This window comes from Nycticebus coucang, chromosome 13 (assembly GCF_027406575.1).
Source record: "Nycticebus coucang isolate mNycCou1 chromosome 13, mNycCou1.pri, whole genome shotgun sequence".
In the NCBI taxonomy this organism is placed as follows: domain Eukaryota; kingdom Metazoa; phylum Chordata; class Mammalia; order Primates; family Lorisidae; genus Nycticebus; species Nycticebus coucang.
In genome coordinates this window covers 48,052,240-48,124,328 of record NC_069792.1, presented here as the reverse complement: position 1 = coordinate 48,124,328, position 72,089 = coordinate 48,052,240, and the positions used below count along the sequence as shown (strand labels likewise).

The 72,089-nt window shown below is 38.6% G+C and overlaps 1 protein-coding gene across 1 annotated transcript; it reads left to right on the top strand.

Annotated features, from left to right (window-relative positions):
• The first annotated feature begins 36,998 nt into the window (after nt 1-36,998).
• On the top strand, nt 36,999-70,433 carry LOC128563373 (uncharacterized abhydrolase domain-containing protein DDB_G0269086-like). The gene is made up of 10 exons (XM_053558671.1): nt 36,999-37,097; nt 37,782-38,166; nt 39,479-39,610; nt 41,642-41,698; nt 42,176-42,223; nt 42,826-42,858; nt 47,511-47,729; nt 48,018-48,062; nt 61,012-61,056; nt 70,268-70,433. The coding sequence occupies exons 1-10, from the start codon at nt 36,999-37,001 to the stop codon at nt 70,273-70,275; spliced, it is 1,071 nt and encodes a 356-aa protein (XP_053414646.1). The 3' UTR covers nt 70,276-70,433.
• The last annotated feature ends 1,656 nt before the right edge of the window (nt 70,434-72,089 follow it).

Here is a 72,089-nt window from a genome sequence, read left to right as displayed (position 1 = left end):
CTTGTTGGGTCTTTCCCTGGTTTAGGGATCAAGGTGATGTTTGCTTTGTAGAATGTGTTGGATAGTATTCCTTCTTTTTCTTTAATTTGGAAGAGGTTTAGTAATATAGGTACTAGTTCTTCTTTAAAGGTTTGGTAGAATTCTGACATAAAGCCATCTGGTCCTGTGCTTTTCTTTTTAGGGAGATTTTGTATAGTAGATGCTATTTCAGAACTTGATATAGGCCTGTTCAACATTTCCACTTCATTCTGGCTAAGTCTTGGTAGGTCGTGTACTTCCGAGTATTGGTCGATTTCTTTCAGATTTTCATATTTCTGAGAGTTAAGTTTCTTGTAATATTCGTTAAGGATTTTTTTGAATTTCTGAGGCGTCTGTTGTTATTTCATCTTTACCATTTCTGAAATTAGAGATTTTACTCTTTATTTCCTGGTTAGGTTAGCCAAAGGTTTATCTATTTTATTGATCTTTTCAAAAAGCCAGCTTTTTGATTTATTGCTCTGTTGTATAATTCTTTTGTTTTCAATTTCATTTAATTCTGCTCTGATTTTGGTTATTTCTTTTCTTCTGCTGGGTTTGGGGTTGGAATGTTCTTCCTTCTCCAGCTGCTTGAGATGTCCCATTAAGTTATTAACTTCCTCTCTTTCCATTTTCTTGAAGAAGGCTTGCAGTGCTATAAATTTCCCTCTTAGGACTGCCTTTGCAGTATTCCAGAGGTACTGATAATTTGTGTCTTCATTGTTGTTTTGTTCCAAAAATTTGGTGATTTTCTTCTTAATCTCATCTATAACCCATCTATCCTTCAGCATAAAGTTATTTAGCTTCCATGTTTTGTATGGGTATGCAGATTCCTGTTGTTAAGAGTTCAACTTTTATTCCATGATGGTCTGAGAAGATGCAAGGAATAATTTCTATTTTTTTAAATTTGCTGAGATTAGATTTGTTGCTTAGGATGTGGTCGATTTTGGAGTATGTTCTGTGGGCTGATGAGAAGAATGTGTATTCGGTTTTGTTGGGATGTAATGTTCTGTAGATGTCTATTAAGTCCAGATGTGGAATGGTTAAGTTTAAATCTAAAATTTCTTTGCTTAGCTTCTTTTTGGAAGATCTATCCAGCACTCCTAAAGGGGTGTTAAAATCTCCAACTACAATGGAACTGGGGGAAATCAAGTTGCTCATGTCTATTAGATTTTCTCTTAGAAATTGAGGTGCAGTCTTGTTGGGTGCATAAATATTAATAATTGAAATCTCATCATATTGAGTATTACTTTTAACAAATATGGAGTGTCCATCCTTATCCTTCCTTATTTTGGTTGGTTTAAAGCCTATTGAATCTGCGAATCAGATTGCACGCCTGCTTTTTTCTGCTTTCCATTTTCCTGGAGTATTATAGATAACTATCCCTTCACCTTGAGTCTATATTTGTCTTTTAATGTAAGGTGAGATTTTTTTTTTTTTTTTTTTTTTGTGGAGACAGAGTCTCACTTTATGGCTCCCGGTAGAGTGCCATGGCATCACACAGCTCACAGCAACCTCCAACACCTGGGCTTAAGTGATTCTCTTGCCTCAGCCTCCCGAGTAGCTGGGACTACAGGTGACCACCACAACGCCCAGCTATTTTTTGGTTGTAGTTCAGCCCGGGCCGGGTTTGAACCTGCCACCCTCGGTATATGGGACCGGCGCCTTACCAACTGAGCCACAGGCGCTGCCCGTAAGGTGAGATTCTTATATGCAGCAGATATATGGCTTGAGTTTTTGTATGCAGTCAGCCAACCTGTGCCTCTTTAGGGTACAATTTAAACCATTCACATTAATTGAGAATATTGATAAGCCTTTCGAGATTTCAGTGGACATTTTTAATCCTTTTGCAACTGTGGAAGTTGGAATTTGATCAAAATTTTCTGGGTGGGTTTACTTTTGTGGTGGAGGATTACACTGGTCGTTATGGAGGATAGGTCTGAGAATATCTTGGAGAGCTGGTTTATTTATGGCAAATTTCTTCAACATGTGAATGTCATTAAAGTATTTAATTTCTCCATCATAAATGAAACTCAGTTTAGCTGGGTACAGGATCCTGGGTTGAAAGTTATTTTGTTTTAGGAGATTAAAAGTTGATGACCATCCTCTTCTAGCTTGAACAGTTTCAGCAGAGAGATCTGCAGTTATTCTAATATTCTTCCCCTTGTAGGTAATGGTTTTCTTTCGTCTGGCTGCTTTCAGAATTTTCTCCTTCATATTAACTTCAGTGAAGTTGGTTATGATGTGTCTGGGGGATGTCTTATTCGGGTTGAGTCATGCTGGAGTTCTGAAACTATCTGCTATCTGAATTTCAGAATCTCATGACATGTTGGGAAAGTTCTCTTTCATAATCTCATGGAGAAGAGACTCTGTGCCTTGTGAAGCCACTTCATCGCTTTTGGGATCCCTATAAGATGAATATTAGTTTTCTTCGAATTATCCCAGAGCTCTCTGAGAGAGTGATCTGTTTTTGCCCTCCATTTCTCTTCCTCTTTGAGAGTTTTGGAGCGATCAAAAGCTGTGTATTCAATGTCATAAATCCTTTCTTCTGCTTGCTCCATTCTGTTACTGAGGCATTCTATTGTGTTTCTCAGATCTTTGAGGGCTGCAACTTCTTGTCTCAATGTGTCAAAATCTTTGGTCATTTGGTCTTTGAATTCATTGAATTCTTGAGACATCTTTTGGGTTACTGCTTGGAATTCTAATTCGATCTTATTTGCTATCCAGATTCTGAATTTGATTTCTGACATCTCAGCTATTTGTGCATGGGATCTTGTGCTGTGTCTGCCCCATTGTTCCTTGGGGGAGTTGATCTACTCTGATTATTCATATTGCCAGAGTATTTTCATTGATTTCATCTCATGATTATTTTTCACCATTGCCTCTGGCCATCCTCAGATTTGGGGAGGTGTCTCTCCAAGATTAGACCCCAGCGGGATCACTCTATTGTTGCTGGATCTTTGTAGGGAATGACCCTGTGTAGCTCCTTTGGGGCTGCCCTAGCCAAGGAGTTCTGGTTGTGGGAGCAGCTCCAGAGTGTGACACACCCAGATCCAGCAACAGGGCAGGAGGTGGTGCACATGGTCTGGGAGTGCCTGGCACCCCATGACTTTGGCACAGAGTACTCAAGGCTCCAGAAGTTTCTGGCCAGGAGAAGGGCTCCGTGCAGAGGTAGGGAGGGTTCTGGAGGGCAGAGTCCCTGGCTAGATGAGCGGGCCGGTATGGAGGCAGGGAGGGTATAGGAGGGAGGATGCAGGGTTGAGCAGCTCCTGGAGTTCCTGATCAGGGCGTGCGGAGTCTCAGTGGGCATGGGTCACTGGTCATGGTTTGTGGTACGGAAGTCCAGGGAGGTGCAGGTTGTGGGTGGCTGCAGCTCTTACTGGGTTCCAGGCAGGTGCCGATCAGGGGTCATGGGTCATGGCTCAACTCTTCCAGAGGTCCGGGTGGGCGCTGATTGTGGGTCATGGCACAGCTCTTCTGGAGGTGGGGTGGCACCAGTCGCTGGTCCCCTTCTTACTTTATTTGCCCTATGTCAACATTACTGATCGCCTCAGTAAGAATTTAAGAATTTGACAAATATTTATTAAAATGTTTTATCTTCCTTATATGTCCATTAGATTTTAGAATTCTGAATCTATTTGCCTACTTTCTAACTGGTTATTAGTCAAGAGAATAAAATATCTGTTGGGTAAAACAATGCTGCTATCTTCATTTCTGGGATGTAGGGTGTTAGGAGTAAGGTATCCATATAGCCTGGGCTGTGTCTGTGAGTATGCAAGGATAAGAAAAGAAAAAAAAAAAAAAAAGAAAGCTTTGGGAACAAATCTAATTTTGCTTATTAAATGGCTGGCTCATAGCCCAAAGGGTTATAGAGAATCACGCCTGGCATACACCTTGTTTGGAACGGTGGAGTTCTCATATGCACAGTTTGAATTCTGGATGGCTGCAGGGACTCACTTCAGCATCATGTGGCTCCACCTCCTTAGTAATTTTGTTTGTTTGTTTTTCAATTCACCAAGGGAAAAATTAAAACAACCTAGCTGAAAAACTAGATATTTTTTTTCACATTGTTCCTTAAATCATCATTTTTTTGCCTTTATTGATGTTTATAGGAAGGATCCTTCTGCTTGTATTTCAATTTCTTATAGTTATCTTGAGATGTGATGACATTGTATTACAGTAAAGGGAAAAAACATCTGTTTAGTATGTCAAAATTCTTCCCTCATAATGCTTGGTAAAATAAATAACTGTAATACAAATTTAATCTGAAATGCCCTTATGCATATCAGTAGTAACAGTTTAGATGAACATTGTGTTTCCTCATATATCAGGATGCTGGCATATGGGAATATATATATATGTGTATACAGAGTATCAAACGTGCTAAGTTCTTGGGGGGTTTGGTGGATAAAGTAGTTGAAAAATATTTAGTATGATCTGAATAACATCATTGCTAACTACACTTCAACATACTGAGTTTCAGAGAGAGTCTCTATAGATTAGAATCAAAGTAGTAAGGGCTGGAGTATGAACATATTTTAAAATGTTAAAAGCATGGGGATAATAAGTTACAAGTTTTTGGAGACTAAAGAAAGAGATTTATCTAAATGTTTTTTCAAGTCAAGTGGAAATAAAAGTATGATGTATTGAGCAAAACAAATCAAAAACAAAAATGAATTCCAGAATAGTATTTAAAAATGAAGTGAACCTCATTAAAGGGAGAAATATATAAACATAGATGTAAATGTGGTGTGTATGTGTATATGTGTATATATATATATAGATGTAGATATAGATATAGAAATATAGAAGGATATATATTAACAAGGTGAGAGAGTTATTTCAGAGTTGGGAGGCAGGTTTTCTTTCATTTGTTATAAACTGATTATACCAGAAAATGTGTGGATATTAAAATGTCAGAACTATAGGAAACTCTTGATGTTCTTAATCATAAACCAAATATATAGACAGATTGGGACTACACTTTTTAAAAATGTATTTTTGATACCAGCAAATACTACTATGGTGCTTATTATCATAAAAAGAAAGCAGCCACCCAAGGGTAAATAGAATTTATCACCTTCTTAGACCTCACGGGCCTTCTTTTCTTCTAAATAAAAATGTAGGACAGCTTGGGCAATTTTGAGCAACTCACAGAATCTTAGCAGTCGCTGAAATACTGCACTAGCACATTGCTGTGAAGGCTTGAAAAATAAATGGACTGTCCATGTGCTCTTCAGTGAGGAGATAAGTACTATCCCATTGATTCTTTGTATTTAGCTGGGTGAGTCTTGCCTGTTCTTTGAAGATGGAAAGTAAGAGATAAGCCCAGACTGACTGTGTTAATTTTTTTTTAATAATTCTTCTTCTGCATATGAACTTTTTGAAAAATGCCAGAGCCTTAAACACATTTTTCTTCCATGTAATAGTACAGGGCATCTCAAAAATCACCTCTGAAGTTGCCATACATAGGGAAAATGGGAAATTATCACTAAAGGTACTTTTATTTCCAAAATTCATTACAAAATTTTACAAAGAGGTGGCCAACACGTATAGAATATTTTGTAACTATTTTGTAAAATTTTGTAATGAATATTACAAAAACAAAGGTACGTTTAGCTACATTTTCACGTTTTCCCCATATGTGGTACACCTTTGGGGACAACTTTGGGACACACCATGTAAATGAAAGTATTACGCTTGAATCAACCCTTAGACCTACTTCCACATATTATTAATATCTAAGCAGCCTGATTTTTCATAGGAATCCGTGGGATTTAGGGTAAGTAGTTTCTGGCACTAATAAACAGGAAATTTTTAAATTATATCACAGAGATCAGAAACTTAGCTACATTATTCCAAGAAAGAGTAGAATGAGGATTGGATGCCTAGTCAAATTTGAGTTCCATCTCTGAGACATAGTTGTGCTGTGTAGTTAACAGGAACAATTTACCAATGCCTTGTCGGATGTCAGGCATTGAGCTAAATTGTTTACAGTGATTAGCTTATTTAGTCTTTGTAATACCTCTTTAAGGTAGATAATATTGTTATTATTCCTGTTAATAAGGGAAGTAACTGAAGTAGAGAGAATTTAAATTATTGTCCCAAGAGCATACTTAAATGGCAGAAATGGAATTTGAACTAAGGCAGTATGAGTTAAATTTTAAACTATATTCTCTCTACTTCATCCTACATTCATAACATCTTTCTGCCTATTTTGCTAGATTGTCTCAAGTTCATGTTGGAAAATAGTGCATCACATAGCATTTTGAATTTTTAGGTATATATGTGGGGAGTTGCCAAACACAATCGATCTCAAGGAGAGAATTTGTTGCTGGTCATTAAGGGTGCTAGAGGTAGGACCCAGGCCTCTCGTGTTTCTAACAGGTAGATAGATACTGATCCAACCACACAGGTCACCAGTTGTCAAAACAACTTTCACCTGTAGATTTGATCTGACAAGACTGGGAATTTCAAGGATGAGAAGTGTTGCTGTGGGCTAGGATGAAGGCTTTCAGACTAACATAGGGAAGGTACCTATGTGGATTGTGATCCATCCAGAAGTTCTAAACACCTCAAGATAGAACCACAAGATGGTAACACCATACCACTAGCACAGTGGATCAGAAAGCTTCTGGGGCTCTTAGAAAAAGCAAACACGAAGCACTCCCTGTGCTTAGAATAAGGAGAAGATGGAATCCTCAACAACTGGGGGGTGCAACACAAGTGAAAGAGCCACTTTACAGATGCAAGGGCATCATTCTCAGCCACAGACTTCACATCATTACAAACAGAAAGTGGATAGAATGATAGACTGTGTCTCTTCTGGCCAGGCAAGAACCTTGTCTTTTAAAAACTCAAGATTGGCTGGGCACGGTGGCTCATGCCTGTAATCCTAGGTCTCTGGGAGGCCCAGGCAGGTGGATTGCTTAAACTCAGGAGTTTGAGACAGGCCTGAGCAAGAATGAGACCCCATCTCTACTAAAAATAGAAAAATTAGCCAGGTGGAGTGGTGCAGGCCTGTAGTACTAGCTACTTGGGAGGCTGAAGCAAGAGGATTTCTTGAGCCTGGGAGTTTGAGGTTGCTGTGAGCTATGATGCCAACAGCACTCTATACAGGGTGACACAGTGAGACTTGATCTCAAAGAAAAAAAAAGGGAAAGAAAAAGAAAAAAACAAGATCATAGCCATGATGAGTAAGATTAAATTAGCACCCACAATGTTTTCTGGTGGTTTTCAAGTGAACACAGTACTCAACAAATCAATTGTGTTTAAACTGTGGTGGGTACTCCTAATAATGCCTTGTTGCCCTTTGAACAGAAGCATTTCTGAAGAAGATAGGTGCATGGCCCACAAATACATGAAAAAATGCTCATTATCTTTAATCATCGGAGAAATGCAAATCAAAACCACTTTGAGATATCATATAACACCAGTAAAATTAGCCCACATCACAAAATCCCAAAACCACAGATGTTGGCATGGATGTGGAAACAAGGGAACACTTCTGCACTGTTGCTGGGAGTGCAAGCTAATATGTCCTTTATGGAAAGAAGTCTGGAGAATACTCAAGGAACTAAAAGTAGACCTGTCATTTATCCTGCAATTCCTCTACTAGATATATACCCAAATGATCAAAAATTGTTTTACAACAAAGACATTTGCACCAGAATGTTTATTGCAGCCCAATTCATAATTGCTAAGTCATGGAAGTAGCCCAAGCGCTCATGGACTCATGAATGGGTAAACAAATTGTGGTACATGTATACCATGGAATACTATGCAGCCGTAAAAAAGATGGAGACTGTACATCTTTTATGGTTACCTGGATGGAGCTGGAATGTATTCTTCTTAGTAAACTATAAAGGAATTATATTTTCTTAGGAAATTATAATTCTAAAGGAATTATAATTTTCTAGAAAATTATATTTTCTTCCTTTCAATAAAGGAAGAAAAAGTATCCAATGTACGCTATACTATTATGAAACCAATATATAATCACCTACACTTTCACACAAATGATAAAACACAACTACAGTCCAGAAAGAAGGAGGGAAGAGGAGAGAGAAGGGAAGGGAGGGGGGAGGTTTGGAGGAGGGAGGATATTTGGTGGGACCTCACGTAATGTGCCCAATGCAACGGTACATGTCAAAATTATTAAGAGTAGCATATAAATGTCTTACCATGACAAATAAGTGAAGTAAAGGTTATGTTAGCCAGTTTGATGTAAGCATTCCACATTGTATATCAAATCAGCACATTGTACCCCATAAATGCATTAATGTACACAGTTATGATTTAATAAAAAATAAATAAAAAGAGATAAAAAGAAAAGAAAGGCATCCCACCTTCACCCCACTACTCTACCCCACTACCTAGAGATTTCCTAAATACTTTACACAAACGGAGTCATACCACACCTACTATTTTGTTAACTACTTTTTACATTTTACATCATCCTATAATTTTGGGGTAATATTACATTTTCTTTGTTGTTGTACCAGAATTCTAAAACCAATTCCATGTTGATGTTATGTAGATGTTTCTATTAAAAAATATAAAATGTTAAAAATAAATAAATAAATAAATTGTGGTGGACACTCCCAATGGTACCTCATTCCCTTTTGAGGAGAAAGCCTGAGCTGACAATACGTTCAAGAGAAACACTCTTCCAAGGGGTCTTTAATTCTAAAGATGAAAAAGTAAGGCTGCCATAATTTTTAGTCTTCCTTGTAGTCGGCACTCTTACACCTCCAATGCCTTTTTTTGCAGCAATTAAGTAGAAATATCGACCATTCCTAGGCTCTAAAGTCTGAAAATGATCATTTCCCAGAACTAATTAAAGTTATGTTTTAATTTTTTTCTGAATAAAATGCATTATGGTAATAAAGGTAAAATTGCAGAATTTTTTTTTTTTAGCATCCTGGCATTGTCTATTCACTAAAATTATAGCAAGAACTTAACATATTAATTATTGAAAAGCATTTAGCATTAAAAATGAATAGATGTGAATAATTAGTAAACATATGAGAAGCCATGCAAATTCAAATATAAGTACATTTTACTTAAAATATACTACAGAAATGAAAGAATGGATTTTTTCTCAATAGTGCCACTCTTCAGGTTGCTTAATTGCTATGAACAAATTGCCAGTTTATGGAACTGAATGTATATGCTAATTATGGCACTCATTCAATATTTTACCTCATATAATATGTATTATATATAGTATTTGAATTGAAATATTGACAAATGCACATTTTTGGTGTTTGGTTCTGTTTAATTATCTATTCCTTTTCAGTTAAGAAAATGAAGATTTGTTGTAAAAACACAGATATTTATTTTAGAAATCAAGAGTAAGGAATTTGGACTGTAATTTAAAATATAGAAATGAAAAAATTTAAAAACGAGGCTGGGAAATGACTATTTCTCACCCCCAGCCCTACCACTACTACTCTATGCACAGCTAAACAAGACCTACCAGGTTTTAGAATCTCTCACAGTTCATATTTGATTTAGCTAATCACAGTGTTTCTAGAGATAATCAGATATATAAGAGGAGACTCAAACATGGAAATCCAGCCTCTTAAATGAGCCTAATTCGCACAAAAGCAATCTAATTTGACTTTCTGCTCCTGCTGTTAATGTTATCCCCAAACTGCCCCAGCAAATGATCAATGCGTATGGCACTGTGTTGACAGAGACTTTAGTTTCACTGAAGAAGTAAATCTTCCTGAGCTTTAAGTTGGCCATGACTCATCTCATCATCTCACCTTTCCACCATGTAACAAAGTGAGTGCAATAGAAAAATAATCATAACTGTGTACATTACTGCATTGATGGGGTACAATGTGCTGATTTTATATACCCTTTGGAATGTTTACATCAAACTGGTTAACATAGCATTCACTTCACTTACTTAATTATTATGTTTAGACATTTTGTTTTCTCAGATGGGAATGATTTTTCCACTTCTTGCTTTAGGAGCTCTAATTTTCTAATTTTTGCACATTATGTAAATTAATTTTAAAATTTTACCAATGGGGGGAAAAAAGAAAACTAATGTCTCCTGAGAACAGTAACCAAAGTCAAAAACACATCCCTTCTGTGGTTAATGCTACTAATAATTGGAGAAGGGGGATGAAATCTCACTTGCCTTAGGGGATTTCTTTTGTTCTCTCTTTCTCTATTTATTTTAATCTTTAAAGCGAGACCTTGATGATAGCTGGGGGTGTGCTTCGCTGGTGCCAGGTGGGGTTAGCTAGTTAGAGTACATACAAAGGAAGAGCATCTCAGTCTCCTATACTGTCTTTAAATTATGGAAAGCAATAGGCATGGCAACTGCATTTTTAAAGTTCAAAATACTAAGCAGGTACAAATGTTTTTGTTATATGGACACATTGTCCCATGCTGACATCAGGACTTTCAATGTGCCTGTCACTTGGATAGTGGACACCTGTGTTTAATAGCAGTAGAAACAAAATAAATCTCGAATGATCTTATTCATCTTCTCTATTATTAGTTGCATAATTTAAAATATTTCTAATAATTGTATTCCTCTGAAAAAGTCTTTAAAGCTCAGCATTTTGCACAAAATTCATTTGAAAATTTGAAAGGCATCATCTAGGATATCACGAAATAACTGTTTGGAGAAAAATGTGTTTCTATGTAATACGTAAAATGAAATCCACCTATCAAAGACTACAAGCTGAAGAGAGTTCCCGGGCCTAAGACTTTCAATACAATGCTAGGTTATTGGTTTATGTAATTTTCTATATTGCTTATGGCAATTACCAATAGTTACAGAACTGGAAACCAATGGAAAAAAGAAAACCCAGTTAATGAAAAAAAGCATAGTGGATATATTGAATTAGTCTAAGAGCAAGTGCTGAGGAAGGAAGAAACACTCTTCTATCTCCTTACACACTCTCAGTTTATTCCCTGAAGCGTGAGATTTGAGTGCCCATAGACAATATTACTGTTTGGCTCACAGAGCTATAAAATACTCTTGGCACCCTCATTTGAAAAATGTGGCTGTTGACATTTAAATGACTCTGTTAAGATTTGACCTGGAAAATTGCAGTGGATGCTCTGTACTTTATTACCAGAATTAGAAGGAGTTGAAAAAGAGTAACACAAGGAGGGAAATGGGAAGGGGAACGTTAAAATTGTATTACTAGAACAAATGATGAGGAAACAGACATATAGAAATCTTGTGTCCAAAGAATGATGATGTAAGTATGAAGATAACATTAAGATTATATTCAGTAGTTTAAAGTAAGTACAAGACACCAAGATTAAAGATAACTAAACCCACTTTTAACATATCCATTTTACTAACATGAAAAGTTACTGTATTGTTGTTCTTTGGTGTAAAGTATAGTAAGCTCTTCTTGAAACAAAACAAAACAAAAAATGTCACTTTTACTGTATAAAAAACTGATTTTCTCATGTCTATTAAATTAAAAAAATATTGTGTATTGCAACTGTTTTGGGGATAATACTTATCAACATAATGTGTGACTAAGTATATGACTTATCATTGAAATAAGGCACATTCTATATTTAGTGGGCCCTCCTACTTTGAAAATATATAGTGTTGTCAGGCAATAAACATTAAGAATATTAAATATTTGGAATACCTATTTCTATGTCTGGTAATTACTTACAATTCAGAGCATTAAAAATCTAAGTCTTAGGTTGAAATGAAAATTTATTTGGCTATCTCAGAGTAGATGATTTTCTGTACAAAGTACTGCATGTTTTTCTTCAACGAAATTTGTAGATGTAGATAAGTTTTCAGTTTTCCTGTTTGGCAATCATTCCCTATCTCCTTCACGTGATCACACTTTGTGAACAAATTTTTATCTGTCACAACAGGAGTTACAGTTTTAGTAGCTAAGAAAAACACACTCAGTTCTACCACAACTTGGGCTAGCCCTTGGAAAATTGCATGCACGTGGTAAAATTAGGAAAGCCGGGTAAAACCATCATTGCCCATAAAACTTTCATGTTTGTGCAGGTGACTTGCAAAGGTATATTTTCTAACCCTTGATAGTTGCACTTAGGGTTATATTTCTAGATGTCCGTTGCATCCTTCCACTTGCATATTGTGATCACCAGAATTTAATCCCTGAAATAGCTCCCCTCTTCATCACCAGATCTACTCATGACACCACCCTGCCTTCCATGGTCCAGCATCAGAGTTCTTGCCGCCATCCTACCTCATCACTTGCTCTTGCCACATTCAGTTATTTACCACGTCTTGACTGGTCCTCCACATGCATACACTGCTTCTTTCTTTGCCTCATACCCATAGTCCCCTTCAGTAGGAATTCTCTTCTCATCTCACCATTTTAAGCCACGATTGGGTAGTTAAAGAATATCACAGCTGGGTTTAAGAATGATTCCCCATTGCCTATAGGATAAATCCCAAACCTGTTAACCTAAAATTCAAAGGTTTCCGTGACATGACTTCATCCCATGTTTCCAACCTCATTCTTCATACATAGTTTTATAGTTACCATCCCTCAAAGAGACTTGGGCTTTCCCAGTTCCGTGTGCTTCAACCACATTTTGTTCTTATCTTGAAATACTCTTTTCGTCACCAATCAAAATTCTGAAAAGTTTTGCTTAAATCTTATTTACTCCATGAAGCCTTTCTTGATTACTTTAGGCAGAAGAGTCTTTGTTCTCTTTTAAACTATAATGCATTATCTGATATGCATTTATTCTAGCAAATGGTAACATTTAGAAAAGACACATTCTCTTCTATCATATCATACAGGATTTGCAATATATGTATTAAATACCATCTCATAATTACTTTTCATTGAGAGTTTCAAAGATTATCTGTTTCTCTCATTGGGTGATCAGATTCCTAAGAGAAATTTAGTAGAGAAAAAAAATAGAAAACCACAGCTATGAAATTACAACCATTTATAAAGCTCAGAGCAAACTCAAAAAGCATTGCTGTGAGAATGGGCAAGTTACATAGTATTTAGCTTCTTTAAACCTCAGATTTCTGGTTTATAAAATGGAAGAGAATACACTCAACTTAAAAGGTTATTTTAAATGTTAATTAAAATAACATATGCAAAACAAAATGAGGTTTATATATATACATATACACACATATACATATATATACATACCTATATACACACAATGGTATACTATTCAGCCAAAAAAATAAATAAATAAAATAAAATCCTACCATTTGCAACAGTATGAATAGAACTGGAAGTCATTTTGTTAAGTGAAATAAGCCGGACTAAAATGGCATATTTTCACTCAAATGTGGGACCTAAAACAGGTGTTCTCACGGAAATAGAGACCCAAATGATAGAGGCTGGGAAAGGTAGAATGCAGGGTAAAATGGAGGGGTGACTAATGGGTGAAAACATAAAGTTATATAGAATGAATAGGATCTAGTATGCAATAGCCCGGGAGAGTGACTATAGTTAATTTATTGTACATTTCAAAATAGCTAGAATAGAAGATTTGAAATGTCTCCAACACAAAGAAATGATCAATGAGGTGACGGTTATCTTACCTACTCTGATTTGGTCATTATACATTATATATGTATAATGTATATGTATCAAAATATCACATGTACTCCATAATATGTATTATTATATATCAATTTAAAAAATATATATGTAAGATCCCAATCACAGAAGGCACTCAATAAGTACTAAAACTTCTTTCTCTTTGTGTCCTCTAAGCAGTTCACTCTAAGTGGGGACTCGGTCAAAATCCATTGTTAGCACAAATTTTTGTAACAATTTATATTTCTCAGGAAAAAAGTTGCTCAGTCTCATTAGAGAAAGAGTGCGTGTAGAGATTGGAGAGTAATAAGGTTGACAAGGTAGGTGAGTGCAAGACTGTAGAAATCCTGGATTGTTAAGCCATAGATTATTTTTCACACTTAATCTGAAATAAGATATGCAGAAACATTTGAATCAAAGGTTATATGGGCTGTTCTCTCTTTTTAATTTTCCTTCACTGTAGTATATGGAAAACAACCAGATTACATGCTAGGTATTTGCAAAAGCATGGAGTTGGTTTCAGGAGGTTGAGCTAACACCCTGGCCTAACCTCTCTAATCTCTGTCTTCTCATCTGTAAAATAAGATTAATAATTCTCTTCTCATGGAATTTATGTGAGAATTAAGTGAAATTAAATATGTAAAATAGTATTCATAAGAAGCAAAGTGCCACATGAACATAAAATATTCACAACGACATATGTGTCCTGTTTTACACATTATAGTATTACTACAGTTAGATTTGGTGAGCTGTAACACATGGTTTGTATCTTTCCACAATGAAAATTAAAATGCAAGTCTATATTTATGGTGGAATGGAGTTTAACAATAAAATAGCGATGGCCTTGACTCTCATATCAGAGGAGGGCCACAGCTACAAAGAAAACAATAGTACCAATAATGATCCCTATAAGATGGGATCTTTCAACTGTTATTTTGCCCTTTTCTTCTTTTTCTGGCCTCAGTGCTGCCAGATTTCAAAAGCAGGCTGAAATCACATAACAAAATAGGCAATCTGACTGTTTACTAAATGCATAAGACAACATTGACTACTGGAAGAAAGTAACAGCATTACATCAAGTTAAACTAAATCCAGTGGGCAGAGAATTCAATGGAATGTTGCAAAGCAAAAGCATGCATTTTGCTTTGAACCCTAAAGACCAACAAAGGAACAGTGGAGATGAAGCCTCCATGTGTGAACGTTGCCTTGAGACTCTATATTTAGGTATGAGAACAGTTGACAGCAGCACCCTGTCTGATTCTGCTGCTGTGATGTTGGATACAAAAGGAATTAGGCCTCAAATCTTCTATAGCTGAAGGAGTACAGATAAGTCGATCCAAATTCGACTGGCATCTGAAATCACCCTAGATTGTAAACTGAATTAAGGAACAAATAATAACCATAGGTATTATTTAAGTTTCTTGATATGATTTAGAATTCATTTATCATTAACTTTCAGGCTATAGAAAAGAAGATATGCTTATCTAGTAACAGTAAGGAAGACAAGAGCAATGCTGTATAAGTTTATGGATGTCTGGGTTGTAATGTCCCTTCAGTACATAGAATATTTAGAAAACATTTCAACTATGTTAATATCCCTGGTTGTGTAAAATAAACTGGGAGCATAAGGACATGGAAAAAAATTTACTCAAAAGTCTAGCTCTTACTATGTATTTTCATTATTTCTGATTTATATATAAGCCTTTAGGCTTGGCAGTCTTCTCATTTACAGGAAGGAAATGAAAAATTGAAACACATCATTTTAATTAAAATTCTAGGATCAAAAGATGTTGAACAGTCTCCCTTGATAAAATCAGTCTAATAGTGTTTTGTCTTTATAGTTACTGATTAGTTTCATGGTTTTTCTGGGCTATTTTTTATATTAGGATCTATAGTGCTTGACTAGGAGGTAGGAATTCATTATTTCTAAGCTACAACACAGCATAACAAGAAAAATTACCCACATACAATTCGAACTCCTATTGGAAAAGGTATGGAAGATCTTGTCTTAATTGGATATGCATGGCCAATTAGTTGCCATGTATGAAGATAAGTTATTTTTAAATACCAGAACCAATTTTTAGATTTCTTTTTTTTTCAATTTTATTTATCAGTAATTTAGCTATTATTTTCAGTTTTTTACATTGACCAATAATAACTGTACATATTCATAGGGTACATCTTGATGTTTCACTACACGTGATGTATAGTGATCCCATCAGTGTAATTAGCATATTCATCATCTCAGACATTTACTATGTTTCTTTTTTTTCATGTTAGGAATGTTCAATATCACTATCCTAATAGTTTCTAACTATTAGAAACTGTATATGTTAGCGTTAATGATAATAATCTTACAGAGGTAAAGAAAGCTAAAACTTATTCCTCCTATCTAGCTGTAATTTTGTACCATTTAACATTTATTTCTTTCTCCTACGCTTCCCGCCTGTAGTATCCTCAGTTCTACTTTTTCCTTCTATGAGATCAACTTTTTTTAGTTCCCACATGAGTGAGAACATGTGGTGTTTAACTGCCTGCTCTCGGCTTATTTCACATTACATACTTTCCCCCATTTCCATCCATGTTGCCATGAATAAAGTTCTACGTAGAACCTCTGTAAATTGACCACCCAAGTGATTGTAACCAACTGGTCAACATGCAGAGGCAGTCGACATAAGGAAGTAGGCTTACTGTACTGATACCCACACGTGGTGCATGTCTGGTCTATGAAAATTAGATCAACTTAATGGAGAGGTGAATGTAGGGAGGTGATCAACTATGGAGGTTCTTCTGTATTTCATTATTTTTTATGGCCGAATAGTACTCCACGGTGTGTTATGTACCACATTTTATTTACCAGTTCATCTGTTGTCGGACACTTAGGTTGGTTCCATATCTTGGCTATTTAAATAGTGCTGCAATAAACATGGAGGTGCAGATGTCTCTTTGCTATAACAATTTCCTTTCCTTTGGGTAAATTCCCACTAGTGTAATTGCTAGATCATGTGGTAGTCTTATTTGTGGGGTTTTTGTTTGTTTGTTTTTGTTTTTGGCCGGGGCTGGGTTTGAACCCGCCACCTCCGGCATATGCGGCTAGCACAGGGGCTGCCCTTATTTGTGTTTTTTTTTTTGTTTGTTTTTTAAGGAAACTCCATATTGTTCTTTGTAATGGCTGTACAAGTTTATAGTTCCACCACCAGTGTATGAGATTTCCTTTTTCTTCACATCTTGATCAGCATTTGTTATTTTTTGTCTTCTTGATAGTTCTACTTGGGCTGAGATGACACTTAATTGTGGTTTTGGTTCTGATTTGCATTTCCATGATGATTAGTGGTGTTGAATATTTTTTCATATTTGTATTTGTTGGCTGTCTTTTGAGAAATATCTGTTCAGATCGTTTGCTGATTTTTAAATCAGGTTTTTATTTTTTGATGTTGAGATGTTTGAGTTCCTTGCATATTCAAATACTTTTTCCCATTCTATACATTATCTTTTCACTTTGTTGATTCTTTCCTTTACTGTGTAGAAGCCTTTTAGTTTGATGTACTTCCGTTTGTTCAACTTTGCTTTTACTGCCTATGCTCTTCATGTCTTATTTAAAAAATAATCTTCTCTAACCAATGTCTGCAGCATTTCCCGTACATTCGAGTACGTCTTTGATCCATTTTGAGTTGATTTTTGTGCATGGTGTGAGGTGGGAATCTAGTTTTATTCTTCTGCATGTGGACATCCAGTTTTTTCAGCACCATTTATTGAAGAGACAATATGTTCCCTAATGAGTGTTCTTGGCACCTTTGTCAAAAATCAGTCGGTGTAGATATATAGATTAATATCTGAGTTTTGTGTTCTGTCAGATTTTTTAAATTTGAAGGTTTATCCTTTGCTGAAAATATAAAGGAAAAGTCTACCCTGAATTTCCCAGGTCTTCAACAGGTAGGTCTTACTTTAAGAAAATCTACCACATTCCTGGAAGCTTTCAAGAGACATGAAATAAGAACTCAGGCTGCCTTTACAGTTTTCTTATAGGAAAAGTCTTCAGATTTCTGAGTAAAACCATTTTTAACCTAGAATTCTATACTTGGCTAAACTATCCATAAAATTTGAGGGTGCATTATAGAGATTTTTAGACTCTTAATGTCTCAATTTTTTTTTTAATTTTCTTCTCACTTATCATTTTTAAAATAGATTCTAAATCGCTTACCTATGCTTTTCCTATTCTTAATTTTTTTTATTGTGATAAGTATACACAGCATAAAATTTCCTATTTTGAGTGATATTAAGCACATTTCCATTGTTGTGCAACCCTCACTACCATCCACTCTGGAACTATTTTTTACCAACCCAAACAGAAACTGTGTACCCACAATGACTACTCCTTATCCCCTCCCTCTAGCCCTGGTAACATCCTACTTTCTGTCCCTATGGATTTTACTATTCTAGGTATCTCATGTGAAAGGAATCATATAATGTTTGACCTTCTGTGTCTGGCTTCTTTCGTTTGGCATAATGTTTTCAAGATTCATCCATGTTGTAACATATATCAAAATTTCATTCCTTTTTACGCCTTCATCATATTCTTACTCAGATATGAGCAAGAACATGAGTTTTTAAATTTTCCATTTTGGGCTCTTTTCATTTACATAATATCCTCATCATGTTACATTTTGTTTCTCCATTCATCCATCAGTGGGTTTGGAGTCTTTCTACCTTTTGGCTACTGAGAATATTGTTGATACAAACAGTAGTACAAATACCTGTTCTAGTCCCTACTCTAAACTCTCTTTAGTGTATAACAAGAAGCGGAATTGCTGGGTCATATGGTAATTACATGTTTCATTCTTTGAGGAAGTACCACACTGTTTTCCATAGCAGCTGTACTATTTTGCATTCCCACCAGCAATGTGCAAGGGTTTCAATTTCTCCACATTCTCCTCCACTTTATATATTTTTTGTTTCATTTTGTTTTTTGTAATAGCCATCCTCGTGGATATGAAGTGGTATCACAGTGTAGTTTTGATTTGCATTTCCCTAATGATTAGTTACATTGAGCATCTTTTCACATGCTTTTTGGCCATTTTTATATCTTCTTTGGAGAAATGTCTGTCGAATTCTTTGGCCATTAATAAATTCAGATTTTGGTTTTACTGGTTTTAAGTTGTAGGGATTGTTTATATTTACTGGATATTAATTATTTATCAGACATAAGATTTACAAGTACTTTCTCCCATTTTATGAGTTGCCTTTTCAATCTCTTAATATTGTGCTTTGACATGAAACGTTTTTATTCTAATGAAGTTCACTTTAACTTTTTTTTTTCTTCTATTGCCTGTGATTTTGGTGTTTTATCCACAAAATCTTGCAAATTCAATGTCACAAAATTTTCCACTATATTTTTTCCAAAGAATTTTACAGTTTTAGCTCTCATGTTAAATAAAGGTTTTGAGATGTTGACTTTTGTATGTGGTATTATTTAAGGATACAACTTCACTCTTTAGCATATAGATGTCTGGTTTTCCTCGCATCATTTTTTGAAAAGACTGTTCTTTCCCCCAGTGAATGGCCTTGAAAACCTTGTTGGAAATCCTTTGACCATACGTGTGAAAGTTTATTTTTGTTTTTTAAGTTCTATTCTAGTGGTCTGTATATCATCTTTATGATGCTCTTCATTTCTTAAACTATTACTTAAGAAAGTGTTTTAACCAAACCAAGGAAGAGGACAAGATAGGTTTAGGAGATAGAAGTTCCATACCAGAAAAATAGTGGTATACAATCCCAAAATGATAGTTTTACTGAGGCCTACTGAGTAATAAGTCCAGATTAGAGCAAAGAGTCAGGGGTTTTCCAATGCAGGTCTTAGAAAAAGAAGGGGATTCAGTTAATTAAACAGAACAATCGTTTTGATTAACTTGAAAAAAATGGTAAAGGCATATGGTGGAACAGAGAAAAGGAGAATCCATTCTAACCTGATGGTAGGAATGTTTCCTTTGAGTAGCACAACGATTGTCTCATTGAAGAAGAAATATAATCCTATCATATAACCTGGCTCTACAGGAAACAAAATTTATATATTCATAATACTATAAACTTCTAATTGGTCATTAAACTTTCAATTTCAAAAAGTATCCCATAGATAAATCAAGAACTTAACTAATATTAAAAAATGCAAGGATTATTTAGCTACCTTGATAATATAAATGATAAAGAATTGGGAGTTGAGATTGGAGTTGAAATAGAGAGAAAGCTTGTAATTCCGTGTCCTGATCACTTAGAAAGTTGGGGAGGAGACGCTGGCTATGGGCGTTGGGCTAGGAAGTGGAGGTTTATTTAAGTTGTATAAAAATGCAGCGTTGTCCAACAGAAGTATGAATAATAATAGCAACACAGAGAGGTAAGGCAAAAGGGGATGTATGGTGAAGCAGTACAGGTGAGATAAACCCTCATTTATCAGAGTAGGAAGTCAATAGACACTGTGAAAAACATTTAAAACCACAAACATCAACATGCAATGAGCATTAATGAGCAAGAAGAGATTGTTGGAGGAACTAGAAACAGACATTTTAAAAGGTTGCCTCTAAAGAACAAGCTAGTGGGCTAGAAATACAAAGTAACAGACCTTTTTTTTTTCATTAGAAGCAATTCTGTTTGATTTTTCAACTACATGCATACATTTGTTATTGTTTCTTTTATTCAAAATCTTAAGTTTATACATGTTTTTGCCACATGTATAAACTGTATAATGCTGAAGTCAGGGCTTTCAGTGTTCCTGTTGTTTTAATAATGTAAAATAAAACACAATTGTAATCCTAGCACTCTGGGAGGCCAAGGCGAGAGGACTGCTTGAGTTCAGGAGTTCAAGACTAGCCTGAATAAGAGTGAGACCCCATCTCTACTAAGAATACAAATACTAGCTGGGTGTGGTGGTGGTCACCCATCAGCCCAGCTACACGGGAGGCTGAGGCAAGAGGATTGCTCAAGTCCAAGAGTTTGAGGTTGCTGTGAGCTATGACACCATGGCACTCTACCGAGTGTGACAGAGTGAGACTCTGTCTTTAAAAAAAAAAAAAAAATACAGGGCGGCGCCTGTGGCTCAGTGAGTAGGGCATCAGCCCCATATGCTGAGGGTGGCGGGTTCAAACCCAGCCCCGGCCAAACTGCAACAAAAAAATAGCCGGGCATTGTGGCGGGCGCCTGTAGTCCCAGCTACTTGGGAGGCTGAGGCAAGAGAATCGCATAAGCCCAAGAGTTAGAGGTTGCTGTAACACCAACCACGGCACTCTACCCGAGGGCAGTACAGTCTCACTCTGTCTCTACAAAAAAAAAAAAAAAAAAAAAATACAAAATGTAATGCCAAATTAAAGAGAATATAAAATCAGATTAGAATTCACAAATCAGAATAATTCATGGTAATGATTTGATTACAAAATATTATTCCACTTGCTAAGGAGTCAGAGATGGGTCTCCTTAGATGATGAGGACATCATATACATTCACTATTATTCCAATGTCATATACTACTTGATGAAGAAAAATCTTTGAGTTTAAATGATCAAAGAAGGACTACTCATGATTCCTCTTAAAGCATCTCTAAAATGAAAATGTAAGTCTCTGAGCTAAAACCTTTTCTTTAGAAGTTCAATTCACAAGCAGCTTATTTATACAGTGAAGACAGTTAAAAATGCTGAGATTACGTCGGAGCTTATTCATAGACTCAATGATCCAGAACTCAAGGATTGGTTTAGCCTATCCTAAAAACCACACCAGAATCAGGAAGTAAGCCACAAACTTCCAAAAACCATGAAGTTTCTGTCTCAGTGTTTTACTAATAGAAATCCTCACCTTCCTCCTGTCAGATACACTAATAACTATTGATTTTAATATCCACCATACACACAATCCTAAAGATTCTTTTTGGTTTTCTGATTTCTATGTACATAATTTTTTTAAAGCTAGGGAAGAAAGGGTGTAATAGGAGGTACTTGACAGCACTAAGAAGTGATAACTAAAAGCAAGGGAAGAGACATTTTTTAAAAAACAATAAAGCAGGCACAAGAGCTTTAAAAAATAGCAGTTGGAGACCGTTTAGTTTGCTGACAAACCGTCCCTTACACTAGAAAGCCTAGAGAGCTGGTATAGCTTCACATGCTTTAATCCTTATCTGTGGGTGACTCTCAGATCTAGATTTCTAACTCAGATGATGCTTCCACACTCCAGACACCTTTATCCAGCTGCCCATGGAATGTCTCTGGCTGGGAATTCCATGGGCTTTTCACATTCTTCATCTTCATTCTCTTTCAGAACCTTCAACGACTCCTCCTGGTTCTCCTGATTTCCTAGCTCAGTGGTTTTATTCTCGGCACGGATCACACTTTCCACATCTGCATGGCTTTGTACACATCTTTTTTTCGATGCCTCTTTCTCTTCACCAATTCCCAGCTGTGCAGAACACCTGGCAAATGCCTGCTCATTTGCAAAAGCCAACCATGAAAGCAGCATGTGCTATTTCAAGATTTCCTGGACCAGGCTGGGGGCTCACACTTGTTGTCCTAGAATTCTGGGAGGCCAAGGCAGGAGGATCCCTTGAGAACAGGAATTTGTGACTGGCCTGAGCAACAGCAAGACCCCATCTCTACTAAAAATAGAAAAATCTAGCTAGTGTGGTGGCAGGCACCTATAGTCCCAAGTGCTTGGGAGGTTGAGGCAGGAGAATCTCTTGAACCCAGGAGTCTGAGGTTGTTGTGAACTATGACACCATGGCCTTCTACCCAGGGCAACAGAGTGAGACCCTGGGTAGAAAAAAAATCAATTCCAGATCTTCCTGGGTTTCCAAAAGCAGCTCATTATGCTCTGTTTAGACAGATATTTCTTGCGGTGTCTTTACCATTTTATTACTCAAATTTGAACGTCTCCCTGTAGTAGCTTGTAAGCTCCTTGAAGGTGCAATCTCTATCTTAATTGCCATTGATCACTCAGCATGTAACTTAGTCCCAGGCACACACTACCTGTTCCATAAATGTTTCCTGAACAAATGAGGGAATTATACAGCAGATACCAAATTATTGTTAGTAAGAGCAAAAAATTAATGCTAATAGGCTTCAGTTTTACAGGAGGAAACACAAATGTCCAGTAAACATAGGAAAGATACTTAAATGTATAAGTTGTCAGAGAAATGCAAACAAATCAAAACAAAACAAAAAACCCAATAATTTAGAATGCCAATGATTGGAAAGATTGATAACTTCCAGTGCTGGCCAGAACGCACGGAACATATTGGGGGGTTGTTATAAAATATTACAACAATGTTTGCAAGCAATTTGATACTAGTTATTAAAATGTAAAATGTGCATAGATTATTTATTGATACATGTGACTTTATTTGACTCATGAAACTCACTTCAATTCTGGGAATTTATCTGGCAGAAATATATTTGCAGCCCATACAAATAAATATACAAGTTTATTTATTACATAAATGTTTTAGTAGCACTTTTCCCCTAAACAAAACAAACAGACCAAAAAATGAAAAAATAAAAAAACAAACAAAAAAAGCAATGTTTCTGGAAATGTAAATGCTTATCAATAGAAGAATCAGTGTACAAAACTGTGATACACCTAAATTGTGAAAAAGACAAAGAATGGAGTGTATGTCTGTATGGACTTAGAAGAAATCATTAAGTCAAAAATCAAGTTACAGAATAATGTGCAGAACATGATAGAAGTTAAAAAATATGCACATACATTCTTGTACAAGCAAAAGAACAATACAGAAAGATAACATTTTTGGAGAAGAAGGGAAAACTGATTTTGCTTTATATAACTTATAAATGATTTGAATTGTTTTTAAATGTTGTCAAGTAAACAACTATTTAACATATGGAAAATACAGACGCTATAAGACACCTGTCTACCCAATATAGATGTATCAAATGTCAATATTTTGACATATTTGGTTCATATCTCTTTTTTTTAAAGAAAGGAATAAAGTGTCATAGATAGAGCTAAAGTCATTTTACCCACATCTCTGTTCCCACTCTTTCTCCTACCCTCTCCAGAGGCAACAACCATTGTCACAGGAGAATGAATTCTTGTGCCTGATTCAGTGATTTGCCTAAGCACGTATATGCATTCATAAACAACAGAGATCTCTTTTGTCTGTAATTAGTATCAGTTTTACTTATTATTCTGCTACTTTTTTTTTTGTACTGAACATTTCTTTCCAGCATTATCCACATTGATGTAGTTAATTCATTTTGATTGCCTGTGGTGTTCTGCTGTACAGCCTTACCACAATTTATTTATTCTGCTGTTGATGGATGAAGACTAGGGCTATAACCAACGTTGTCATCTGTAAATTCCTGTGTGCTTGTGCCAGAGTTTCTCCAGGTTATGTAGCTAGAGGTAGATGAATGAATTGTAGGATCTGGACTTGTGGGATCACAGAGCATTTCTTTTGGTCAAGTTTTCTTTATTCTCCACCATTTTACCCCTCGGCTTCTTTAGTATTATAGCTTTTTTCTTTCTTGCCTGGTAATTATCCTTATATTTTTAACCTTCATGTTTAACTGTAAGAACGAATAGCAATCAATAGGTCTGACTTCATCTTGAATAGGAGCAAGAGAGAACACTTGAACTCAAATTACCATTCTTCCTAATCCACACCGTGCCTTTCTAACGTATTTGTTTAATGGTCTGTTTCAGTCATTTCACCCTAAATCTTTGTTTTTGTTGTTTTTACGGTCATTATTTATTTAGACTTCTGCCAATGTTTTCTAATTCTTTCGTTTACCCGTTTCTGACATTCCTTTCCTTCTTTCCACGTTCCATTTGCTTCTTCCTAAAGTACATCAGTTAGTATGTATTTTTAAAAAAAACAACCCTAAAATGTATTTCATTTGCACTAATTGCTAACTGATAGTTTAGCTACTTTTATTTTTATTTTTTATTTTTTTGAGACAGAGTCTTACTATGTCACCTTGGTAGAAGGTTGTGGAGTCAGTTCACAGCAACCTCAAACTCTTGGGCTTAAGTGATTCTCTTGCCTCAGCCTCCCAAGTAGCTGGGACTGCAGGTACCTGTGAAGATGCCCAGTTATTTTTTTGCTGTTGTAGTTGTCATTGTTGTTTAGCAGGCCCAGGCTGGGTTTGAACTCGTCAGCCCCACTGTATGTGGCCGGTGCCCTAACCACTGAACTACAGGCGCTGAGGAGTTTAGTTACTTTTAAAATTCAAGATAGTGGCGATTTTCTCTTGGTGGTTTGAAGATATACTCTTGTTTTCACCCTCTCCTGTTGTCAGCTGTCAGCATATTTCTTTGTTGACAGTCTAGCTTCTATCTCTGGGTGATTTTTAACAATTTTCTCTTTGTTATTGATGTTTCCTACTTTCACTATGATTTTTCCAAGTGTGAAATTACTTTTATTTATCCAAACTAGACTGTTTTTTCTTTAATCTGAGGACTTGTCTTACATAAATTCTGAAAATGTATCAGTCATGATCTTTCTTAATAGTTCTATTCTTTATACACTCTCCTCCATTATTTTCTTCTTGTCTCTTATTAAGTATTTTATATTTTCATCTGTTTTTTTCTCTGTGCTGCATTTCAGTAAATTTCCTTAGATCAATATTCCAGTTCATTAATTCTTCTACAGTGTCTCATCTACACTCTAATTTATCACTGAGTTTTTAGTATCAAATAATTGAATTTTTATTTCTAAATATTCTTTCTTTCTTTTGTAAGAAAAATCTGTTATACTTTTCTATAGTGTCCTGCCTTTTCATGTTTGTGACTTTATTTATACACTAATATTCTCAAAGTGTCATCTTTTTTTTAAATTAAATCAAATTTTATTTTTGAGACAGAGTCTCAAGCTGTCCGCCCTGAGTGGAATGCTGTGGCGTCACAGCTCACAGCAACCTCAAACTCTCGGGCTTAAGCAGTTCTCTTGCCTCAGCCACCCGAGTAGCTGGACTACAGGTATCCCCCCACAATGCACAGCTATTTTTTAGTTGTAGTTGTCATTGTTGTTTGGCAGACCCAGGCTGGATTTGAACCCTCCATCTCAGGTGTATGTGGCTGACGCCCTAGCTGCTTGAGCTACAGGCGCCGAGCCTCAAAGTGTCATATTGCCGTTTCTTATTTCTGTTGATTCTTGCATAAGGCAACCATTTCCTTTAGCATCTTATAATTTTAGAAGGAAAGATTAACTTTAATAGGGATTGTTTTTCTACGACATCCACGTGTGCTTTGGGTTGACTGGTGCTCCAAGTGTTTCTCAAGATCAAGTCCAGTATTTGACATCAATTTTTTGTTGTGGTGGTTTTCATACTATGAATGTAGTAAGATTCATTGGTACATGTCTCAAACTTTTAAAAATTTCCTTCTTCACTCAAGGCTTCTTATTACTTCCCTGGGCAGATGTGCTGGCAGAGAAAGTTTTTTAATTTCCTTATTTTTGAGGAGCCAGCCCTCCCAGAACTCATTTTTTAAAATTATATCATAGCTGTGTACATCCATGCATTTATGGGGTACAATGTGCTGGTTAGTCCATTGTACAAGGGTACATGTCAAATATACTAAGTGTAGAGTACAGCTGTCTTAACACAATAATTAAGCAAGTGCAGTCAAGGCTATGTTAATCAGAACTCATTTTTATGTAGGTAGCTCAGGTCCAGCTACCCACTTAGAGTAGATGGATCCCAAAGTCACAACTTTCCTCCTGGCTGCATCCCAGATCAGAGAGCTTACCTGTGTTTCCATTGCTCTCCAGTATGCCACAACCTCAGCTCGGGAGCTCATAGCTCTTCTGTCAAGTTCTCCTCTTGTCTTTAGCAGCAGAGACGACCCTTTTCTTTCTTTCTAGCTCACTCCTGTATTTTTTCAAATTTGTTGATATCTCACTCCCTGTTTCTTTGAATTTATAATAATGAAGTCTTAAAAAATTATTTTAGTCTACAATAGTGCCCAAATCAGAAGTCTCCCTATAGTTTAAATTGTTACAAGGAACAATTATCAGATGTATAAATTCAAAGGGTAAACATAAAGTAAGCTTAGTAAAATACAGATATTTCATGTAGAATAACAGCCTCTCAAAACTGATGAAAAGTGTTCTACCTCAAAATGCTGCCCCTTTACGTGATATTTGATAAAGATTTTGGTATTTTTCAGCTTTGAAATTTCGAGAACTTCTGTTTTTTCAAATTCTAAAAATAATTATTGCCATAAAAGTTTTATATCTTCAGTATTGTTTGTATTCTTTTTCTTAAAAAGCACTCCCACAATAAAATGAGCATTAAGCTCTATAAAACTTGGACCTACCCAGGCCAGGGCTTCATTTGATCATGTTTTAAAAATGGTTACACAAGTGTGTAATCTTGTTACAAATTTAACACATTGTAATATTAAAAAAAAAATCTGTCTTCTTTTATTATCAATACCCAGTCTAATTTTTTTATGACCCAACTCTCATCAAATAATTTAAATAGTCTTTTCCATTACCCGAGTTCATTTCAGGTTAATACTTAGTCTTTCAGATTTTGTCTTCTTTCAAATTTAGTATTTAGGGTGATTTGGGTTTTTGTGGGGGGTTGAACAAGGCTTATTGTATGTTTTTGTAACAGAGGGTAATGGGAGACGTTTGGGTCCATACATTTAAGCGATTGTACTGGGCAAGGGGTTTATTAGTTAGCTATGGCCACAGTAGTGCTGCATAACAAGCAACCTCAGAACTTACTGATTTGAAAGCACAATAATTTATTAGTGTGAACTTGCAGTTTGGCTGGGGTGCTTCTGCTGACACCGGCCACTGGTTTTCCTCCTGGCCAGGTGGCTCTGAACCTCGTGTCTCTCATTCTCCTTGGATAGGCTGGAGCATTATCATTCATGGCTGAGAAGGAGGCTTAGCAAAGAAAATCCAAGTAAAGAAGCACTTTTTAAATCTTTGGTCATGTCATGTTCATTACCCTCTCAGCCTTTCATTGTCCCAGATAGCCTGGCCAAGCGTAATGTCAACAGGGAAAATGGATACACTGCAGCTGTGGAGGTCGAAAAGGAAGAAGTGAATGGCTCTGAACAATAACCTGATCTGCTACAGCAGGTAGATGCCACTGGTTGGTGTATTAAGAGACCAAATGCTCATTTACATGTATAAATGAGGTGTCAGCTTTCTACCATTGTCAGCCAAAGTTGGAGAGCTTGCCCTCCCCCACCTCACCCTCCTGCTTATCATAATATAGTTTGATCTCTGCAGCTTCTTTCTCCTTCTAGGCTACTCTTGGTATTAAATTTAATAAAAAGACTCTAGTGTAGCAATTTTGTGAGGGGCCATTGCGTGAGTTATTCCAAGTCCTAAAGCTTCTATATGGATGGTCCTGCTGCTTTTTTGTTCATGAAAAACTTTGCAGATGACAGTTGCCTCTCCTTACACATCACTGGAAAGCTACCCTTCCTTCTTACTTGCCTGGAAACTCTTACCATTAAATTATTTCTCTGTAAGAAGCCACAAAGGTGGGCCACATTTCCAGTTAAAATGTTAAACAGTGTGCTTTACCACTTTCGAATGAAGGTGAGATCAGCGTCTTAGTTGGTATAGGATTTGTTTTTGTTAGAACATGAAGAGACCCAGTACCAGGTAATGAGGTGCTGAGCAAATAATTCTAGAATAAAAGAAGTGTGCACTTAGAAATTGAAAGAGAAATGTTGCTGGTAAGAGAGGGGTAGGGTTTTGTCACTGGGAGGAGACAGAGAGGGTGTGTATGAAAGAAAGGATGGAGGGAAGGAGTCTCTGGGGCAATGGTGATGATCTTAGAATTCCATAGAAGGGTGGGGTTTCTACTCCTCCCTTGAAGAGGGACAGACCTGGGGTGGACATCTCTGGTACCTCTCTGCCCCGCTTACCCATGAAGCAGAATAAATTACCTAAAATTTGAAAAAGTACTTCATTTTTTCAAAGATATTTGTATTTCTTTTAAGAGTATTCCAGATAGTATTTTTATAACTTAAACAAAACTTACAAATAGAGATTTCTAAGATATTTTCATGAAAATAAGAATTTTTATGAAAAAGATGAGATGATTCATTTTTAGTAATAGCGAAATGCCCAAATGGTAAGTTCTTTGCAGCCAAAGGCAGATCCCACCAAATTATTGATGGCTGGTTCCCAAAATACAGGCCTAATGTCCAGGAGACACCAAGCTACCTCAACAGGGCTGGCCTGCATTATGATAAAAAACAGCACTAACACCAATAATGATGTTTTCAGCTCATGTGCCAGATGCTACAGTTAGTGTTGGCCACATCTTATCTTATTGATTTTATTACCAACAGAACTAGACCCTATTCTTATTGTTTCTGTTATTATTATGGATAAAGAATTGGAGGCAGACAGAGCTAAAGTAGTTCACTAAATCATGAATAGTAGAGGTGGGACATGAACTCAGATTGTCCTACAATGAATCCTAAACTCTCATCACCTAATCTAAGAGCAGGTACCATCAACGACAAATCTTGCCAACTTTGTCATTTCATCGCAATTTTCATTACAGGATAATTCTATTCCTTCACTCTGTCCTTGCCTCCATGAATGAATAAATCATTTGTCTACATGTCCCTCTTTTCTCAAGATACAGCATGATTATGACTCCATGAAGCCCAGCTGAATGAAACCTGCTTGATTAAGCCTTCCTTGATGTTATATGTGGTTTTGTGGCGGTTCACTGACGCACTTGTTTCTGTGTCTGTATCCCTCAGCACATGGAGAGGGATCTGTAGGAGGCCAGGAGTTGGGAAACTAGTGTCCTGCATCCCTGTAAAATGCAGGAATGTACATGTGGTCAGTTGCACCAAGATGTTAAGAGAAGCAATCAGTGCTACATCATGTGGTCATTTTCTTTTCTTTTCTTTTTTTTTCTCTATTTTTATTAAATCATAGCTGTGTACATTAATGCGATCATGGGGCACCATACACTGGTTTTAAAGACTGTTTGACACATTTTCATCCCACCGGTTAACATAGCCTTCCTGGCATTTTCTTAGTTGTTGTGTTAAGACATTCATATTCTACGTTTACTAAGTTTCACAATATACCCTTGCAAGATGCACCGCAGCTGTAATCCCACCAATCACTCTCCCTCTGCCCACCTCCTACCTCCCTCCCCACCCTTCCCCCCTTCCCCCTATTCTTGGTTTATAACTGGGTTATAGCTTCATGTGAAAGCCAGAAATTAGTTTCATAGTAGGGCTGAGTACATTGGGTACTTTTTCTTCCATTCTTGAGATACTTTACTAAGAAGAATATGTTCCAGCTCCATCCATGTAAACATGAAAGAGGTAAAGTCTCCATCTTTCTTTAAGGCTGCATAATATTCCATGATGTACATATACCACAATTTATTAATCCATCGTGAATCGATGGGCACTTGGGCTTTTTCCATGACTTAGCAATTATGAATTGGGCTGCAATAAACATTCTGGTACAAATATCTTTGTTATGATGTGATATTTAGTCTTCTGGGTATATGCCTAGAAGAGGAATTATAGGATTAAATGGCAGGTCTATTTTTAGATCTCTAAGTGTTCTCCAAACATCTTTCCAAAAGGCATGTATTAGTTTGCATTCCAAACCAGCAGTTTAGAAGTGTTCCCTTTTCTCCACATCCATGCCAACATCTCTGGTCTTAGGATTTTGTGATATAGGAGCTAGATGATATCTTACCGGAGTTAGATGATATCTCAAAGTAGTTTTGATTTGCATTTCTCTGATGATTAAAGATGATGAGCATTTTTTCATATGTCTGTAGGCCGTGCACCTGTCTTCTTCAGAGAAGTTTCTCTTCAAGTCCCTTGCCCAGCCTGTGATGGGATCACTTTTTCTTTTCTTGCTTATACGTTTGAGTTCTCTGTGGATCTTATTATACAGGTTGGCCATAAAGTTCGCATGCAATTTCAATTTGCACACGAACTTTGTGGCCACCCTGCATATCAGGGGGCAGCAGTTAGTTCCAGATAGTCTAGAGTTGTGGTAAGGTCTGTGACTTTTGCTGGTATACTGAATAAGATCTGGATTCACTTTTTATATATAACAGAAACAACAAGGATTAGCGTGGACAATTAGTATGTGTGCATTTCTGGTGTATTATTTCCCAAGATATTTCTCCATTTTCACTTACCTGTTAGTCTTATTCTCAGGATGTATTGTTGTATGCTGCTAGGCCACTTGTAATTAAAGCAGTAGCAATCCAGAACACTTAGGCTTTGCACTTGATTGTGGGCTGGATTAACCTGGATTGGTAAGACCAAAATTTTTATCAGTCTCTGTACCATTGACCATGAACTCTGTACTCAAGCAGTCCTTCTGCCGTGGCTTCCTGAAGTGCTGGGATTACAGGAGTGAGTCACCACACCCAGCCCCAGTCTGTATACCATTGAATTAGTAAGCCAAACGTTAAAAAGCTAATTTTTAAAAAATTGTAGTTTTTGATGGGCTAGGTATATGAAATCCCATGAAGCAAATAAATTTGAAATTCTTTTCCAGAATTTGTTGAGGGAGCAGCTTGCTTATCACTCATAGGAGAAATCAATTTTTCACGTCCACTCAGAGCGCAGCTCTCATGATCCAGTGTCCCAGACCTTCCTGCTGCTCGTCCCTTGCTCGGTCCTCTCTTACTGCATGGGTGACCCGGCTCTTCCCCACACCAGATATGTTCCTAGATGAGGAAATTTGTATTGTCACATCCCCGTAATGTTTTAGAGACTGCATACATCATTAGGGGTCCTGTGAGATTATACCATCTTTTTTCTGTGTTTTTAAATGTTTAGATGTGTTTAGGTACAGAAGTCCTCGCCGTGGTGGTACAGTCACCTGCAGGAACGCACCGTTGAGGTGTGCAGCCCAGGAGCAATGGGTTCTAGCACATGCCTGGGCATGTAGCAGGCCGTGCCCTCTAGGTTTGTGTGAATACATCCCATAATGTTCACACATGACAGAGTTACCTAAGGACACATTGCAATACACATACCTTTTGACACATTTCCCTGAATGGATCCCTGTTGTTAAGGGACCCTGACTGCACACACTGTTCCAGTCACCTGGAGTGCTCTTCCCCCAGTGTAATTTACATGGCCTCATGCCTTCTGTCCAGAAGTCTGTCCAAACGTTGTCAGTGAGTCCTTCCTTCCCAATTTATTGTGAATAGCTGTTCCCATTCCGTGCCACCCTCCCTGGCCCATTTATTCCTCATGCCATTTATTCTCATCCCATATACTCTACATAGCATGTATTTATTTTTTAAATTGTTCTCTCCTTGGAAGGAGAGAGTGTTGTATATTCATTTACTGTAGAGCAGTGCCTTGCATTAACAGGTGCTAAATAAATAATGAATGAACATGTAATTCAGAAAGTTTACAACTGTGACAGACTTAAGGAAGTACGATGATTCTTTCCCATTATGGTCAGGGGAAGCTGGGCAGCAGTGAATAAAGAAAGCTTGGGGGGGAGGCGCCTGTGGCTCAAAGGACTGGGGCGCCGGCCCCATGTGCTGGAGGTGGTGGGTTCAAACCCAGCCCCGGCCAGAAACTGCCAAAAAAAAAGAAAGCTTGGGTATCTGTGTCAGTTATATTTACTATGAGTGATTGATTTAAAGTACTAATTTCATTCACTTTTTAAGGTTCTAACTGAAATTGGAAGGACAATCATAGTTATTGAATGCAATTTTTATTAAATTTTTGAATTTAAGGAACTAAAAACAGATGTGTTTTAAGGAAAAGCCTAAGTTATTTTCTGAATCATGTCATGACCATTGCATGGACTTGCGTTGCTCATTCAGCCCCAGACAATGGCTCTGAGGCAGCTGTGGTCATCTTGTTCCTCCCACCAACTTAGGAGTGGAAGTAGGTCCTGACTATTAAAACTGAAAGGGAAGACTGCTGGGAAGTTTAAGGAAGATTTTCTCAAGCCTAGGAATGAAGCAGAACGAGAGGTGATCCTTTTGCTTTGGACATCATCTTGTTTGAAAGAGAAGCTTACAGTGAGGGGAGCCCTGGTTGCCCACGGATGAAGCCAGGCTGGGAGACAGCCAGCCTGCCTCTCTGCATCCTGTTTAGTTAGATAATCAATCTCCTTTTTGCTCAAGCCATTTGTAAAGTTGGGGTTTTGTTAAATGCTGCCCTAGGAACATAAAAACTAATACATCTCATTTCGTAACATAATTTTGAACATTTCTTGACTGCTACATTCTTGCCATTTGTATCTCAAAATAAATTTGGTTTGAAAACCTTTTCCTTGACTGTGAATTGGCCTTATGTGTATTTTTTTCCTTATTTAATTTTTGTCTGTCTTTTACCTCACCTGTTAAAACCAAAGTGAGTTTGGGCAGCAAACAGTTTTTTTTTTTTTTTTTTGAAACACCAGAATAAAATCTCGTAGGGATATTCTTCTATATGGGTTGGTAAAGCAATTCTAGTTAAGTGTTTATAAGGTGATAGGGGTCTGGGGAAAGCGATGTACTAAAATGATCCTCAGCTAGTTTGAAGCCCATGGTATTGTTTATTTCCGTGCTGGTTTTGCCTTTAAAATGGCTATGACCAAGTATTAAGTGCATAATTCAGCTGCCACTTTGGACAGAAAAAAAAAAATAATAACTGCTCAGTATTTCTGCTGTTATCGGCTTTTGTTTTTATGTTTTTCTATATTTTGCAATTTCAATTTTGGAGACAGAGAATTCCAAGTTGCTTTAAAGAAAGCTGACTTTTAGGGGCACTGCATTCTGAATATTGGTATACTAGTAGTTCACAAACACTTTGGCATTAGAATTTGTTTTTCCAAATGAAACTGTTCTCAAAACATAAAAGTTTGGGGCATTTCAAATCTTTATTGTTTGACAGGAAAAGATTTCATTGCTTACTTAACCACGGAGCACAGTTTGAAAGCCTATAATGTGCAGCATTAATGAAGAATGACCCTGTGATTTTTTTATTCAAACTGAGATACTTTTGAGAGTGAAGTAATTATTCCAGGACAATAGGCATAAATTTGTTTCACAGTGTTCATGGAATAACTAACTGCTTTTTCTTCTGAAATCTTATAGTCAACAATTTTTTTAATGAAAAATTGCACAGGATAATTTTAATTTTTAAGAGCACAAGAGTCTTAGGCATGGATTTGGCGTTTGTCCAAGACCACACAGTTTGACGCATCAGGAACTGAGTGTTAGTTTCTGGATTCCAATTCCAGCACGATGGTACATGTTACATGAAAGTAAAAATACACACGTTATACACTAGTGTCGTCATTGTTTCCCACATAATTTAATAAAGTAGATCTAGTGAGGTCTCCATCCTTTTAATGTGAGGGTCTCCTGTCCGCATCAGAGACTGCCCAGCCCTCCCTGTGATCCTCTGTGAAGCCTGTCTGGCACCTGCGTAGATTCACAGGTCAAATATCTCCACAGTTACCAGAGGGCCTATGACCCTTAAGGATGGAAAATCCTGAAATGCTTTAATAAATGAATAAATTAAATTTTAATCCATCACTACAATCATTTCTTATTTATGGTATGATATTTATTAGGAAGTTCTGTTTAGCTGCTGCACATTTTTTCTGACACGGCTCTCGAGAACTCTGGTTTCTTTGCCCCACCTAGTGGAAGTGTTCGGTATAGCACTGCGCATTTACTGATTTACTGCCACTTAAGCGTGGGGTGCGGGCTGAACTTTGAGCGGGTTTTATCCTTGTGTACTGATGAAGAATATTTTGTAATTCTCCTTCTTTTTAAGATAAATAATTTTCTGAGTTTTCTTCAGTTCATAAGCCTAGAAGAAGTTACCGTCTCTCATTCCTGAAGGATTGCTATAATCATACCATGGCTCAAGAACAAGCAATAAATTTAGTTTTTATAGTTTAAATGTATATTTGCATTTACTACCTCAAATTTTACTTTATTCTAAAAAAAATACATTCATTCGTTAATCCATTGCAGTCTGGCTTCTGCCTTCACCAGCCCTCTCCGGGGGAGAGGAATAGTGTTGACAAACTCACGGGAAGTTGGAATGGCATGGTGTGCTCACTGAGGCCCCAGCCAGTGCTGGTGGCAGATGATTCTGGAGATGTTTCTGAAAGTTCACTTGTGGAGGTCTTATATTGTCTTCCAAGTAGGCGAAGGAATCCGCTAAAGCAGGCGTCCTCAAACTTTTTAAACAGGGGGCCAATTCACTGTTCCTCAGACCGTTGGAGGGCCGGACTATAGTTTAAAAAAAAAAAAACAACTATAAGCAAATTCCTATGCACACTGCACATATCTTATTTTGAAGTAAAAAAAAAAAAAAAAAAAAAAAAACAGGACCAAATACAATTCACACAGCTTCATGTGGCCCGCGGGCCGCAGTTTGAGGACGCCTGCGCTAAAGGGTTAGGCAGAAGAGCAGAGTGCACCGCCCCACTGCACTCTGTGCCAGAGGGCATCAAATCGAGGCACCCGGGCCTAGTTTTCTTTGGATGGTGCTTTTAGTAGTTGTGAAACTGGGCATCCTCTGAGGAAGCTGACACAGGCATTGTGAGAGGATACGGGGAGTATGAGACTGGCTTGTGAAATACAAACATCTATAAAAATAAAATAAAAATAAAAAAAGTCAGATGAGGTTCTCCAAAGCTGAAAGGATTGTCAGTTATGATGTAGGGTCTTGTACTCATGGACAACATGTGGGAGTGGTCGGCTAACTCCAGGCACCCTCAGTCCCCTCACCAGCAAGGATGTCCTTTCTCCTGTCAGGAAAGACGCTGAGTGAGCTTCCCAGCTTTTATCTATAGTTCCCAGTACTTCTCTATATGAAGGTGTTGTCACTTTATTCTACCATTAATATAAACTTAATAGAAACTGAAGTCATTTTGCTTTTTTGTGAGGCTTTTATTTAAAATAAAAATCTGAGCCTGAATTAGTTTTCTTCCTTTAAAAATCTTACTGAAAGTCTCTTAACTTTTAATATCTGCTGAAAAAATAAAACCAATTTTAAACAGCTATCATGGTAAACTGATATAAAAAGAATGTGTAATTATAGGGCGGTGCCTGTGGTTCAAAGGAGTAAGGTGCCAGCCTCATATGCTGGAGGTGGTAGGTTCAAACCCAGCACCGGCCAAAAAAAAAAAAAGCGTAATTACTTAGCCCAATACGTTTATTTTAATGTATATGCACAAATGCCATATTTGAGTGTTAGAGTTTGACATTAATGTTTGAATTTTTCTATTTAGTTATGTTTTATAATTATTTTAGAACCCAAGAATATTGAAGATGAAATAAACGAACAAATTCAGCCCCTTCTCCATGAAACGGTACACAGAGAACATGGTATGAATTAAAATCTATTGTTTTGTCATGAATTACTTAAATATGATTTTGACATTATTTTAAAATTTACATGTCAATTGGCTGTTTGGATTATTTTAAAAAAACCTTTTAAAGTTATTAGGGGCAAGTATTACTTTTGAAGTAGCCCTGTACACACTTTATTTTATCCCCCCACCCCACTGTGAGGGAATGTAACTGTGTACAGCTTAGAGGGGAAAGGGTAGGAATAAATGAGAATGAATGAATGGAAAGCAGTGATCCATCAAGAATAGATGGAAAAAACAAGAGAGGAGAAAATAGGACACCATCCAGCTGTGGTGGTGTATCCAAGGCTGTCATCCGCCCTCAGATTGCACTCATACTTGGCTAGCCACCAAAACAAAAGCAGAGACGCTTCCAATACTGTAGGTTATGTTAGCAGACAGGAAAAAGCATGAAAATGGAAGCATTTTCCAAGCACTTAGATCTAAATAATTCCTTACGGGAGCTCTATGTAGAGGATACTAAATGATAGTTCAGAAACCACTGCATTAGTATATTATAAGGCTGCTTCTTAAGGCATCCCTTTATAAAAACAGCAGGACCCCCAAATGTGGCTCATGAAGAGCTTGGTAAGGGGAGGAGCACTGTGGTATCCTATTACTCCTTGGTTCAGTGTGGTCCAAAGTTAGCACAAGGAAAAAAAAAGTGGTGAGAACAAACAACTTCCTGTCATTTAAACTGGGTTTTGCCGATGCTGGGCAGGTAGAAGCCTGTGGCCTTTGTTACAGCTTCTTTTCACCTGCTCCTATTTTGCACCTAGGAGCAAGCACAGGCACCACTTGCCTCCAGCTTTTTTTTCCCCCTCTAACTTTAACCTAAGGAAGATGCAGCCTAAATAAATAAGTGATTTCCATATAACAGGGTAGGAGGAGTAATGCGGAAACACAGGATTTTAGGAGTAGAAGAGGCTTCCTGGAAGAAACGGTATCTTCTCTTAGTAGAAATCCATTGGGCCACACTTGTGGCTGAGTTTTTTAAATAGAGGGCATAGCGCAGAGGCAAGAGTGGATCTAAAAGTATTTCAGGGTTGTACAGGGAATGTGTAGGAGAAGGCGTGGAGATGACGGGAAGGCGGCCCCTGGGGAGGGTGCTCAGGAAGGCTGTGTATGCCTGTCTGCAGCACGGGAAGTGCTCAGGAGGGAGGCAGGACTGTGCCCAAGTGAGTCGAGATGGGTGACCAAACTCAGTTTGGCCCACGGTGGGCTGGAGGGGAGTAGGAAGACCTGGGGACACTTAGGTGGAAAGACGGGTGGAGGAGGGAAGGATGGAGTCCGGTACCGTGTTCCTCGCGACAGCCCTCTTCTGGGACCTGCTCTTTTCTTTACTGAGACTTTTTCCTTAAGAAATCACATATATGGTCTGTGGCTCTAGATATTATGTATATGCTAGCGACTTCTGGATATATGGCTGCAGCCCCGATCACTCATCTGAACTCCAGGATTATCCAGCTATGAGACATTTCCATTTGGATGTCTTACGAGCGTCTCACACTTAAAATATGCTTCGCGCAGAACTCGTGATTCTTTCCTACCTCACAGCTCCTCCTCTCCCCACACCGCTGAAAGATTCCTAGTCTTGTCTGCTATGTTTTAGTTAATGGCTTCCCTTCCCACTGAGTTGCATAAGCTAAAAGCTCAGGAGTTTCCCTTGTTTTCTCCACTTCTCCCCTCCTGTATCTAATCCATCAGGAAGTCCTGTGGGCATCGCCACCAGGGCATACCCTGCCCTCTGGGCCTGGCTGTCGCACCTGCCTGGCTCTCCCTGTTTGCACCCTTGCTCCTCTGTGACCGGCCAGCTGTGCATCGGGTTGTAGCCTGTTTCTCCTGTCTCCTGCTGTCTCTAGCCACTGGCCTTGTCCCTTTTCCTTGAAGTGGCCCAGCCTACCCCTGCCTGTGGCAGCCCTGCCCCTGGGGTATCTTTTGCCGAGCACGTGTTTCCCTCCCGCACCCGATCTTCACATCTCCTCAGGACGGCTCCCTGCCCCAGGACAGTACATCCCAGGAAGGAATTCGGTCCGGTATCTGCCACGGCTCTAGCAAAATATACCAGTTCCTCGTGTATCAAAGTGGGATGGTGTGACTGGCAGCTGCAGAGCACTTGGCAATGTCTAGTTAACCTCGGGAAGTTCTCTTCATACCAGGCTGTCCAAAGTGGCTTGGAAGGCTTGGCTGGTTTCCCTACTGAAAATAGGGACATTTCCATTGATCGGAGAGCTAAATCCTGCTTAGGTGAAAATTTACAAATTGCAATGGCTAGAATGAAAACAGAACAAGGAAAGAAGGAGATAATGATAAGAAAAAGAGTAGAGATAATGAGAAGAAAAAGAGTAGTAACATTTGCAGCAGGAATTAGAGTTGGTGATTGGTTTGCTGAGTAGCAGAAAATCTGAAATGAGGAAAACAACACAGCAAGCTGTCAGGAGAAGACAGAAACAAATTGTTACTATTGACATTAATGGGTCTGTCTGTCTCCTTAACACCTGAGCGTATGGCCAGCCACACTAAAGGCTCAGGGACACCGAAGTCTTCTGCTGTTTGGGGGTGGAGTTAGGAATTCAGCAGCAGTGGAAATAGCATTGTTGTTACCACTGTAATGATAAAACACCTAAGTTCTTATTATGGGCCACTTATTTTTAATCTTCATAATGGTGTTATGAATAGACACTTGTTTTTCCTATTTTATGAAAGAGAAGTCTTAAGCAGAGAGTAGTGAAGTATTTTGCCCATAGTCACACAGCTGGTGTGCACAAGCATAAGAAGAGCTCAAATTCAGAACTGAGTGTTCCGTGCCCCACACTCCTGATGGCTGTGTGGTTTGCACAGCACTTCCAGCTCATTCAAGCTCTTTAGTCAGTGTTGTATGTAGGAGCCACACTCAATTATCGGGGTAATTGTTACGTGCAATCACAATCTAAACCGTATCATAGTGGAATAATGTGGCATGTCCGACATGTACAGAAAAGAACTAGACCAGCTTAGTGTGTCACAGAAGCCAGTCTCATAATTCAAATCCTGAAAATAGTGTTCAGATGCACTGTGTCACAAGTGTATCTGTCACCTAGTATGTGATGTATACAGGCGGCAGCTGCTCTGTGCTAAAGAACATTTGCCTAGTCCTTCAAAGTTGTTACGTGGAACGTTACATGAATTCTTAATAAATGGTCATTGTGTGACCTTTTCTCTGACCCAGTGTTTATTGATGAGCCAAAGGTAATAATTATGAATTTTTCTGTTCATATGTCAGATACTTACTGAGTCCTTCCTATGGCTAGGCAGGCCATGTATTGGGCGCACACAGAGAACCAAATGTATGAGCCCCTGCCCTTGGTGAGTTCACGTTCCACTGAGAGGAGACCCCTGCCCCTTAAGCAGATTAGCACTTGGCCACAGTGAGAGAAAAAGGCTTGCGTGGACAGCAGCATCCGCAGTGGCCCAGAGGATGAGCAGAGAGTGCCCAGCAGCCCTTCTCAGGGGATTGTGTGTCTGAGGTCGTCTGTGGCCAGTGGCCTCACTGTAGACTGGTGTCGCTTTGTTGTCACAGTTGAAGGAGAAGACTTGCAGCAAGAAGACAGTGCCCCGGTGGGAGAACCACACCTGGAGGATGACCGCTTCCTCATGGCCCCTGACGTACACGATAAATCTGAGACCCTGGAACCTGAAACATTTCATGAAGGTGGACACATTTTCTTCGTTTGTTTGTTTCAAAATGAAAAAAAAAAAAAGTTGATTTATAATTATGTAAGTTTATCTTAATCCTCTTTAAAACTACTATTCATGTAATTTTTTAAAAAGTCAAAGCTTTACAGCTTCCTTTAAAGTGTTTCCCCCCAAAAGTAAATAGACATCCTGATTTTGATTCAAAGCACTTTTAAGTAGTAAGGGAAATTCAAAATATGTAAATTTCTAAGGAAAAGTAAGTTTAATAAACTGTACTCTGTTCCCTTTTCTGGGTTGGTATTTGTTATGTGAAATCCAAACTGATGATATATTTGGTAATCTAACACAGGTTCTTGTTTTGATCTGAACTCTGTAACTACTGTGGGTAGAACACCATTCTTAGTTTCTATACCAAGCACCAGCAAACTATTTCTGTAAATGGTTAGATAGCAATGTTTTAGGCTTTCTGGGCCAGACAAGCCTCTGTTACAACTCCTCCATTCTGCTACCAGCACAGAAACCACCAGGGCCAAGGCCTAAACAGGTCAATATGGCTTTTTTAAAGCATAAAAGTAATGAAAAAGTAAATTTTGTCTGTTTCTCACTGCATTTAATATAGAAAGAATTTACTTTAGAAGCAGGCAGTTCCTAATTTATTAGATGGTGTATTTCCAAAAGCTTCTTCTATCTGTGCTTTTTTGAAAGGCGTGGATATGAGCTCTCTAGAAAACAGGAATACAGGTCTAGAAAATAGACCATTGTAGTGAAGTGTGGACCGGAGAGCAGCACTTTTCCTGGCCCAGCCTTTGTCACTGTGCTCCTCCGTATGAATCATCCTCTGTCTTCAGCCCAGGGTGTGGTGTTTGTCATCCTGTGGGATTATTGAGGGGAGCGGGTATGAGACTGTGTGAGACATTTCAGAGTGCAGTTCTAGTGAAAGAGGAAATGTGAAGTAGACGGTTAATATTTCTGTGTTTCATTTTAACAGTTATTCATTTTAAAATAAAGTTAATCATAAGCACAGATTCAGAATACACATACACAAAATCTGTACACCATTTATAAAAGTAGTGATGTCAGTCTAATTTTGCTTTTTTCAGAAACTGAGGACAGTTTTCATGTGGAAGAGCCAAGCGAGCTCGAATTTAACACTGTCCTTCTTAACTACAATGACATCATCATGCGGTTATATATGGAATATTATCTAATTTATTAATAACAATACATTTTAAATCCGTCAACATATCCCATGATATATAAATAATAATTTTGTTAGATATCATATGGCATGTATCTTGCGAATATAGGTTTTGTGTTTTGAAGCCTATCGCTTGAGGATAAATTCCCAGTACAGGAATTAGGAATAACCTTAAGTTACAAGGTTTGGTGGCCCTCGGTTTCAAAGTCAATGCAATATCAAAACTGGGTTGTGCCATGTGTGATGCAGCTGGAAGGTATGGCCACACTATGGATGGACACATCATCTGTCAGTAACCTGGTGGTGTTGGCTAGTTGTTCTTCCAGTGTTGGAACAGGTCATTCTTCCCATGCTTGAGGAGCACAAGGGACTGTTATCTGGTATTTAGAACCCATGTGGTTTTAGTGCTATGTCTGTGTAGAACCTGAGAGAAACGCGTGGAGTATGCCGGGCAGGCCAGGTGAGGTCACTCTGCAGCGGTGTTTGTGGGGTGGGCAGGGAGGTTCAGATTCACCTGTTCTGCTCTCTTTCTGTCTCTCTGCCTCTCTCGTTTTTATTTGCTGACTTCAGTTGAATCTACGTAAACTAAATGAGAGTATAGCTTTACTATCTTGTGGTTAGGCTGAGAACCCATTAATGATGAGGACCGCCTTATTCAGCTTTGTATCCGGCATTCAGCAAAGTTAATACTTATTTATTTGTTCCATGAATGAACATGTTCGAACATCCTTAGGATTTGATTTCACATTTCTGTCATTACTGGAAATTGTGTTTTTCTGGTTTTTATTATCACATGTAATCTTTATTTGGGACACATTGGTAATTTCCTAATTATTTCCTAACTTACAGATTCACAGGACTACCATCAGGATTTGGAAGAGAAGACATATGAACAGGAAGCTCCGGGTTTGTGAATATAAAAATATTGATATGTGTTTCAGTTTAAGACAGTGGTCAAGGTCATGAAACACAGGGTTAACGATTCACTCTGATAAAAACACAGATTGCTTTATGCTTAAAATCATTTTTGATTGCCGAGATGTTTATAGAATTTCTGAATATAGATTATATCATGTGGGGAACGGAGGGGAAATCACTGTTGGGGCTTTTGTCCTTGTAGATAATTTGGGAAGTGAAGAGGTAGGCTGACACAGCGGAGTTAGGCTGAGTGAATGTCCTCATTCTGCACTCTGTCTTTTCTTACGTTTGTGACTTAGCAAATTAGGGAAAATTATTCAGCTTAAATTTCGTTAAATGATAATGACAGTACATGCCGTACAAGGTTGCAATGATGAGAATTAACTTGCGAATCTTTTATAGTGGCATCTGGTAACGTGTTTGTTTTTTTTCATTTTTGGCAAAGGTGTGTTTTTGTCATTTTAGATTCCAGTGAACCATTAGTAGCTGATGGAAGATTGCAGCACGACGAAGGTATTAAATGAATGTTTTCATCAGATTTTTTTTTTTTTTTTTGCAGTTTTTGGCCAGGGCTAGATTTGATCCTGCCACCTCCAGCATATGGGGCCAGCGCCCTACTCCTTGAGCCATAGGGGCTGCCCATGTTTTCATCAGATTTTAAATGTCACTTAAAATGTTACCTTGCTGTGCTGTGTTTACATGGGGATTTTTCTTTTAAAGGGGTCAAAGAAGTAATTTTAAAACCTAACGCATGACACTTTGTCTTGTAACCACATTAGACTATTGAAAGAACATGAGGCCTTCATATTTCATCTTGTCTACTAACACCTCCATAACAAAACATGATGTTAAATCCTAATTCTACTTTTGTGTGTTTTAATCTGGGCCAATTTGGGGAATTTTTTTTTTTAAGAATAATTCGCCTGCCCTTTTCTCGAGTTGCTTTTGAGAGGAGGCATTCATTACTGACCGTGCAGACATTATTGTTTAGAGGAATAGAATTCTGTGTTTGAGAGGACTTCATTGTCATCATTGTTTTCCAGCTAAGCAGTTACACAGAATGACTCATTTAATACTTGTTTTTTTTCCTCTCTCTCTTTTTTTTTTTTTTGCAGATGGTGTAACATACCAAGACTATGATGAAAAAGGTTTGAAAATGCTTCTTAACCTTAAGCCACCTACTTGTTTCAAAATATGCCATAGTTTGACTGTTTTACAAAGAGAATTTTGTTTTAAGCTATAACTATGTCTTAAAATTTCCAAGTGAATGGTAGTTTTCAAAGAATTCCCTGGGGGAGATTGTTTGCCTATTCCAGCAGTTCTACTGGTGACTAAATAATTTCTTAAATTCCTTACAAATCATTCAGGAAAGCTGATCTCATTGTTTCCTAGTTCTCTCTCTCTCTCTTCTCTCTCTCTCTCTCTCTCTCTCTTGCTCTCGCTCTTGCTCTTGCTCTCTCTCTCATGATTTAAATATGTATGAACTACTACTTTAGTCAATTCTACAAATTAATCCCACTCTCAGAGATGACTAGTTTGTCAGCATGAGGAAAGTTAAGAAAAACTAGGTTCCAGGCTTAAAAACAGCATGAAAAAAAAAAACACCAGTTTCAGCAAATGTCTGGTGCGGGCACTTGGGGTTCAGATTCAGGCCACGGAACTCCTCCATCTCCAAGCGAGGTACTGTTGTATTGAACTCCATGAAGTAGATTATATTTTATCTCCCTCCCAAATGAGACAAATAAGATTCACAAAACATAAATAATTTGCCCAAGATTGTATGATTAAAAAATTGTGTAGCCAGGCTCTAAGGCTCAAGTTTGTCATCTAAACAACACGGGTGGCTGAGGTGGGAGGTCACTTGAGAGCAGGAGCTCGGGAACAGCCTGTGTAACATAACATGAACTCATCTCTAAAAAGAAGAACAAAGCTAGCTGTACATGGTGGTGTGCACCTGTAGTCAGGAGGCTGAGGCAGGAGGATCACTTGAGCCTAGGAGTTGGAGGCTGCAGGGAGCTAGGATTGTGCCACTGCACTCCATTCAGCCTGGGTGACAGAGTGGTACCTCGTCTCTTGAAAAAAAAAAAAAAAAAAAGAAAGGTACAAAGGAAAGAATGGGTATAGACAACAATGTATCCTTTTAATTTCATTATCTTTAAGTATGATTTTGAAGAAAGAGAAGTCAATTGGTAAAACAGGAAAAATGCAGAAATCTGTTGTGACTACGTGGAACATGGGAGGCTCCCCACATTCTAGATGGACTTGAGTATGAGCAACATAGGATTCCTTCTATGAAGAAGTTCTTCTAGCTGGTGATTCAAATTGAAGAAAATTAGAAATGACTATGGGAGGGCCAGGCATGGTGGCTTACACCTGTAATCCTAGTACTCTGGAAAGCTGAGGCAGGTGGATTGGTTGAGCTCAGGAGTTTGAGATCAGAGTAACATCTGTCTCTAAAAGTAGCCAGATGTTGTGGTGGGCACCTGTAATCCTAGCTACTTGGAAGGCTGAGGCAAGAGAATCATTGGAGCCTAAGAGTTAGAGGTTGCTGTGAGCTATGATATCATGGCACTCTACCCAGAGTGAGACTCTGGCTCAAAAAAAAAAGGAAGGAAAGAAATTACTATGTATAGACCTGATATGTTAATTTAAGATTTGAGACCCTACCAAGGTCATTATCTGTAGGGACTGCTTCTAATGAGACATAAGTGATACCATTAGAAGAATCCCGTATTGTATCTTTAGGTGCTGTAATTTTTTTTTATAATAAGTTAAAGAACTTGGCCCTGAGATTGTATTTAGATTTCCCCCCCTGAATCTTGAATTTGAAGGATAAAATAAAGATAGATTTGAGACACTTTTTTTCTGCCAATTATTATAGTGTCTTTTAAAAACTTACTAGAAAGAACATGTTTGGGATGCAATTTGCCTTCTAGATCTCAGAGATTTAAAATCAAACTTGTGAGAAAGAATATAAAATTAGATGCTATGCTAAAAAGATGTTGTAAAAATGAATATATTTCATTCATGTTAGAAGTATCATAATAAATGCAATTTAAAATGTTTAAAAAAAGGGTAATTAATAAGACCTAAGGGATCATTAATGTTTGGTAAAATACTTTGGATTACCTTGCTGTAGAACATAAACTTTTTCAAATAAAATAGACTTCATTGAACAGAGGATTATTCAGTGCATGCTAAAAAGATAGTAGAAATTCAGAACCAGAAAAAGATTAGAAATTTGGAATCAGACTATGGAAACCAACTAGCTATCATATAAGAGTTAAAAAAATTATATTTCAATAGGAGAACAGAATATATTCTATACTGAACTCCCCAACTCCAGAGCATATGGTTTGATGTGCCATAGCCAGAACCAGCTTTTTACATCAAAGATAGAAAAAGCATCAAGCCCACATTGGACAAACCTGGAAGCCACAGTGGATGGAGCCTTGCTGTCTGACTGATCTGTTGATTCACATTCTCTGTACTTAGTAGTGTTGTATGTCCAAAACACAGAACACTAGGGCAGGTCCAGTGAAGAACAGACATGGTCTGTGTTCGGATATGGATCTAACATTTTAGCAGAGGGTTAAAATTGAACAAGTAATTTCTATGTAGTCTGTAATTACAGTTTGACAGTGCTGGGGAGAACAAATAGAATGTGTAACAGAAGCACGTAACAGCCCTTTCCCAGTGTGTGGATGAGGCCAGACCTTGGTGAGAGCAGTTGGCAGGCAGTGGGGATGCTGGACATTCACCAGGAGGTTTTGGAGATGAACTGGCAGAGAAAACGGACAGGGCTGAGGGCGTCCAGGTCCAGAGAATGCTTGTTAAGTAGGTCAAGGATGTTCATCTTCACCATGGGGCACTGTGCGGGACCCCCCCCACATCCCCGAAGTCACATTTGTATTTTGAAAAAACTGATGGGTCTGACATATAGCAGATAGATTGGAGAGAGACAAGAGTCATTATGGGGAGACCAGTTAGGATACTGCACTCATCCAAATCTGATTGTTCCCTGAGTCACATCTCTGCCTTTCGAGGAGCCAAAGGAGATGAGTCACAGCAAGAGATGTCCAGTGGTCCCGAACTGCTCAGAGCCATGTGACACTAGCAGCAAACCTGTGTATGGGATCAGCATTGTGGTGGCCTCATGTGTGACCACAGCAGAGCTGAGTCAGTGGATAGGCAGGATAGAAAGGAGAGTGATTTAGAGTAGGGTGGTGACAGTGACAGTAGAGGGAGGTGCACAAAGCTGAGAAATACATAGAAGGGAAAGTTGGGAGGGCCAATGTGTGGGTATAGGTGGGAGAGAGAGCAAGGTGCTGAGAGCTGCGTCTGCTGTCCTGGCTGTGATGCTGATGGCTGCAGGTGCCCTTCCTCAGGGCAGGGTGGAAGCAGGGACAGGGCAGCAGGCCATGAGGCCGGCCCATGCATGTTGACAGGGAGATTTCTTTGATGCATCCAGGAGGAGAGATCACATAAGCCAATCTCTGAAGCCTGGCTTTCAGAAGGGAAGTCTAGTTTCTGGTTCTGTGTGTGGGAATTCTACTTGTATATATGGTCACTGCGGACAACTCTGACATCTCTTAGGGAGAGTGGATAGTGGGGACCAGGAGACGTTCGATGGCTGGGCTTTGAAGAAAGCCAGCATTCAGTGCCTGCTAAGATAATAAAGAAGTGATAAAGATGGAGAAGGAGAGGGCAGTCACACCAAAGTTGAGGTGTAATGGCATTTGGAGAGGAAGACGTGTTGCTAAGAGTCTGATTTGGCAGGTGCCCATCTGATCAGATGAGGCGCTTGGTTGGTGGTCCCCGGGGTCTGGGCCTGAAGGCAGGTGGGAGTGTGTCGAGGAGGGAGGTACAGAGAGCAGTGATCATCACGTGCAGAACCAGACCGTGAAATGGAGGAAAGGAGAGGATGGGAGGAGGAAGCTCAAAGAAGGGTTGCTTTGTCTTTTAAAGTTGGTAGAGGCTTGAGCATATTTAAATACTGGCACTGCTCTCAGGGGGACAGAGTGAGCACACACTCGCTGCTCCCTTGTCTCCCAAATGCCTCCAAAAGGACAAAACAATGTTAAAAATTGTCCCCTCTTGTACCCCAGTATCAGGAATAATGTCTGGAAGATAGTCGGTGTAGTAGGTGCTCACAAACTTTTCTTTACTAAACGAATAAAAACTTTTTACTAAATGAAAAAAAAAAAAAAACCTCATTATTAAAAACTAAACATATGTAACTATGCTGGGAAAGTAAGAAAGGTTTGCTCACCAGAAAATTGGAGGCCTTTTGGGAAGATCAGGTTGACTGAGCAAGCTGCAGCCCACTGGGCACAGGAGAGAACAGCATGGGGAGGAGGTTGCTTTGAGCCGAGCCGGGGAGAAGCACGGAGCCTCTTGCCAGGGAATGGACGGAGGGACAGGCAGGGCACCGGGTGGTGCGTTGAGGGTCAGCCCACCGACCCCTCGTTCTTGGGCTGGCAGCAGGGCTGTTTGCCCCCAGGTTAAAGTTCTGAGAAGTGTTCCCTAAACTACATTAGCAGGGGAGAGCTTCAGCTAACTAAAATGCTCTACCACAAACATGAAGAAAATTAAAAAAGGTAGTAAGCGCTGACTTAGAATTTGAAGCCAGTTAAGACCAAACTCTTTCCCACCCTACTCTGCTGTCTTCCTGTGATGAAGCCCTGCGGGTTCAAAGGCAGATTAGATGTTTTGGCTCTTGACACATGTTGTTAAGTACTGTGTTATAATTAAAATTATGTGGTGCTATAAAGGATTATTTTTTCTATTTTTTTAATAGTATATGAACCTTTGGAAAATGAACCTTCAGAAAATGAACCTTTGGAAAACGAACCTTTGGAAAACGAACCTTTGGAAAATGAACCTTTGGAAAACGAACCTTTGGAAAATGAACCTTTAGAAAATGAACCTTTGGGAAATGAACCTTCAGAAAACAATCCTGTGGAAAATGAACTTTCAGAAAATGAACCTTCAGAAAAGGAAAGGATAGAAATCTCAGGTGAGTTTATTCCATAAATGGATGTTCCCTACAAGTTAATACCTTCCTATATTTGTTAAAACTCTTATGCCTTGTGGAACAAAAAATCAATGTAATGAGAATAAAGACACTTTAAAGTCATCAAGAAAGCAGTTGAGTGTTGAAATTCAAGTTGATATCTTAGTATCAATATTCTTGGATAGAAGACCCAGTGTAAAGAGAGCCAAATTTAGATGTCTGAATGGAGAGGAGTTAATTGAGGAATCTAAGTGGAGGTGAGTTAATGTTAAGTGTGTTTGCTTTTTTCAGATACTACTGTATACAGCGTAGAAGATTCAAATGTAATTGCAGAAGGTAAGTTAATTTTATAGAAATAGTTTAACTTTCCACTGAAGTGTGTTCATTTACTCAACGAGTGTTTGCCGAGCATTTTCTGCCTGCTGTCCCTGTAGTGCTCAAGAGCCAAGAGTGTCAGAATGTAGGAGACACAAGACCTGTATTTATAGGGGCAGACATTCCAGGGGCTGAACAGGTGATAGATAAATTCATTCTATGAAAAGTGCAATGCTGGCAATAAAACCAGGATACTCTAACAGACAACTACTGCTGAGGGTGTGGAGGGCTAAATAGGGTTAGGTGAGCACTGGTGAAACGATAATCTAAGGAGAAGGGGTTAGCTGTGGGCAGAGGTGGCTTGAAAGCTGGGTCCTTGATGTTGTTACTCAGCTGGAAAAAATAAAACATCAAAAGCTTGGTATTGGAAGTGAAGGGATACTTTCTAAAAAACAAAAATAGTTGCATACGTTGAATAGCAGTGATTGAATGTAGCTCAGGTTGAGACAGTCCTTCACGGTTTCCGATATATTGTAATTCTTTCATGTATGTTATTTCAGTTGCTCCTCACAGTAGACCCTGAGTAGGGTAGAGATCTTTGTCCTTATTTCACAAATGAAGAACTGAGACTAGAGCAGGGTCAGGTGATGGGCTGGCCCAGTTTCCATGGCTGTAAGTGGCAGAGCATGCGACCCAGGCTCAGGCCTGCAGTTGGCTGCATGGGGGCGCGTGCACTTTAACAGCATTAGGTTGCCACAGATTTTGCTCCTGGAATTGCCTTTTGAACAGCTAATTGTCAGTTTTCAGATTAATGTTGGGCAGAGTGGATAATGGGATGTAACAATGGACTGAAGTGGAGGATGTAGGTATGTGTGGGGGTGACCACAATTGCCCTCCTGCCCTTGGCAGCTGGGGAGACGCTGCCCAGGTGCTGAGGGTCTACTGTGCACGAGCAGCTTCCTGTCCATGTGGTGGGGCTGGATGGAGTGGATATTTTCTCCCACCTCCTGTTACTGGTTTCTCCATGAGGAATACTAATATTTGGAAGAATGTAGCTGAGTCTGTGTATTTATTTAGCAAGAATCAGAAAATAGAAACCCAGAAAAAACTTCAGGAAGTTCACCAGGAAGAACTTTATCCAACCTACCCCACATTGCTTTCATATGAAAGAACTAACGTCACAATATACAAATTGACCCTGCCTTTCTGGGATTAACAATACATTTTTTTTCTTTAGACTTTTTAGGCACTCTGATAGGTAGGAAGAGGTCATGGCAAAGACTGCTAAGGGGATTCCCTTTGGTGGACGAGGGGTGTGGGGCTGCACACCTGCTGTCCAGCCTGCAGCTTCTGTGCTGGACCCCTGCAGCCCCTACATGGACAGTGAGGGGAACTCATCTTCACACACCCACCAGCCCTTTCCCCACATTATCTTGGCTGGTTGCATCAATATCTAATTCCCAAACTAGAACCGTGGAAGTTATTATTGAGTCCTCTTCTGCTCTGTATCTAAAGCTAATCGCAAGCCCTAATAATAGACTCCCTAAACATTTCCTAAATCCATTCTTTTTTCCAAAGCTCTTGTACTATCATCTTCCTAGGTAATGACAGTCGCCTTCTAGCTGGTCTTCTTAACTTCATGTTTGTCCCCTTCAAATCCTTCTTTCACATGCTAATAGGATGAGCTGAAGTACAGAGCTCACTGTTTCAGCCCTGTGTGTAAACCCTTCTGATATTCTCCAGTCAGGTCACTGTTATTTACAGATAATAGAAAACCAGAGTGGCTTAAGCAATAACTAGATGGGCCCAGATCAGTCAGGACCTTGCAGGGCCTACTAAGAACTTTAGATTACATTCTAGATATAGCATAAATTCATGGAATACTTTTTTTTATTGATATTAAATCATAGCTGTATACATTAATGTGATCATGGGGCACCATGCACTGGTTTTATAAACAGTTTGACACGTTTTCATCACACTAGTTAACATAGCCTTCCTGGCATTTTCTTAAGCTATTGTGTTAAGACATTTACATTCTACATTTTCTAAGTTTCACATATACCCTTGTAAGATGCACCGCAGGTGTACACTCATCAATCACCCTCCCTCCGCCCACCTTCTCCCTCCCTTTCCCCCTTACCCCTATTCTTAGGTTATAACTGGGTTAAAGTTTTTATATGAAAGCCATAAATTAGTTTCATAGTAGGGCTGAGTACACTGGATACTTTTTCTTCCATTCTTGAGACACTTTACTAAGAAGAATATATTCCAGCTCCATCCATGTAAATATGAAAGAGGTAAAATCTCCATCTTTCTTTAAGGCTGCATAATATTCCATGGTGTACATATAGCACAATTTATTAATTCATTCATGGATCAATGGGCACTTGGGCTTTTTCCATGACTTAGCAATTATGAATTGGGTTGCAATAAACATTCTGGTATAAATATCTTTGTTATGATGTGATTATTGGTCTTCTGGGTATATACCTAGTAGACGAATTATAGGATTGAATAGCAGATCTATTTTTAGATCTCTAAGTGTTCTCCAAACATCTTTCCAAAAGGAATGTATTAATTTGCATTCCCACCAGCAGTGTAGAAGTGTTCCCTTTTCTCCGCATCCACGCCAACATCTCTGGTCTTGGGATTTTGTGATATGGGCTAATCTTACTGGAGTTAGATGATATCTCAAGGTAGTTTTGATTTGCATTTCTCTGATAATTAAAGATGATGAGCATTTTTTCATATGTCTGTAGGCCATGTGCCTGTCTTCTTCAGAGAAGTTTCTCTTCAAGTCCCTTGCCCAGCCTGCAATGGGATCACTTGTTCTTTTCTTGCTTATACGTTTGAGTTCTCTGTGGATTCTGGTTATTAAACCTTTGTCAGAGACATAACCTGAAAATATCTTCTCCCATTCTGAGGGATGTTTGCTTGCTTTACTTACTGTGTTCTTGGCTGTGCAGAAGCTTTTTAGTTTGATCATGTCCCAGTAGTGTATTTTTGAAGCTGCTTCAATTGCCCAGGGGGTCCTCCTCATAAAATACTCACCCAGACCGATTTCTTCAAGGGTTTTCTTTGCACTCTCTTCTAGTATTTTTATAGTTTCATGTCTTAAGTTTAAATGTTTAATCCAGTGAGAGTCTATCTTAGTTAATGGTGAAAGGTGTAGGTCCAGTTTCAGTCTTCTACAGGTTGCCAGTCAGTTCACCCAGCACCATTTGTGAAATAGGGAATCGTTTCCCTACTGGATGTTTTTAATTGGCTTGTCAAAGATCAAATAAAGGTAAGTAGCTGGATTCATCTCTTGGTTCTCTATTCTGTTCCAGACATCTACTTCTCTGTTTTTGTGCCAGTACCATGCTGTTTTGATCACTATCGATTTATAGTATAGTCTGAGGTCTGGTAGCATAATTCCTCTTGCTTTGTTTTTATTTCTGAGTAATGTCTTGGCTATTTGAGGTTTTATCTGATTCCATATAAAACGAAGTATAATTTTTTCAAGATCTTTAAAGTATGATAGTGGAGCTTTAATAGGCATTGCATTAAAATTGTGTATTGCTTTGGGTAGTATGGACATTTTAACAATGTTGATTCTTCCCAGCCATGAGCATGGTATGTTTTTCCATTTGTTAATATCTTCAGCTATTTCTTTACTTAGAGTTTCATAGTTCTCTTTATAGAGATCTTTCACGTTCTTTGTTAGATAAACTCGCAAATATTTCATCTTCTTTGGCACTACTGTGAATGGAATGGAGTCCTTAACTGTTTTTTCAGCTTGACTGTTGTTGGTATGTATAAAGGCTACTGATTTATGAATGTTGATTTTGTAACCTGAGACACTGCTATATTCCTTGATCACTTCTTAGAGTTTTGTAGGAGAATCCCTGGTGTTTTCCAGATATACAATCATATCATCTGCGAAGAGCAAAAATTTGATCTCTTCTGACCCTATATGGATACACTTGATTGCCTTTTCTTCCCTAATTGCAATGGTTAAAACTTCCATTACAATGTTAAAGAGAAGTGGAGACAATGGGCAGCCTTGTCTGCTTCCTGATCTGAGTGGAAATGATTTCAATTTAATTCCATTCAATATGATATTGGCTGTGGGTTTGCTGTAGATGGTCTCTATCAGTTTAAGAAATGTCCCTTCTATACTAATTTTCTTAAGTGTTCTGATCATGAAGGGATGATGGATATTATCAAAAGCTTTTTCTGCATCGACTGAGAGAATCATATGGTCTTTGTTTTTTAATTTCTTTATGTGCTGGATTATACTTATAGATTTACTTACGTTGAACCAGCCTTGAGACCCTGGGATAAAACCGACTTGGTCATGATGTATAATTTGTTTGATGTGTTGCTGGATTCTGTTTGTTAAGATCTTGTTGAATATTTTTGCATCTATATTCATTAGTGATATTGGTCTATAATTTTCTTTTCTTTTTGGGTCTTTTCCTGGTTTGGGGCTCAGGGTGATGTTTGCTTCATAGAACATGTTGCGTAGTCTTCCTTCTTTTTCTACATTTTGGAACAGGTTGAGTAATATAGGTACTAGTTCCTCTTTAAAGATTTGGTAGAATTCTGATGGGAAGCCATCTGATCCTAGGCTTTTCGTTTTAGGGAGATTTTGTATGGTTGATGCTATTTCAGAACTTGATATGGGCCTGTTCAATATTTCCACTTGATTCTGGCTAAGTCTTGTAAGGTGACAAGCTTCCAAGTATTGGTCAATTTCCTTCAGATTTTCATGTTTCTGAGAATAAAGTTTCTTGTAATATTCATTAAGGATTTTTTGAATTTCTGAGAAGTCTGTTGTTATTTCGTCTTTGTTGTTTCTGATTGATGAAATTAGAGGTTTTACACTTTTTTTCCTGGTTAGGTTAGCCAAAAGTTTATTTTATTGACCTTTTCAAAAAACCAACTTTTTGATTTATTGATCTGTTGTATAATTCTTTTGTTTTCAATTTCATTTTATTTTGCTCTAATTTTGGTTATTTCTTTTCTTCTACTGGGTTTAGGTTTGGATTGTTCTTCATTTTCCAGTTGCTTGAGATGCCCCATTAAGTTGTTAACTTCCTCTCTTTCCGTTCTCTTGAGGAAGGCTTGCAATGCTATAGATTTCCCTCTTAGGACTGCCTTTGTGGTGTCCCAGAGGTTCTGATAATTTGTGTCTTCATTGTCATTTTGTTCCAAAAATTTGGCAATTTCCTTCTTAATCTCATCTCTTACCGAGCTATCATTCAGCATAAGGTTATTTAACTTCCATGTTTTTGTATGAGTATGCAGGTTCCTGTTGTTACTGAATTCAACTTTTATTCCATAGTGGTCTGAGAAGATGCAAGGAATAATTTCTATTTCTTTAAATTTACTGTGGTTAGTCTTGTGACCTAAGATGTGATCAATTTTGAAGTATGTTTCATGGGCCGATGAGAAGTATGTGTATTCAGTTATGTTGGGATGAAATGTTCTGTAGATCTCTGCTAAATCCAAATATTGTATGGTTAGGTAAATCTAAAATTTCTTTGCTCAGTTTCTTATTGGAGTATCTAGCCAACACTGCCAAAGGAGTGTTGAAATCTCTGACTATTATGGAGCTGGAGGAAATCAAGTTGCTCATGCCTGTTAGAGTTTCTCTTATAAATTGAGGCACATTCTGGTTGGATGCATAAATATTCATAATTGAAATCTCATCATATTGTGTATTACCCTTAACTAATATGAAGTGACCATTCTTATTTTTCCTTACTTTTGTTGGTTTAAAGCCTATTGTGTCTGCAAATAGAATTGCAATGCCTGCTTTTTTCTGATTATCATTTGCCTGAAATATGGATGACCATCCTTTCATCCTGAGTCTATATTTATCTTTTAAGTTAAGATGTGACTCTTGTATGCAGCAAATATCTAGCCTGAATTTTTGTATCCAGTAAGCTAACCTGTGCCTCTTTAGAGGACAGTTTAAGCCATTCACATTGATGGAGAATATTGATAAGTCTGGTAAAATTTTGGGCATAGAGTTTTTCAAAAGTCCTGTGGACATTTTTAAACCTTTCGCCACTGTGGAAGTTGGAGTTTGATCAAAAGTTTCTGAGTGAGTTTATTTTTGTGATAGAGTATTGGGATGGTCATTAAGGAGGATAGGTCTGAGAATATCCTGAAGAGCTGTTTTAGTTATGGCAAATTTCTTCAACATATGAATGTCATTAAAGTATTTAATTTCTCCATCATAAATGAAACTCAGTTTAGCTGGATACAGGATCTGGAGTTAAAAGTTATTTTGTTTTAGGAGATTAAATGTCGATGACCATCCTGTTCTGGCTTGAAATGTTTCAGCAGAGAGATCTGCAGTCATTCTAATGGTCTTCCCTTTGTAGGTAATGGATTTCTTGCGTCTGGCTGCTTTAAGAATTTTCTCCTTCATATTAACTTTAGTGAAGTTAATTATGATATGCCTGGGGATGTCTTATTCGGATTGAGTTGTACTGGGGTTCTGAAATTGTCTACTATCTGAATTTCAGAATGTCTTGGCATGTCTGGAAAATTCTCTTTCATAATTTCATGGAGAAGGGTCTCTGTGCCTTGCGAGGCCATTTCATCACTTTCAGGGATTCCAATAAGGTGGATATTAGCCTTCTTCGAATTATCCCAGAGCTCTCTGAGAGAATGATCTGTTTTTGGTTTCCATTTCTCTTCCTCTTTGAGATTTGGAGCGTTCAAATGCTTTGTCTTCAATGTCAGAAATCCTTTCATAATTTCATGGAGAAGGGTCTCTGTGCCTTGCGAGGCCACTTCATCACTTTCAGGGATTCCAATAAGGTGGATATTAGCCTTCTTCGAATTATCCCAGAGCTCTCTGAGAGAATGATCTGTTTTTGGTTTCCATTTCTCTTCCTCTTTGAGATTTGGAGCATTCAAATGCTTTGTCTTCAATGTCAGAAATCCTTTCTTCTGCTTGCTCCACTCTGTTACTGAGGGATTCTACTGTATTTTTCAGAATTGAGAGCTGCAAATTCTTGCTTCAGTGCACCAAAATCTTTGGTGGTTTTGTCTTTAAATTCATTAAATTCTTGAGACAACTTTTGAATTTTTCCTTGAATTTCTAATTCTGACTTTTGAATTGCTCTTCAAGTTTCTACTTCCAAATTTTCCTCCATTCTATTAATATTATTTGCATTCCATATTCTGAATTTGATTTCTGGCATCTCGGCCAGCTGTTTATGAATGGGATCTTCAGTTACATCTGCCATATCTTTCCTTGAGGGGGTTGATCTATTCTGGTTATTCATGTTACCAAAGTTTTTCCACTGATTCCGCCCCATGATTATTTTACACCGTTTGACTTTTCCCCTGGAGCTTTGTCGAGGACCCGTACAGTGCTACGGCCTGAAAAACTGGGGACCTATTTGGTGTGGTGGGGCTAAGTGGTTGTGTCTTGTTTTCAGCTGGTCTCTGTGCCATCCTAGTGAAACAGTTACTCTGGGTTGAAGTCTCAGCTGTGGAGAAATACCAGCAATTAAGTCACCCTGCCCCCACACAGGCAACAACTGGAAAAGGAAAATCAAACTTTCCTACAACCACACACTCAGGGCACCACTTGAATAGTCCTCAGGCAAGTCGCTCAGTTCAAAAGGTCCAAATCAATTGTCTCAGTCTGCACGTGTCTCAGGTTTGAGCATTTCAAAGGTCTCTTGGAACTGGATCGCAGGGGTCTGGTGACAACTCAAATATGACTTGCTGTAGTGCTCTATAAAGTCAGGAGGACCCACCTACCAAATAGAATAGTCTGGGAAGGTTGATGCCTTCTTCCCCATCTTGCACCTCTGTCACACTCAGTCACTGATAGCCCGCAGGGCTGTGACTTAGTTGCCTCCCGTGAGCAGATACTCCAGGGGTTTGTACCTGCCTGAATCACAAGGAGATCTGTATCTTGTCAGCCAGGCCACTGCTCTCTGCCTCTATCCAGCAGGAGGTGGTGAGTCCTGACTTTGGGGGGTATTCACTCAGTTCCAGCCCCGCCCCTGATTGATGTTACTGACAGAACAGAACAAATTTGTGGGAGTTTTTTTCTGTCCCTGTTAAATTCCTCTCCAGAAGAGAAGCTGTTTTGAGTTCCTAGAACCTGTGCCTCAGGCCTTGTCTTTACTCCTGCAGGTTTGTATTCGTAGCATGGTCAGCTCTAGCCTCCTGCCTTCCTTTGTCTATAGGCTGATGATCCCCTGAGGGCCAGGTGCGTCTTAGGCTCAGTAAAGGGGTCCTCTGGTTCAGCCCCACCCTGGGAATTTCCCAGCTCTGCGTGTGTGTTTTCTAGTCCCCACGCTCCATCTAGGCCAGTACCGCTACAGGCAAACCCTTTACTCACAAGGCCTGTGTTTCAGTCCCAGATTTGTTCCACGGTGGTTGCCATCTGAGAGGATGCCCTGCCTCCTCTGGTTGCCCATGGAGACAGGGGTTGTGGCTTCAGAATATCTGGGGGTGAGCCATATTGTTGCCAAAAATGGCTGCTGCTCTGTCCCTCAGGGCACTGCCACTCCGGTATGGTTCCCTCTCAGCCGAGTGTCGTCTTCTTACTACTGTGCTGCAGAATCAGCACTGAGCAGGTACGGTCCAGGCCCTGTCCACACCCCTCGAGGAATCACCCAAGAATCTGGACTCCTGGGGGACAAGCCTCCAGACCTCAGAGTAAGAGTGGATGGGACTGCTGGGAGCTCAGAATTGTAGGTTGAAACACCAAACTCATTGAGACCAAATGAGCAAATAAACAGATAAAAAGGCTACCAGACACACAAGCCCTCAGATGCACAAACAATCAGAAACACATAGACATACAGACAACAACAACAACGAAAAAAACTACAATAAAAATAATGATAATCATAAAATAATTGAGAAAAAAGGGTAAAAAACATACAAACAAAATGAGCAAACAAAAAACCCTCTAGAAATCTGATGTTAGCACTCTCAGAAACCATAGGAAAGGAAGAAGAGGAAGAGAGAAGGGAGAAAAAAAAGTGGTGTTCATAAAAAAGTTAAAAAAGAAGAAAGAAAAAATTAAAAATAGAAAAAAGAAAAATAAAAAATATGTAAAAAAATAATAAAAATTAACAATAGTTCCTCCAAGAAAATGATGAGAAAAAAAGGCACCAACCACAAAAATATTATTCTTGTGTATATGTAGAAATATACATCTATATATATGATGTAGGGATCAACTTTTGTAGGAATATATTTATAATGCAATATAGTTTCTGGACACCAGGTGGTGCTGTGAGTGGTTCCCAGGCTTATACCTGATTCACAATTAATACTGTTACCACGATAACCACCCTACCTGGCCAATCGCCATTTTGGAGTTTCTGTAAATTTTTTTTACCTAATTGTTGGGCAACCTCAGCTGCTCTGTTCCAGACAGCACTCCTATCCGACCTCCCAACTCAGTGCAGAAGTCCACTCTTCACAAATCTTTCTACCCTGCTCCCGAGTTCTCCTGCAAACTGGCAACTGCCATCAGCTATGAGGGAGGGTGCTGGCTGCCGCGGGGTCTTGCTACCTCCCCAGCTGCGGGGCACAGAAACCTTATACTCAGTTTTTGTGGCTCAGAGTGTCACTTTGAATCTGGATTTTGGAGTCCGGCCACCTGCCCATTCACGCGCAGCCTGAACTGCCAGCCCGCACCAATATTCCCCACCAGGAATGGTCCGGTCTATTTAATCACTTCTGTTATTCTGGGGGAAGGTGCCCGCCATTTTGGACAATTCAAAATGTTTGTTTCCCTGACGGGATCCCTTCCTTTCAATTTTCCATCGGGTTGCTTAGTTTCTTGTGATTCTGAGTGGCTCCCCTTTTGGGTGCCAAACTCTGCTCAGGAATAAATTTTCGTCAGTTGGGTTTTGCCAGGAATTGCAAACTGCTGTCCTCCGTGAGGGAGGGTCCTGCCGGCCAGCACGGCCAAGCAAAAATATTCTCTACAACAGAGTCCATGGTTTTAAATTACACCTCATATACAGCAATCTGCCAATTTGCTGTGTCTCCAGTTGTCTGTCCACACCAGTAATCCACGCGGGGAAAAGGTCCAGACTCCCCTTCCTCTCACCTGATGACTTGGGAGAGGTGGGCTACACATCCGTCCCATCCGCCATCATGCTCCACCTCCACATTCATGGAATACCTAAGTGAGATATGGCATGCTCTGATTTAATGTTTCAAAGAATTATTTCTACTTCTAGTTAGAGAATGGTTGGAGCAAGAATAGAAGAGGGGACCTCCCTGCCAGGAAATTATTATGTTGTAATCCAGGGAAGTGAATGTCTAGAATAAGATCATTCAGTGTGAATGGAGGGGACATGTTGAACTTGAGATATATTTTAGAATTAAAAGTAAATAACTTTTCTGATAGCTGTGAAGCAAAGAAAAGGAAAAAAGGAAGTCTTAATCTGTGGTTTGCTTTGAGTAACTATTGGAAGATGGGGCCATTTACCGAGAAGGAAAAAGTAGGATGTGGAAGAAACTGGTTTAAGGAAGAGATGAGGAGACTCCATACTAGGAGTCTGAAGTCTGGGAGATAATGTGAGATATGAAAGTGGAGATACCAAGTGGGGGGCAGATATGCCAATCCAAACTAGATGCGCACGGTTTAAGAGAAATACAAATGTCTGGGACCGCTCGCCATGAAGATGGAATTAAATCCACAGAAACAGATATGGTCATTTTGGAGGTGAGTACAGAGAGGGTAGAGAGGCAGCCCCAGAAATAAACTCTGAGAACCTCGAACATTGTGAGGTGGGTGGAGGATAAACAACCATTGAGTCAGGAGGAAAAAAGTAGAGAAGAAAAAATGTAAAGACTGAAAAGAGACAATATGTTCCGTGTTGCTGAGTGGCCCAGGAATTTCAGGACTGAGAAACGTCCATTGGATTTGGCAATGTGGAGACGGTTGGTGATCTTACCAAAAGCCATTTGAGTAACTTGGTGGGAGTGAAAGCTATACTGACTGAAGTGGGTTCAAAAAGCCTGGAGTAAGTAGGCTTACTAATAATAAATTAATAAATAAAACAGATAACTCCTTCGGGTTTTACTGATAAAATTAATTCACTATTTCCCTTTTGAAAATCCTCTATTATATCATATACCAAAAGAAGTTTCAGATGGGTTTGTTGAATGCATATTTTTTCAGAGTAAAATTAGGTGAAAATGTAACTTGCAATAGTGTGGCTTTCTTGTTATATAACATCAGCAATGGAAATAACAAAGTAAGCAATTAATGCTTTATGATATACCACATTTCTGTACCTAAGATGACAAAAATGAAAGAAATTCTGAGAAAAATATTGGCAAAATTGGTAAAGGGCGACTATATCTCTAAATAATTAAGAACCAAATAAACCAGTGACAACCTGGGAGGCCACTGAGCAGTCGCTGTCCTGCCACTGTAGAAGGGAATATGCCAGAATAGGAACAGTGGTTAGTGGGGACACAGGCAAACATTTTTGCTTCTTTTTACTACTTCTATGTAAAATATTTTCCATATTTTTATTTTGAGCACTTGTTTATAATTGGAAGCAAATTAATACAAGAAGAAAATGATTTAAAGAGTTGCATAAATATTTTACATTTTAGAAATGCTGTTAAAAATATTCCTACTTTTGGCTGGGCATGGTGGCTCATACCTATAATCCCAGCACTCTGGGAGCCCAAGGCAGGTAGATTGCTTGAGCTCAGGAGTTTGAGACCAGCCTGAGTAAGAACGAGACCCTGTCTCTACTAAATACAGAAGAACTACCTGGGCATTGTGGTGGGTTCTTGCAGTCCTGGCTACTCGGGAGGCTGAGGCAAGAGGATCACTGAAGCCAAAGAGTCCGAGGTTGCTGTGAGCTATCATGATGCCACAGCACTCTACCCAGGGTGGCAGAGGGAGACTCTGTCTTTAGAAAAAAAAAAAAATTCCTCCTTTTGACCAAATTCTGTTACAGTTCTTAAGGAGCAAAAGGAAAGCTGATACAATCCTATTTCTAGGTTAAGGTAGTGTTAAATGGTTATTAGGTTTGAACATGTTAATATGTGATACAATGTAATAGAGCAAATCAGATCACTGTCTTTATATCATCCAGTGGGGGAGGCGGTGGTCTATTTGTCATAAATGGGTTGAAACAGCCAAGGAAAAAGACAGGATATTAAAAGTTCACATAAATGTCTTTGAAGGTGTTATCTCAGATATAATTTTTTTTACCAACTTTATTAAGGATAGTGTTTGGTTTTAAGATTCTCTTGCTGTTTATTTAGACAGTCTCACTTCGTCACCCCCTGTAGAGTTCTGTGGCATCATAGCTCACAGCAACCTCAACCTCTTTGGCTCAAGCAATTCTGTTGCCCCAGCCTCCAGAGTAGCTGGGACTACAGGCGCCTGCCACAACACCCAGCTGTTTTTTGTTTGTTTGTTTAGTAGGCCTGGGCCGGGTTTGAACCACCAGCCCTGGCACATGTGGCTGGCGCCCTAACCACTGATATTCTGGCGCCCCTCTCTTGCAATTTAATTTCCTTTTGTTGTCTCATTAATGTTCAAACTAGGGTTATGAGGTAAAAAACTTTCCAAGAAGGAACTCTTTAATGAAGAAACGTGATACTGTAAGCATCTTTCCGCATCTCTCTTGTTAAGTCTGATGCAAAATTGCAGTGAAAACCTAAGTTTTAGTCATATCTCCATTGTTGGTTAAGAGAGTTTTAAGGTTTTAAGTTTTCAGCCACCCAGGTAATGTTGTCAAGCCTAACTGTGCAGAACAGTTGAGAAATACACAGCATTTTGTTAAGTTATAACTATTTCTTCTTTGTTGTGAGGGAGTAAAAACCTAATGTTTTCATGGTAATTGTTAAAATGGTGTAAAATTATCACTGTAACTTAAATACTGGTTATCTGAGTTTTAAACACTGGTTAGCAATATGGAATGGGTGATAACTTTATTATTTATTTCAGAAGTCACTGTTCCTCTGGTAGAAGAACAGCAGGAAGTCCCACCAGGTATGACATTTTCTTAGTAATATTGTACTTAACTCTTGTTATTTTATAAATGCTGTTAATATCAGTAGTAGTTTTATAATAAATCTATAAAGAGTGAAAAGGACCTTGAGAGAGAAGGATTAACTTTAACTTAATTGGAAATTTTCTGTGTTTTGAGCAGCTGAGCCACAGTAATGGACAGTACACATCAGGTTCATGTCTGTTGTACGTCTGCCGTACAAACTTGATGAGTGAAAACTCGAGGAACATGAATGGTTATATGATTTTTGCCCTTATAAGTGGTGGTAGTAATAGAAGTTGGTGGGTTTTTTCCTCCTCTTTTTGATTGACAGACAACTTGATAGAGAGTATGGAGTCAGAATTGCCTTAGTAAGAAAGCTGGATAGTGTGTAAATTATGACGCCTCTTCCTCCCCTTCCCTGCCTTCTTGAGAGCTTCTTGGTGCCCTGTGGCTGTCCAGGCTTCTTGGGGCTTGTTGGCATCCTATGAGCTCCCCCTTCACCCATGACATTAAGATAGTTTCTCCACTTTTCCTTCTGTTCCCCTCCTTGTCCCCCTCCTCATCAGCAGATTTAAGGAATGGGAACAGCATTTCCATTGAGGCCTGTACCTTTCAGTGCATTTTAGAGAGGACATAAGCTATATGTGCAGTCAGAAATTAGCATGTAAACTTGGTTCTCATGGCAGGAAAGAATGTTCTACTAAAAGAGGATTTTCATTCCCCAGCTGTGTTTCTTCTCATTTCTGGGTGTGGCTTAGCTTCTCTCTTCCCCTCCCCTCCCGTCTCTTCCCCTCTCCCTCTCTTCTCTACTCTCTCTTTTCTCTTTTGGTGTCATATTTATTTATTCAATCTTAACTCATTATTTTTCGCATTATACTTAAGGTGAATTTTGTAGCAGTGATGTACATTACTATTAATTGAATTTTGTAGAACTAATCCTGCCTGGGGCCAGGCAAGGTGGCTCACGCCTGAAATCCCAGCATTCTGGGAGGCCAAGGTGGGTGGATTGCCTGAGCTCACAGGTTCAAGACCAGCCCGAGCCAGACTGAGACCTCGTCTCTAAAAATATCTGGGTGTTGTGCCAGGCACAACTTGGGAGGCTAAGGCAAGAGAGTAACTTAAGCCCAAGAGTTTGAGGTTGCTGTGATCTGTGATACCACGGCACTCTACCAAGGGCGACAAAGTGAGACTTTATCTAAAAAAAAAAAAAATAAAAAGAACTAATCGTCACTGCCAAAATTTATTATATGCTAAATTTCACGAAAAAAATAACAACAAATTACCCAGAGAATTTTTAGTTATTCATCAGTTTGTCTTTGCTTATTTTATGAATATGTTTTAGATTTTGATATAATAGTTGTCATACCATGTACATTTGCAACACTAATACAGAAACAATTAATTAAGAAACTGGAATTATTGGTATTATAATATGAAGGCAAAAAGGAATCCCTGAAGAAATTGAGTTTTTACATGTTGATTACTAGGTAATGTATATTTATGTTTAGAAAAGATGAGCAGGGCAAGGAAAGTAAACATTTGTATCCTTAAACATTTGTAACATTAATATTTTCTAGTTACAGGTCATATTTTTTAATATTGATCTAACTTTTGTGAAGGTATGAAAGATAATATTTTCTGACTAGAAATCTCTGTGCTTTAATTTCACTGTTTGTTGAATTGAACTCAATAATTTATTTAAACTTAGAATTCTGAAACTCCAAGTGGTTGGGTGATGGAATCGGGTGCTTTGTAGACACACTATGTAACAACGAAAGCACGTTAAAACGAAGATTTGATTAAATATGTATAGTTCCTGAACATAATAAGCTCCCGGTAAATGGTGGCCATGGCTGTTATTGTTTAGTAGATACTTAGCCTGGTCTTCAAGTTAGCTTACAAGAAGCTAAATTCTGGAAGACCTTACAAGAGGTGGTAGCCTGTAATTTGTTACCATAAAAATTTTAGTGACCCTTTGCATAATTGTAATTTGACCTTGCCAAAAGTGTATGGAAGGCTGAGAGTTAGCCATATAGTCATGTGTCACTTAATACGTTCTGAGAAATGGATCATCAGGCGATTTTGTCATTGGACAGAATTATACTTTGTGAACATCATGGAGTGTTCACACAAGCCTCAATGGGACAGTCTACCACACACCCACGCTGTGCGGTGTAGCCTGTTGCTCCCAGTCTACAAACCAGTGTAGGTTACTGCACTGAATGTTTTAGGCAATTATAACACAGTGGTAAATATTTGTGTATCTAAACATAGACAAGATGCAGTACAAATACAGTAAAAAGTTAAACGGTGCAGCTTTGTACGCTTAGACATGAATGGAGCATGCAGGCCTGGACGTTGCTGTGGGTGAGTCAGCGTGTGAGTGGGGAGTGAGGGACATGGAGCCCTAGGCCGTTACTGCACTGTGTAGACTGTACTGTACTAAATTTATCAAAAAGTTTTCTGTCTTTAATAATTAACTTTAGCTTATTCTATCTTTATTACTTCATAAGCATCTTAATTTTTTTTTTTTTGAGACAGGGTCCCACCCTATGCCCCTGAGCAGAGTGCAGTGGGCATGGTAGCTCACCACAACCTCAGACTCGGGCTGCGGGCACCCCGCTGCCTCAGCCTCCGGAAGCCGCTGGGATTACAGGCGCTCGCCGCGGCGCCCGGCTGGGTTTTTCCATTTTTTTCACGAGTCGGGGTCTCACTGTCGCTCAGGCGAGTCTCCAACTCCTGAGCTCAAGCGATTCTCCCTCCTCAGCCTCCCACAGTGCTGGGATTACAGGCGTGAGCCACCACGCCCGGCAGCATCTTAATTTTTTAACCTCTTTATTCTTTTGTACTAACAATTAGCTTAAAACATAAACACAGCTGTACAAAGATCTCTTATTTATATCTTGATTCTATAAGCTTTTTGTTATCTTTAATGTTTGTTTGTTTTACTTTTTGAACTTTTTGTTAAGAAGACCCAAACACAAACAGTAGTCTAGGCCCACACAAGACTAGACCACGGCCTTCGCCTCCACATCTTCCCCACTGGAAGGTCTTTAGGGCCAGTAAGAAGCAGGAAGCTGCTCTCTCCTAGGATACAATGCCTTCTCCTGGGATACTCCCAAAGGACCTGCCTGAGGCTACCTTAGAGTTAACTTTCGTTTTCATTAAACAGAAATACACTCTAAAATTATAACAAAAAGTTTACTATAATAAATACATAAACCGACAGCATAGTCATTTGTTATCTTTATCCAGTAGTATGCACTGTGCGCAACTGTACGTGCTCTGCTTTTATATGACTGGAAGTGCAGTAGGCTACGTTTACACCAGCGTCACCTCAAACTAAAGAGTAACATGTCTCCCAGCAGCCTTAAGATGGCTGCGACAACAGGCAATAGAAAGGTTTCAGTGCCCTTGTAATCTCATAGGGCCTCCATTGCATATTCAATCCATCCAGAATGTTGTTATATGGGACCTGGTTGTAGTTGTTTTTCACCATTGCACTTGGTTTGCTCATTTTCTATAAGTCCTGCTGATAGTCTTACCTCATATTATAATTTTTTATACATAAACCTACATTCATAATTTTGTGCAGTAAGTTGACTGCTTTTGTGCTAGTGTTTAATTGTGCATCTGATTGCAGAAACTGCAGGAAGACTGATTGTAAGGCCTGCCTCTTTACTACTTTTCAATCTTTAAAATTATTTTATTCAGGCAGTGCCTGTAGCTCAGTGGGTAGGGTGCCAGCCACGTACACTGAAGCTGGCGAGTTCGAACCCGGCCCGGGCCAGCTAAATGATAGTGACAACTGCAACAACAAAAAAAATAGCTGGGCATTGTGGCAGGCACCTGTAGTCCCAGCTACTTGGGAGGCTGAGGCAAGAGAATCGCTTAAGCCCAAGGGTTTGAGGTTGCTGTGAGCTGTGACGCCAGACCACTCTACTGAAGGCAATAAAGTGAGACTCTGTCTCAAAAAATTTATTTTATTCAGTGGAAAAATGCAAATTGAGATCTTCTGCAAAATGCTGGATTTTAATTCACCATTTTCTTTCTTCTCAGAACCTAATGATTAGTGTACCTTCCCTTAATATGACTTTAAAAAGTTCATGATAATATAGTTATGAGTGTGCTAATCCCATGGGCATTATCACCATCGGAGCCAGCCGCAGCGTGTGAGATGGTGAACTTTCTCACTGGGCGAGCATCGCAGAGGTGCTCTTTCTTCTAAGCACATTTCATGGATTAACCTTTAACGGAGGTCGACGTGCTGTTACCTCTATTTTACAGATGAGAACACTGAAGCCCAGCCGGGCAAAGTCACCTCCCCCAGGTCATGGAGCTGACACGCACAAGCAGCGTTGACCCTTGGTTTCCAGCTCCAGAGTCCATACTCTCAGCTGCTGGGTTTTTCAGAGGATTTAAAATAAGTGATCCTAAGAGTTGCTGAGACATTTGAGAGCTGTCTGGGTATGATAAAATTAGACATGTCAGATTCTTTGGCATCTTACTGTACATTAGTTCATTGCTTAGGACTAAGGAAAGGACGATCTAATTATGATACATGGTAGAAAAGTAAATTGCCCAATAATTTAAATTTGGCCTTCCTTTCCTATTATAACTGTGTAACTGCTTTGCAGGTGCGTTCTTCGCAAGGGTATAGAAGCTCACTCCTAAGAGCTGCTTTTTCTGATACTAGAAGTCAACCATTTTGAAGACCAGATTTGTGAAACGATCCTGGAATTCCTACCCCTTTAGCTGGTTTTCACCTTTCCTCTCAAACTCATATTTTCACTTGAAATCACACAGCACACTTCTAGCAACCTGACAGCATAAATGTACACAAGTAAAATGACGTTGGAGGGAGTCTTTTATGACATTCCTTTGAGGAGAATTTCCTGCCAAACAGTACTTAATGTCCTTTGATTAACTGGGTTTGTTAATAATTTTTGTTATGCCACAAAAGAATTTAAAAAGTTAATGTTATGTTTTGAGTGGTCATGTTACTCAGAGTGGAAATCTATGAGCATCGAGGTTTTTGGGTAATTCTGCTGCTCCTGTCCCTTTGAAAATGAAGCTAACACTTGCAGCTCATCCCACCCCAGAGTGTACTAGTAGGGGTGTTGGTTTCTATCCAGAGCACCCACTCAGAGCTTTCCCTCAGGCCTCTCTGTCATCCAGCACTTTTTGATAGGGATCAGTACTGTCTACAACCAGTTGTAGGCTACTGACTCCAGAGGTCATAGGCAAGGGCAGAGATTGATGCCCTGTTCTTAGCAGCCGTTAATTAAGTGCTCTCTCTCAACAATTGTTATTGATCATTTATTCAAAAACTATATGTAGGGCAGTGCCTGTGGCTAAAAGGAGTAGGGTGCCAGCCCCATATGCTGGAGGTGGCGGGTTCAAACCCAGCCCCAGCCAGAAACTGCAAAAAAAAAAAAAAAACAAACTATATGTCAAGGAACCACTGGGGTCCAGGCTCTGTGCTAGCCAGCAGAGACACAGGACAGAACAACATGGTCTCTGCCCTGGTGTGGCTTTCAGTCCTGTGGGCACACAGTGGCATGACACAGGTGTGATGCCGTGATACCCAGAGCAGTGTGCAGGCAGCCTGCGGAAGGAGGGATAAGTCACAGAGCTGCAGAGTGGTGGTGCACAGAGGGAGGTGAGCCACCCACGCACTGTTGTGCCACTTTGAGCTGAGTTTGGAGGTGCCAGCAGAAGCCACAGGAGCCGGCAGGTGGAGCAGTGGAGGCAGCTGCTCTAGAAGCATGGAAGCTGAGGCAGGTGCCTGGTGGGGCGTGGAGCAGCGAGGTAGAAAGCAGGTAGCTCTCCCTTCTTGCATTTAAAATTTGGATCTTGCCTCAAAGTGTCAGGAAGCCACTGAGAAAGTCCAAGCAGAGGGGTCATGTGATCAGATCCCGATTTGAAGAGAGTGGTGAGGTCAGGAGGTAGACACTACCAGGAATGTGGGAGCCTGGCTGTGGAAGATGAATGGAAAGGAGACCTCGATTTCAGGAAAACTGGTGTTGGACATGACCTGATGGGAGAGAAGGAGGAGCGGCGGCTGGTTTCTGCGTTTCTGGCCGGAGTCCTTGTGAATGAACGGCAGGAGCTCAGTGGAGACACGGGAGGCAGAGGGAAGCACAGAAGGGTGAAGATGTGGTGGGCTGGTTTGGGAGGTGCTGGGACCATGTGTGAGTGGATATTCAAATTGTTCAAAATGGCAACTGAATTTCTAGTTTATTTACCTTTTTTATGCATACTCATAGGCTTTGAGCAACTTTCCCTGTCTTAAGGTACTTCTGAAATGATTCTTCCTCTCAACGTCTAGAAAATTCTTAAATTCAGAACTGAAAGTTAGACTCAATTTTTTAAACTTTTTCCACTGAGGCGTAATTTACACTCAGGGAAGTACCCCAACATTGACATTGGACATGTTATGCAGCCCTGTACTACTACCCAGATCAGGGTGCAGAACACTTTAGAACCCAGATGATCTCCCAGCCAGAGGTCACCACAGATTAATTTTGTCTACTTTTGAATTTACTATAAATAAAACCATAAACACACACACACACACACACATTTGATTTTGCAATTGGTTTCTGTTGCTCAGCTTCATGTTTGTGAGTTTCATCTGTCCTGTGAAGTGCAGTGGTTTGCTCTTAGGCATAACTGTTTTCATTTTTTTATGACCCATCTTTTATTATTATTATTATTATAAAATATTAAAAGAACAATATAAAAAAAGAAAACAAAAAACCCAGGGATCCCCTAATCTAAACAAAATGTTTGTCATTCATTTAAATCTCTGTTCATATGTGGGCAGGATTATTGTCATCACTGTTTTCATATAATTTATGTTCTAAACTTCTTACTTTCAGATTGATTGTGGACTTTTTTTTTTTTTTGCAGTTTTTGGCTGGGTTTGAACCCACCACCTCTGGCATATGGGGGCCAGCACCCTACTCCTTTGAGCCACAGGCACCACCCAGATTGTGGACGTTTTTAATTGTTCTCCCTAGGTGGTTCTTGACTTTTTTGTGTCACAGACTCCTTTGGCCACTTTGGTAAAGCCAGTGGTCTTCTTCTTAGAAAAATGTTTTTAGATATTGAAAATCTAATGCAGAGGATTACAGAGGAAACGATCATACTAAAGTATAGTTATTAAAATTTTTTTTATTAAATCATAGCTGTGCGCAATCATGAGGTACAATATGCTGGTTTTATATACAGTTTGAAATATTTTCATCGAACTGGTTAACATAGCCTTTATGGCATTTTCTTAGTTATTGTGTTCAGACTTTTATATTCTACAATTAGTAAGTTTCACGTGTACCTTTCTAAGATGCACTGTAGGTGTGGACCCACTAATTAGTCTCCCTCCACCCATCCTCCCCTCTCCCGTCACCTCCCTTGCCCCTTTCCCCATATTCTTGTGCTGAGATTTATAGCTTTCATACGAAAGCTATAAATTAGTTTCATATTAGGGCTGAGTACATTGGGTACTTTTTCTTCCATTCTTGAGATACCTTGCTAAGAAGAATATTTTCCAGCTCCATCCATGTAAACATGAAAGAGGTAAAGTCTCCATCTTTCTTTAAGGCAGCATAATATTCCATGGTGTACATATACCACAATTTATTAATCCATACGTGAGTCCATGGGCACTTGGGCTTTTTCCATGAATTAGCAATTATGAATTGGGCTGCAATAAACATTCTGATACAAATATCTTTGTTATAATGTAATTTTTGGTCTTCTGGACATATACCTAGTAGAGGAATTATAGGTTCGAATGGCAGGTTTATTTTTAGATCTCTAAGTGTTCTCCACACATCTTTCCAAAAGGAACGTATTAGTTTGCATTCTCACCAGCAGTGTAGAAGTGTTCCCTTTTCTCATCTATGCTAACATCTCTGGTTTTGGGATTTTGTGATGTGGGCTAATCTTACTGGAGTTAGATGATATCTCAAAGTAGTTTTGATTTGCATTTCTCTGATGATTAAGGATGATGAGCATTTTTTCATATGTCTGTAGGCCGTCCACCTGTCTCCTTCAGAGAAGTTTCTCTTCAAGTCCCTTGCCCAGCCTGCAATAGGATCACTTGTTCTTTTCTTGCTAATACGTTTGAGTTTTCTGTGGCTTCTGGTTATTAAACCTTTGTCAGAGACATATCTTGCAAATATCTTCTGTCATTCTGAGGGCTGTCTGCTTGCTTTACTTACTGTGTTCTTGGTTGTGGCATACCTGTTTTTAGTAAAATACTATAATTTTTTATCCATCCACTGTTGATGGATATAGTGACGTTTTTCCAGTTTTACTTTTTCTAGGTATTATGAGGAAAGCTGCTATGAATATTCTTATACTTATCCTTTTAGTAGATATAAACACACATTTCTGTTGGATATGTAGAGGTCTACATAAAATGTCTAATTGTTCTACATTAGCACCAAACAAATCTACTTATGTAAAAAGTTTGGTTGTATGTACATGCACATAGACAGATAAATAGATGGACAGATAGAAATTGATAGGAAGAAAAGGAGGAAATATCACACAGCTTTAGAAATTATATCAAAATTTTGCTAGGCTTTTATGTATACTAGCTTCTTTTCTCATCTAACTGTAACATAAATCCACTGCTTAACAGTAAAATAAATTATCTACTGAAATTTGGAATGAAAAAATACTTGTAAAATGTTAGATAAGAATGAATTTTGCTTCTTTTAAAATAATATTTACTTTAATTATCAATCATTTATATTATCAATAACATCAAACAGTGAAATGAAGTGATTAATATAATATGTTTTAGATGCAGCTTACAGTGCCCATTTGCCCCTTGAAAAATCTTTCTATATTTATTTTCAAATACCACACTAGATTTCTATTTATTTCTTTTAGTACAGTTAAAATATTGATGGGAAAAAGAAACATAATGCTTGTGTTTCTCAAAAGATTGAAATTATTTAGTTGAACCGCAATTTTCAAGGGCTGTAAAGAGCCTCAATTTTTCATCAGAATCTTTGTAACTAATAATCCCCAGAGACTTCTCTGGGTGGTTACCAAGTTGTCTTTAAAAATAAAAGCAAAAAAAGAGCATTTAGTTCTGTTGGTGGGCTTCTTAAAAAGTAGAATGAAAATGAAGCAATTTCACAGTCTGTGTCTGGTTGGTCCTTTAATTTAGATTTCCCCTTATTTTTGCAGATACTTAAAGCTTCAAAAAGACTGCCCCTACTACCACAGGAGGACCAGCCTAACCATACGCTCCAAAAGATGGCTGTGCTAGATCTTGTGAAGCAGTTACTGAGCAGATCAAGATCTTTGGGAGAGAGCACTAAAGATGTTTTGAATGCATTGTAGTCCACTGGCATTTTAGTGTATTTTTATTATTACATTTTTTAGAAACATTAGAAAATGTAATGTTACATTCCTGCGTGTCCTTTTTTGATAGCATTAGTTGATTCACTGGGTTTCTTTTCTTTTTTTTCTTTTTGTGACAAAGTTTTTAAGTCTTATGTGACTTTAAGTGTGTGTGTATTTTTTTTTTTTGACAACAGTTAATAATGATATTGATGATGTAGCAGCAGTTGTCTTTGAAGGGCTTTAGTATATTGTAGGAATGAACACTAACTTTGTAGAACCGACTTGTTGTTAAATGTGATTTAAAAGCTGTTTAGACTGCTCTGCGCTGGCTGCCTCAGAACACTAACAGATCATCCTTAGCTGTGAAGGTGTGAGCTGTACTGTATCTGTGCTGATAGTCTCATCACAAATTTCTAGTATTCAGGAGAAAACTCAGATTTTAAGGTTTCTGTAGCTTTTAGCTGGTTGGTTAGCAAAATTTAATATGTTAATGGTAGTTTTAAATTATCATTAATTTATTTTTCAAAATGAGAGCAAAAACTAAAATTTTCTAGAAACATTAGAAAATTAGAAACATTAGAAAACACGAAGAAAAGGAATGACCTGTTCTGTCACACCAAATGCTTTCTCAGACTCATCATCTGACATTCAGATGCTGAATGTCCATTCAGCATTTATTTAAAGTTTAGAAAATATGTATAAATCACTGGTGCATAAAGATTGTTCTGCCTTTGGCTAATTAAGTAACGCTCCGCTGCCCTAGAGCCTGCTCAGTGCTCTTGCTAGAGGAGCTCAGTGGCGCCCCCAGCTGGCTGATTTAGGGGACATGAAAAGCATTCCCAGAGCCCGAAGCCTGCTGCTATTTCACAACAGATGAGCCTTCTCCCTTTTACACTGAAGATTTTCTTCTGTATTTAATGTGGTTTATTTTCGGCTCAGAAATGGTTGCCATGATGAAAATATTCCTTTGTCAGAAAGGAAGGTAGCTACCACATCATTTGCAAAGAACCGTGAGCTCTAAGAAAAGCCATAGAAGTGGTTTCATTTATGTGTCCGTGTTAGCTCTTGATTCTATTAACATTAAGATAAGATGACTTTATCTTTTCCTGCTTTAGGGTTGAAATCAAAGAGATTCTATGTTTTTATCATTGTAGATCATAGTTACAGTGTACTGAGTTCTGCATTCTGCCTCAATGTGTCGTGAAACCTGAAATAGTAATAAGTTAGTAAGAAAAGCAATAGTTTTCTAAAGCCGTGACATGAGTAATACAGAGTTGATACTCAAATCTTAATAAAGCTCTTCATATTGTGAACTATAGAACACTAACTACTTTTTACAAAGCCGTATTTTTTTAGGGAAACTTAGAAGTGACATAAAGCTGATAAATAAGTAAAATAAGTTTTGCTGGATTTTTATCTATAATCATCTCTAGAACTCTGGAAATTAACAATTCATTATGCTGTGGTCATCTTCAAATATTTTTTAATTCCAAGTATCTGAATTAATGATCCTTGTCTTTACAAATAAGTGCCCACTGGGCAACATCAGTGGATTTTCTGAAAGTAATGTCAGTGTCTTCTGTTAAATGTTATTTGAGTGCAATAAAATACCAAATGATTCTCTATATTGTCATTATTTTGGGAAATATATTAAGCATTTTTA

Coding starts and splice junctions, on each gene's coding strand:
- LOC128563373 (XM_053558671.1), top strand. CDS start 36,999: ATGACGGGAAGGCGGCCCCTGGGGAGGGTGCTCAGGAAGGCTGTGTAT. Junction 37,098..37,781: donor GGAGGCAGGACTGTGCCCAA/GTGAGTCGAGAT, acceptor TGCTGTCTCTAG/CCACTGGCCTTGTCCCTTTT. Junction 39,611..41,641: donor ACCTGAAACATTTCATGAAG/GTGGACACATTT, acceptor CCTAACTTACAG/ATTCACAGGACTACCATCAG.